Genomic DNA, 72,089 nt, shown 5'->3' with positions numbered 1-72,089 from the left:
TTTTCTTCATCCGCTCTCCATGGTACAGCTTTAAACGATGTCCATTAACTTTGATAAGTTCAGAGCTGGAATGATGGCTTAGGTGATAAACTCCGTATGGTTCTACCTTCTCTACTCTGTATGGACCATCCCATCTTGATCTCAACTTGCATGGCATGAGTCTCAGTCGAGATTTGTAAAGGAGGACTAAGTCTCCAGGTTGAAACTCTTTTCTCTTAATGTGATGATCATGTACAACCTTCATCTTCTCCTTGTATAGTCTTGAATTCTCATAAGCTTCTAGGCGAAGGCTTTCCAATTCTTGCAGTTGCAATTTCCTTTCAGCTCCGGCTTCCTCAATTCCCATGTTGCACTCCTTTACTGCCCAAAAGGCTTTGTGCTCGACTTCAACAGGGAGATGACAAGCCTTTCCATAGACTAAGCGGAAAAGACTCATCCCAATAGGTGTCTTGTATGCGGTTCTGTACGCCCAAAGTGCATCCTGTAGCCTGGTGCTCCAATCTGTTCTATGAGGTTTGACTATCTTCTACAAGATACGCTTTATCTCTCTGTTTGACACCTCGGCTTGCCCATTAGTCTGAGGATGGTATGCTGTTGCAACCTTATGAATTATTCCATGCTTCTTCATTAATCCTGTTAGTCTCCTGTTACAAAAATGGGTGCCTTGATCGCTCACGATTTCTCGTGGTGATCCAAAGCGACAAATAATGTGGTTTCTCACAAAGAAAACAACAGTGTTAGCATCATCGGTGCGGGTATGAATTGCTTCCACCCATTTGGAAACATAATCCATAGCTAACAATATATAAAAATAACCATTAGAATTTGGAAATGGACCCATGAAGTCAATGCCCCAAACGTAAAAAATTTCACAGAAAAGCATAATTTGTTGAGGCATTTCATCCCTCTTGGATATATTACCAAAATTTTGGCATGGAAAACAAGATCTACAAAATTCAGCAGCGTCTCTAAAAAGTGTAGGCTACCAGAATCCACAGTCTAAGATTTTTCTAGCTGTTCTTTGAGGGCCAAAATGTCCTCCACTCTCAGATGAGTGACAGGCCTCTAAGATGGACTGGAATTCTGATTGAGGCACACACCGTCTAATTACCTGGTCAGCGCCACATCTCCATATATATGGGTCATCCCATATATAATATTTAGACTCGCTTTTCAGCTTGTCTCTTTGATTCTTAGAAAAGTTTAGAGGAAAGGTGCGGCTAACTAGATAATTAGCTACAGGTGCATACCAAGGGACTACCTCAGATACTGCTTGCAGGTTATCAAATGGAAAATTATCAGCTATAGGAGTGGGGTCATCTGAAATGTGCTCAAGGCGACTCAAGTGGTCTGCCACTAAATTCTGGTTACCACTCCTATCCTTAATTTCTAAATCAAATTCTTATAATAGCAGTATCCAATGTATAAGCCTTGGTTTGGACTCCTTTTTAGCTAATAGATACTTTAGAGCTGCGTGGTCTGAGTACACTACTACCTTCGTACCAAGTAAATAGGCTCGAAATTTATCCAGAGCAAAAATAATAGCAAGAAGCTCTTTCTCAGTAGTAGTATAATTGGACTGTGCTGCATCTAGAGTTTTAGACGCATAAGCAATAACAAAAGGATCCTTACCTTCACGCTGAGCCAATGCGGCTCCTACTGCATGGTTGGAAGTGTCGCACATTATTTCAAATGGCTGGCTCCAGTCCGGTCCTCTCACAATTGGAGCTTGAGTCAGGGCGGTCTTCAGCTTATCAAACGCTTGTTTGCAATCTTCACTGAACTCGAACTCAATATCCTTCTGCAGTAGTCTGGATAAGGGAAGTGCTACCTTACTGAAGTCCTTAATGAATCTCCTGTAAAAACATGCATGGCCAAGGAACGAGCGGACTTCCCTCACAGAAGAGGGATAAGGTAAACTAGAAATAACATCCACCTTTGCTGGATCTACAGAAATACCAGTATTAGACATAACATGTCCTAGTACAATCCCTTGTTTAACCATAAAGTGACATTTATCAAAATTTAATACAAGGTTTGTACTGACACATCTATCTAATACTCTAGATAATCCATCTAAGCAAAGGCTAAAGGAATCGCCATAAACACTAAAATCATCCATAAAAACTTCCATACAGTCCTCAATAAGATCAGAGAAAAGACTCATCATGCACCTTTGGAAGGTAGCTGGTGCATTGCACAAGCCAAAGGGCATTCTCTTGTAAGCATAAGTCCCAAAAGGACATGTAAAAGTAGTCTTTTCCTGATCCTCAGGAGCTATATGAATCTGGAAATAACATGTGTAACCATCTAGAAAACAATAATGTGATTTACCTGACAGGCGATCCAGCATTTGATCAATGAATGGAAGAGGATAGTGATCCTTACGGGTTGCTTGGTTGAGGCGTCTGTAGTCAATGCAGACCCTCCAAGCGTTCTGTACTCTGGTTGCTATGAGCTCTCCATGCTCATTCTTCACTGTAGTGACTCCAGACTTCTTTGGTACTACTTGTACTGGGCTTACCCATTCACTGTCTGAGATGGGATAGATGATATCTGCCTCCAGTAGTATGGTTACTTCCTTTTTGACAACCTCTAAGATAGTGTGGTTCAGTCTTCTTTGGGGTTGACGAACGGGCCTTGCTCCCTCTTCTAAAAATATTCTGTGCTCACATACTTGAGGGTTGATGTCTACTATATCTGCCAAACTCCACCCAATTGCCTTCTTGTGCCTCCTCAGCACACTTAGTAACTGCTCTTCTTGTTGAGAAGTGAGTTCCCTTGCAATGATGACTGGACACTTTTGCTTGTCCTCAAGGTAAGCATATTTGAGGTGTGGATGGAGGGGTTTTAATTCTAACTTCTGGTCATGGTCAGGCTCTGGGTTGTTTGGAGCTGGCAACAATGGGAAAGCACTGTCATTGTCCTCTGAGAATGTCCCCACACTTGGACCTTGTCCTGTGTGCTTTTCTTCTAACTCCTCCTGGTGAACTTCAGCCACGGTTTCATCTATAATGTCACACTGGAAGATAGAATGATCTTATGAAGGGTGCTTCATAACTCCATTCAGATTGAAACTTACTAATCGGCCATCTATTTCAAAAGAGTATGTTCCTGAAAAAGCATCCAATTTGAACTTAGATGTCTTCAGGAATGGTCTTCCAAGTAGGATTGATGATGGCTTCTCTGAGTCATTTTGGGGCATCTCCAGAATATAAAAATCAGTGGGGAATGTGAGTCCCTTAATGCCCACTAATACATCTTCAGCAACTCCAACCACTGTAATAATGCTTTTATCTGCTAACACAAAACGAGCTGCCGACCTTTTTAAGGGAGGGAGACTCAAAATATCATATATAGACAAATGCATTATACTCACACATGCTCCTAAATCACACATGCAGTCAGAAATTATCACACCACCAATAGTACAATCAACTATACAAGGACCTGGGTCACTACACTTTTCAGGTAAACCTCCCATTAAAGCAGATATGGAACTACCTAAAGAAATAGTTTCTAATTCATTAATTTTGTCTTTATGTATACATAAATCTTTTAGAAACTTTGCATATTTAGGTACCTGTTGAATAACATCAAAAAGAGGAATAGTTACCTCAACCTTTTTGAATATCTCTACCATTTTGGGATCAGGTTCCAGCTGCTTCCTGGGCTTCCTTGCAAGTTGTGGAAATGGGATAGGAGTGGTGTCTTCTGCAGTATCTGCGCCCTGTGGTGCTTCCTTCTGTAGTTGAACTTCTTCTTTTTTAGCTATGTCCTGTATGTCCTCTTCCTCTTCAGCATCTTCTATTTCCACTACCTCTTCAGCTGAGGTGTGTTCTGGTAGGCTTGGCTCCTCCTGATTCCTCTCTTGCAGTGTGGTTCCGGACCTCAGGGTGATGGCATTAATGCCACCCTTGGGATTGGGTAATGGTTGAGAGGGGATTCCACTGGAGCTCAAGGGCTGGTTATTGGAGTTATTCATTGATCCAATCTGTGAGACAAGAGCTTGCAAAGTAGCATTCAGACAATTTAGAGTGGCATTAATGTTATTTTTCATGGTCTGTTGTCTCCGATCAATGGATTGTAGTAAATCATCATTAGAAGATGAGGAAGGATAAGTAATTTGAGAGGTCTGCTGTTGGGTATTCTGTGGTCTTTGGGACTGTCTCAGGTGAGGCGCTCTGTAAGGCTGGTTCTGGTTCTGCTGCCTGTTGTTATTATTCAACCTCTGATTTTCCTGATTGTCTCTGCCTCCTCTGTTGTTGTTGTCCCTCCAATTTTGGTTAGAATTGTCTTGCCATCCATGGTTGTAGTTGCCACCTTGATTGTACCCTTGGTTGGGGCGGTCATAGAAATTATGAGTGGCTGCCACGGTGTTGTCTTCCTGCTGGAGCTGCGGACATTCATCAGTATAGTGGTTATAATCAGCCTAGATTCCGCAAACTCTCTGTGGGACTAATTGTTGGCCTTGCTGTGGTGGAGAGGGTTGAGCTTGCTGAACTTGTTGTTGATTCAATTGCATCTCCTTCAGCAAGTTGGTCATTTCACAGATACTCTGAGTCAGAGCAGCAGTCTCTCTGCTAGAGGATACTTCTGCAACGGCTTTTGAACGACCTTGTTTCTGCCTGTGATTCCGAGTAGATTCAGCTAAGTCGCTGATCAATTGCCATGCCTCATTAGTGGTCTTGTACTTTTTCATAGACCCATTGCTAACACTTTCCAATGTGGTCTTATCTTGGGGCCTCATGCCTTGTGTGACGTAACCGAGTAACACTATCTTGTCAATCATATGGTGGGGCATGCTTCCAGAAGATTATTGAAGCGCTCCCAGTATTTATAGAGAGTCTCAGGTTCATCCTGAACAATCATGAAAATGTCTTTCCTCAGTTTATCAGTAACTTCAGCTGGAAAGAATTTTTCCAAGAATTCTCTTCTCAGTGTATCCCAGTTGGATACAATTGCTGCTGGTTGAGTGTAGTACCACTCTCTTGCCTTCTCCTCAAGAGAAAACGGAAAAGCTTTCAGCAAAATTGAAGTTTCATCTGCACCATCACGCCTGACAGTAGAACAGGCTGCTTGAAAATCTCTCAGGTGCTTGATAGGCTCTTGAGCAGGCAAGCCATGAAACTTGGACATCAAATTGAGCAGTACGGTCTTTATTTCAAAGTCTGTAGCCACCGCTGGGTGATGCGCTTGAAATGGTTGCATTGTAAAATCAGGGGCTCCAACCTCCTGGATAGTAACTCTCCTAGCTGCTGCCATGTTACCTGCACGTAAATCAACCAAATCAGTAGAACGGGGGCTGGTTTCTTTCTCAAGTGACGTTTCAGATCCGTCCTTAGAGAGGACTAACCGACGCCGAGCTTGCCTTATTCGTGAAATAGTTCTTTCAATCTCAAGATCGAATACTAGCAAGCTTGGATCAGGAAGTGAACGCGTCATCTAACGAAAGAAACAAGCAGCTCATGGTAGCAAGATAAAATAAAATGCAAATAAATAAAATCCAATTAATAACTTTAGCACTCTATTGCAACTCCACGGCAATGGCGCCAAAAATTGACATGGCGGAAATTGGCTAATTAAGAATTGATATAAGTTGTGCGTTGCAAGTATAGCTCTTAACCAACCAGAAATCCGCTTATCAATTTAGAAAGGTTGTCACAAAAATTAAAATTAAAATACTGGGAGTATGAATCCCAGGTCGTCTCCCAACGAGTTGCAGAAAGGTGTGCTATTTTATTAATCAGATATTTTCAGAAAGAGTTTGAGTTGAATAAATAGGAAATTAAATTGGAAAAATTAAGTAATTTAAATAAAAGCCTTGACTGGGAGTAGATTAGTTGGAAGCCCTATTCTTGTTGCAGTACTCTCAAGATTAATTGATAATTGAAGGTCGTTCTGTTTAGTTATCCCTTACTAAATAAGGAAAAGTCAAACAAGTTGGAATGATGTTTCTACTCACAAGTCCCAATCCGCTTACTTGGAAGGACTGGCGTTAGTGACTAGAGAGCCATCCAACAGTAAACCCAATTACAATCTCTCTTTTGAGTATTCCAACTCAAGGGTTCCTTTCAATCAACTCCCCATCAAGTTAGGGAACTACTCGCTCATTGTGATTATGGAACACATAACATAGAAAAGGGAACTAATGAAAGACATGATAAATAAAACTCAAAGGAATCAATTAAAAATAGAAGTAACTCTTGTATTAATAAATTCTAAAATAATTCAATAATAAAATTGAGTAAATTAAAGGACATGGAAGAGTAAAGCCAAGTAAAGAAAACGAACTAGAATGACGAAGTCTTGATGGGGTAATAACTCTTCTCGATATCCTAATGCAAAGAACAATAGAAAATAAAAATCCTAAGAACTATGAGTGTGTAGAGAGAAAACCTAGAGGATGAGTAAAACTAGATCTAAAAAAACTAAAATTGTGTAGAATGAATGTTGTTTTTGGTTTCTGCATGTCCTCTGGCTCTAGTCTGCTTTTCCGGGCCGAAAACTGGGTCAAAACAGGGCCCAAAATCGCCCCCAGCGAATTCTGCAGATTATGCAGATCGCGCATGTCACGTGATCGCGTCATTCATGCGGACGCGTCATGCGGCGTTTTGCTTTGCCACGCGGCCGCGTCGTCCACGCCTCCGCGTCACTGGTGCTATTCCAATCCGCGCGGTCGCGTGAGCCATGCGACCGCATCACTGCGATTTCCTCTCTTCCGCGCGGTTGCGTGAGCCATGCGGCCGCGTCACTTCTCGCTGGTCATCTCCTTAATTTCTTGTGTTCCTTCCATTTTTTGCAAGCTTCCTCTCCAATCTCCAACTCATTCATGCCCTGTAAAGCCTGAAACACTTAACACACAGATCACGGCATCGAATGGAATAAAGGAGAATTAAAATACATAATTAAAAGTCTCTAGGAAGCAAGTTTTCAATCATGTAATAATTTTAGGAAGGAAATATAAATGCATGCTAATCATATGAATAAGTGAGTAAAGATCATGATAAAACCACACAATTAAACACATTATAAACCATAAAATAGTGGTTTATCAGAAGTTTACTTTTATTTGCTTTTCTTTTATTTTCATTTTCCGTTTCTTTTCATTATTTGCTTTACACATTTTATTTTTACTTCTGTTCTTCAAGCATTTTACTTGTTTTTAATTTCAATTTTAAAGTTTCATCTGTTTTATCGTAATTCTTTATTATTTTGCCACAATTCAAACATCTCATACATTTCGACACGAATATTAAGTAATTTTCAGGTCGAATTCACTCTTTTTTAGAGAAATCGTATCTGCTCTACATACTAAGATCTTGATACAAACTTAATTTGACTCCCTATCAAGACACCCTATCGAAATTATCAAAAATAAAGTGAAACACTAATAAAATGAATTTCGTAAAACACGTATATATAGATTGGTGCCAAAAGTGGTTGTTATCATGCTTCCCATACAATAAGGTAATGGTGGTCTTTGAACTGAAGGTATAACCTTCTTTTAAGAATTAGAACTTAGAAATAAGTATATATGCCGTTACATCTTTAATTTGGGAAACCTCTGATCTCCAAAACTATAGTATATCGTGTATAAAAAGGTAAGGATGTGGAATTGTGGATGGGAAATTGAAGTACGGAGTCTATAACTGTCTGCACAAATTAAATATTTGACTATTCATGATGGTGGTAGCTAATTTTGTACTGTACAAGCTTTTAACTTTTTGTAATTAGGATTAACTTTTCCTTAGCATCTAATGACATGACCCTTGTCTCAATTTATATCTACACACGGTACAATTGATCGCATTAAAGTCACCCCAATCATACCTTGTGTGATTAATGTCAAGATTTTCACCCAAGGCCAAGGGTAAATAATGTGTATTACTTGGTTGAAAGTCAAAGATGTATCCTTCCAATTGTGCCTGACAGATTATAGTTGAATTTAGAGAAAATTTCACTCCACTCGTCTATGAGATGTTAAAATGGTATTTTTTTTCTTCTATTTTATAAATATACATTTCTCTTCCTTCTAACTTTTAAAAAATCTTTTTTTTAATCCATTTTAAACTTTTTATGTTAACTAATGTTAATTTTATCTATTTTAAAAAAAAATAAATTATTTTTTTTTAAAATATCCATTAACAAAAATTTTATTTTTTATCATTAAATTTTGCTTACCAAAATATCCTTTAATAAATTATTCTTTTATTGATTAAATTGTATTTTTCAAAAAATTTAATAATTATATTATTTTTTTTCTAAAATACCCTTCAATAATTTTTTAATTATTAAATTATAATTTTACCAAAATTTTCGTTAATAATTTTTTTATATTTTACTATTAATTTTTTGATATCTATATATATTATTTTAACATTAAATAAAAAATTTTAGTAAGATTATTTTTCAATATCAATATATATTAATTATTATATATATTAACAATGGTAAAATTTTTTTATTTAATGTTAAAATAATATATATTAATATTAAAAAAGTAATAATAAAATATAAAAATAATTGTTAACAAAAATTTTGGTAAAATCATAATTTAATAATTAAAAAATTATTGAAAGGTAGGTATCTTAGAAAAAAATAATTTAATTATTAATTTTTTTAAAAGTATTTAAATAAAAATACAATTTAATTAATAAAAAAATAATTTATTAAAGGTTATTTTGGTAAGCAAAATTTAACGATAAAAAATAAAATTTTTGCTAATGGGTATTTTTCAAAAAAAAAAAATTTTTCTTAAAAAATGGATAAAGTTAATATTAGTTAACACAAAATTTAAAATGGATTAAAGAGGAGGTTTTTTAAAAGTTAGAAGGGAGGGGAATGTACATTTATAAAATAGAGGGAAAAGGAGTGTCATTTTAGCATCTCGCAGAAGAGAAAAGTGAAATTTTCTCTTGAATTTAATAATAACCTATAATATGTTTTTCCCCCTTAAAAGATTTATATAAGAGAAATATGAAAAGAATATTAGTATTTAATTTTTTTTAAAAATAATTTTTGTTATATATAATTTATAAAATAATATTTTTTTTCAAAATTTAAATCCAAGACCTTTTAATTAAATGATAAATCATTTGCCACCTCCACTAATTTAATATTTATTATTTTTATACACTAGTTATAATAAAAGGATATTAAAACAAAGCAAAAGTGCCAATGAGTTATACCTCAAATGACATAATCTCTCTATACTCAATTAAGAGGTTGCGAGTTCGAGTCTCCCATATTTAGTAAAAAAAAAAAAAAAAAAAAGAGTAGAAGTAGAAGTATAACAATAAGCAACATTTTTCTAGCTATATACAATTAGCCGGGAAGGTAATCTCTCTAAAGTCTAAATGTTCAACGAGCCAGATACAAATAGGTTTCCATGGAGTTCAAGTCCTTGTTGCTTGGTTTACAGTACGGTGCTTAGCTTGTACTCGTTATTATGACCGTGGTATAGTAACATAGATACGGTTTTAATTAATTTATGTGTTAATTCTTAAACATTGTGCATGACAGGCATATAATAATGCTACACTTGGAGTTGATGGTGATTTGAATATGGAGACAAAAGAATGTTTCTTATTATTACTATACAATACATGCATGTTAATGGTGGAAGGGAGCAAATTATAGTTTGGGTTTGTGGGTTTTCCAATATAGGAATAGGATCTCTTTCTCAATCTCAGACATTAAATAAAAGCTGCATATATGATATGGTAAGATATACAATATGATACGATTTTTGTTTTTTGCATTGGCTATAGCTATGCATGCCTTCCCTATTTGTTAGCAGTAACCCTACCATATGATGATTAATACTAGGGTGGTCCTAACACACCACAAATATACTAACTGCGTACCAATATGATAAAGAAGCATTATTATTATTTTTATACACATAAAGAAAATTTAAGGGGATGGACCACCCTAATAGGCTAGAGTAGTTGCAAGTTTCAAGTATGAAGCCCTATGTTGTGTTCAAAAATAGAGCTGAAACAGGGTCTTATTCCTACAGTATCCCCCGCCATTTGTGGAGTACCTAGTTAATTGACCCTTCTCTATCTCCCCCATAGCCACGCCTTCAATTCTTGCTCCCTTGAAATCTGTAACTCTACGTCACTGTAGTAACACACTTCCTCTACATATCTCTTTCCACCAAAAATAAAAATAAAAATACATATATGTTATAATTAATTTGAAAACATTATTCAAAGTGTATAAATTTTACACGAAATAAATATTAATTAAAGAATGTTCAAATTTGTTTGATTTCTTTTTTATTTGGTATTATATTTAAATTCATTCATATATTAGCAAGCATATAATTAACCTCTTGACAGATTAGAGAGACAAGTTCCGGGAAAAGGGGGAACTTAATTAATATTACCACTGCCAGTGTTGAACAACGAACAAACACATACAAATTAAGGAGAACATATATGTATTCAATTATATATCATCATTCTCTAAAATTATGCATGCTTTCTCTTCGGATTCTCACCCATTCTTTTACAGTAGATAGCTAGCTAGCTAACTTAAGGGTGGACAGTGCATTTTGTTGTTGACTGTGATATATAACTCATAATGCAAAATAGGATTTTAGAGGTACGGTACGGTTTAATATGTATACGAAGAATTGTTCTTAAGAAAAATGTTGGAAACTCAACAAGTTTTTAATCAATTAATTTTTTTTTTTTTTTTACTAAGACGGTTAACCCCCAAACAATTTTTTTAATACAAATATAACGATATATTGATAATATGTTTTAGAATAATGATATTTAAATTAAATAATAGATTTAAAATTGTGAAAATTAAGATTAAATAAAAAGTCAACTATTAATCACTAAACTAGCTGAAGTAAAGTCATTGCAATGATCTTATTTTTATTGAAAAATGAAGTGATGAAGTGGTGGTAGTAGAAATAAGAGGAAGCGAAGGGTGACATCACGAGTCATGGTGACAGAGCTTAATTAGAGCCCAAAAGGGTATATCACAGTGCAGATTTCATAGGCAAGTCATTTACTTATTTAGCAAGCGGCGGAGAAAGCTACCAAATCTAGTAACACTCTGTTTAGGGTTACTAAATTTAAATGGTATATATATATATATACACTACACAAATTCAGTAACTCTAAATAAATTTGATTACTTTTTTTATTATTAAATTATTATTTTTTTGTATTTATCTTTTATTTGAGTTAGGAACTTAATATTAATTAATTTTTATGTTTTTCTTTAAAAACATTAACTTTTAACATTTATTTTTTTCTTAAGAAAAAGTGTAAACTCAATATTAGAAATGGTGAAAACTTTGTTTTGAAACAAAAAAAAATGGTGAAAACTCAGATACAGTCGACTTCACATGAAGTGGATAATTGAGAATCGTTAGATAATTTGACTGATTTGACTAAATTTTCATTTAACGATTCTCAACTATCAACTTCACATAAAGTCAACTGCACCTGAATTTTCACCATTAAAAATATATATAATGGCAACAACAGCTTAAAACATTAAAAGTTCAACTGAAAAATTAATTATTGAGTATTTGTCAACTTTGTTTGAAACTATTTTTTTACAGTCGAATCATATTTCATAAAAAATCCTCGACAGAAAATATATTTTCTTGTCCAACGCAAAAGGAAACATCGGTATTGTCAAATTTTTCTGACAAAAATTGTCATCATAGTTAACCAATATAAAAAAATTCTGTTGTCGGATTTTTTAATGCAAAATCAATGTAATATGTTTCAAAATTCGTTTTATTTTGTATTATTTTATTTTTATTTTTTTATTCGTAATCTTGTAATAATATTCACTATTTATGAAATTTAAATATAAATAACATAATATTGTATATTATTAAATCATAAAATTTTTAATACAAAATGATTATAGTCAATAAATTGATGGTCGCTATGAGTCTACACAATCATTGTATCGTTCTCCTCTCCATCCTTCTCCTCTTGCGTCGACGGTACTAGTGTTAGAGATGATAAACCTTGTAGGCAGAGCTGCCATCGTATTGATATATATGGTTAGATGAATTTTAGGGTGTAAAAAGAAAATTTTTTTTATATCTATAAATTTGTGTTGTCTCAGTAAATGATTGACAAATATCTTTAAAAGAAAGAGATAAGGTCTTTTATTTTACAGTAGAGATACAACTTTACAAGACCTTCTCTCTGTTATACGTGAAAATTTTAATAGTTAGACTATTTAATTATATTTAAGATGATTAATTATTTTAACATGATAGTGGGCTTTAATTTATGTACTGATTTTTTTCCGTATTTGAATTATTTAAAAAAAAATACAAAATGAAGGTTTGAGTTTATAAATTTATGAGTTTATAATATTATATAAAATATTCACTCATTTAATACGTGTTGCGGGCCAACCCAGCTGGCCGCGTGGCCGACCCGACCGGCACGCTTCTTTGCCGGATCCGGGCGACCGCTTAGCGGGGCACCATGCGCCCGGGCATCGATCCGAATGCCTTTCCTCCTGGGAGCCAGCTCACCTGGCAACAGCTAGCAGAGGAAGCTTCGCGGAAAGTGGATCTGCCCATGAGGGGCCCACCTCTGACACAGTATATAGGGGGAGGGTCCTACTCCTCCCCCAAGGTATGTCATCATAACTTTTTCTCTCCGCCACTTGCACGCCCACTGACTTGGGCGTCGAAGTGTCCTTGCAGGTGGCACCCCCCTCAACTCCAGAAGTACTCGAAAAGTCGGCCGCTCACGCTTCCCAGGATCCAGGCCCAAGCTAGGACCCACCTTCACACCCGACAAGCAACCCTAAACAGTCCGATAACCAACTTACCGAACAATACGTAACATTTATTATTATTATTACAGTAAAAGATAAAAATAAATCTTCTCTATTTTTTTCTATTAATGTTATTAATTATAAAGTGTATTTTTTATTACGTAATATATTCTTTTATAATTTTTTTTGTTTTAATTAAAATTGTATAATAAAAAATTACACTTTATCATATTTATTAAAAAGGAAAAATTTATTCTCCAAGTACAATTACTATTCCTACTAGCGATCCTTCTATGATAATTAACTCTCACATATTTTTTATTTTTATAAAATTATTTAGGGTGGGTTGATTTTATTAATTATTCTCTTAAAAAAGAGTATTTTTTATTATCTTGTGGATTTTACAAATTTGGAAAAAAAAAAAGCTGAAAACTAATTTTGATTACCTACAATTCATTTAACTTTATTGTAAAATAAATTTAAAGAATCAGTTTCCCTTTGAAATAAATTAGAGACAAAATGATTATATTACTATTATTATTATTCAAAAACATAAAATTTATCTTTATTATTAAAAAAAATAAAATTATTCTTTTATAAAATACTTGTATATATATAGAAATGAGAATGTTATACTAAAATTTAATCGATAAATAAAAAATTAATTTTGAAATTTTAAGATAATATTTTGTTTTTATATATTTTTTAGTTAAAAATGAAATTAAAATTAACTCATATAAATATGTACTAATGGATATATGTTTCAATAAATTAAAATTGTGTGATAAAATAAAAAAAATGTGCTTTAAAATTTATCGAACAATAACAAAAAAATCTGGCCTCAACCTAGAATACTTTTTTTGGGGCAAAAACAAAAAAAATCTAACACATTATAATTAATCATAATAAATATAATTATTTAAGCTAAACATTAAAACTCTCATGTAAAAGAGAGAGAAGGTCTTTGCACCCCACTTTTAAGGTTGTATCTCACTTGCAAAATAATAGACTTTGTCTTCTTCTTTTAGGAATATTTGTCAACTATTTTTTGTAACAGCACAAATCTATATATGTAAAAAATTTTTTCTTTTTATATCATAGAATTTACCCTATAATTATAGAAAATCAACTTCAATTCCAAGATTGACAAACACTTCAAGCTCTACCAAAGTTGGGTTGGATAAAGAAATGAAGAAGAGAAAATTAACACAACTATCATAATTAATTTCAAATTTTTAATAAATTATCTATTCAATTTCTCTAAAGTCACATTTATAATTGATCCGACCGTTATAAATTCGATGTCATAACTCAACATTAAACATCATAATTCGGCATCTGGTGCTATAAAGCGGATACACATTACAACCATACTCAACGGACTACAGCTTGGAATCAAAATGCCCGATCAAGCGTTATTGCTTATTAAAACCCAATAACTACTCTTCAATTCGGAGATCAACGACAATGTAACCGACCTTTGTTTTTAAATCTATAAAGGTATGATATCTTGTCCTAAATAGACACATAGTATTCACAATATTAACTTAAGCATCGAAGTGCCTTTTGCAGGTACACTCCTCCATTCTTGCTCGCTCTCTCCATAAGCGTGTTACAAGTTCGGACTCCCAGAACTCACAAGTTCGGTGCTGAAAGCTATAATTCGGCACACTCACTAAGGACCGAGCTCTCTTAAAGGTATCCGTACAGGAACAATTGGCGCCCACCGTGGAGCCAAAAATATAATTCTTTTCATTTTCATCGACCTCAACGTCCTTCGCTTCCAACCATGGCTGACCAGTTTTCACCAACACCCTCCGAACTTCTTCGGATAGTAACTGAGTTACAACAAGCTAATCATCGCATGGCGGAAAAGAATCAAAGAGTGGCAAACCAGATTGTCGAGTTAACTAATGCTCGGATTGAAAATAACAACGATCGAAAAGAGCGAACGGAAGAAGCCGAGCATCAATCTGGACCGACGCACGTCTCCAAAACTGCTCGGCGTGAAGAAGAACAACTTGAACACAATGAAGAACTTCGGCCAGAGAACGAAGATGACGACCCAAAAAACTCGCCCGGGCCATTCACGGCCGAGGTGATGAACTTCGTGCTGCCCAGGAGGTTTACTTTGCCAACTACCTTAACCCTATATGACGGGTTAGGTGATCCAAACAAATACATCAAAAAGTTCACCTCCATAATGATACTAAATGGTGCATCCGATAAAGTTTTATGTCGTTGTTTTCCTCTTATTTAGACGATCCTGCACTTGATTGGTTTTGTTCTTTGCCTACAGATTTCATTTCTCGTTTTCGAGACCTGTCAAAGTGGTTCGAAGAGCATTTTGCCAGATCAACTATCTACCTGCATGATTCTGATTACTTGAACACGATCAAATAAGGCCAGCCTGAAAGCCTAAAAGATTACATGACACGCTTCACAAAGGTAGCTATGGGTATACCAGATTTCCACCCTGAAGTTGAATTACACGCCATCAAAAGTGGACTCCGACCAGGAAAATTCCAGGAAACTATTGTTGTGGCCAAACCTAAAACTATGGCCGAATTCCGTGAAAAGGTGAAAGGACAAATTGACATTGAAGAACTCCGATAAGCTCGGAAAACCGAGAGACCACAATAAAAAGAAGACGATAAAGCATGGAATAGCAAGAAGAACTTCAAACCAACTCCCCGTTATGAGTCATATACTCAATTCAACACAAAGCGCGACGATATTATCAAGGAGATTCTCAATTCCAAATTAATCAAACCTCCGCGGAAGGTTGGCAACTATCCAGACTCAAGGAGTGCAGACAAATCAAAATATTGTACTTTTCACCAGAAGCACGGACACACCACCGACGAATGTGTCATCGCCAAGGACCTTTTAGAGCGACTAGCTTGGCAAGGCCATCTCGACAAATACATCGGTGGGCATATACAACGGTGTGCCCCTCCCTCCAATGACCATAACTCGGCAATACAGAACAACCGAGATAAGGAGCGACCGACCACAAGTCACCCTGACCAACCAAGAGGTATCATTAACTGTATTTCTGGAGGTCTTGCAGGTGGAGGCGCCACAAGCTCGACAAGGAAGCGTTCTTACCGAGCTATGTTATCGATAGAGGCCAGTCAAGATCGCCTTAGACGCCTTCACATTTTCCTCACATGACATTCCAAGACTCTGACTTCAATGCCGCTGTAACAAATCTTGACGACCCTGTTGTGATCTCCATCTAGTTAGGAGATCTCCTGGTTAAAAAAGTATTACTGGACCCTGGAAGCAGCGCCGACATCCTTTTCTACTCCACATTCTAGAAGATGAAGCTAAGTAACAACATGCTACAACCTTCCACTGGAGACTTAGTCGGCTTTTCAGGTGAAAGGGTCCCTGTTATGGGATCTGTGTGGTTACAAATTACACTTGGTGAGCATCCCTTAACAAAGACTTTGGATATTCAATACTTAGTCGTTGACTATTTTAGCCCTTATAATGTGATTCTTGGCCGACCTTTTTTAAATAGGTTCGGCGCTATTGTTTCTAATTCATCTTTGTGTTAAGTTCCCTTTGCAGGATGGTACAATTATCACTATTCACAGTGATGCTCGTGAAGCTCGCCAATGTTACAACAACACTTTCAAAAGAACTTAGCGAAATATCCAAGCACACGTACATAGCATCAGCAACCAGAAAGAAATCCCAGTCTTGGACGACCTTGATCCGAGGGCGAACACTCTCGAGCGACCAACCCCAACGGAGGACTTATAGAAAATCTATTTTGCAGGAAGCACGGACAAATTCACCTATGTGGGATTGATGATTGGATTTCTGATAGTAAAGAATTTTTATAAAAATAATCGCGTTGTAAGTATAGTTTCTAAACTGACAGAAAATCCTTTCGTACAAAAACTTTGGTTGTCACAAGTAACAAAACCCAATAAAATTTATAACCGAAGTATTGAAACCTCGGGTCGTCTCTCAAAGAATTGCAGGTAAGTATGATTTATTATTGGTTATGGAAATTGTATAATTTTGGGTTTTTTTGAAATAAGGAACAAGTAATTTAAATGGCAAGAAAAATAAATTAATAATTAGAAAATCTCTTGCAAGGTATAAGAATTGGGAATCCTATCCTAGTTATCCTTATCAGGTGTGATGAGAATTGGATTTTGCTCCCACTTAGTTAACCCTTAATAAATAAAGGTAAGTCAAGTGGACTAATTAACTTGATTCCTCAGTCCTATTCAACTCCTATGGAAGGACTAGCTTTAGAGGGATCCAAATTAATCAGCAATTCCCAATTTTAAATCAACAGCTGAGTTTGATAACTCAAGCGTTACCAATTACTTACCAAAAGCCAAAAGGAAAAATAAGTCTAAATTAAATTGAAAGCATTATAAATAGAGTAAAACAATCATTAATCTGAAATACCTCAAATTGCATTAAATAGAATATTCAAATCTTAACATGAAAAGGTTCATAAGCTAAATTAGCAACATAAGTAATTATCAAATAAAAGCATTAGAGTATCTAAAAGTAGAAGAGAAATATAAAGTAAAAAAAATATTGAACCTGGCATTGAAGTAATAATCATAAAATAAAAGGAATCCTAATCCTAAAACTTAAGAGAGAGGAGAGAGCCTCTCTCTCTAAAAGCTACATTTAAAACCTAAAATTGAATTATGAATGTTCTATCAATTGTTTTTTTGGTTCTCCCATTCTCTAGCTTATATTCTGTGTTTCTGGATTTGGAATTGGGCCGAAAAAGGGTCTAGAAATCGCTGGGAGCATTTTCTGCAGATTCCTGTACGTGGCGTCTGTCACGCGAGTGCATAGGTCATGCGTTCACGTGGTCTGGAGTTTTTTTCTTGTCACGCGTACACGTCAGTCATGCGTACGCATCATTTGCATTTTGCTCAAGGCACGCGTCTGCGCCAGTCACGCGTTCGCGTCGATGCCATTTCGCGCTAGGCACGCGTCCGCGTCATCCATGCGTTCGCGTCGTTGCCTTTTCTTCAAAACTCCATTTTTTTGCTTTTCTTCCATTTTTGTATGTTTCCTTTCTGTCCTTTAAGCCATTCCTGTCCTATGAGACCTGAAAATACTTAACACACAAATCACGGCATCGAATGGTAATGAAGGATAATTAAATTTAATATTTTTAAAGCATAGGAAACATGTTTTTCACATATATCATAAAATAAGGAAGGAAAAGTAAAACCATGCAATTCATATAAATAAGTGGGTGAAGAATTGATAAAAACACTTAATTGAGCACAAAATGAATCATAAAATATGGGTTTATCAACCTCCCTACACTTAAACAATAGCATGTCCTCATGCTAAATCCAAGAGAAAAGAGTAAAGGTAGAATGGTGGAATCTTATGCAATGCAATCTATTCTAAATGCAAAATATCTAAATGAATCATGCAATTCTAATTACTATCCACCAATATATATATAGAGCTTACATGTGGTTAATTTGATTCATATTCTTCAAGGAATCATATATGTACAATTAAGGCCAAGCCATATTAAAATACATTCACAATTGAGTCAGGTTAAAATATTTCACAAACTTGCAAGACAATTGGCAATCAAACATGGATATATGGAAATGAGCTATTGAACCCTCACTGGATTTTGTGTTTACTATCTAGTCAGTCAGTGTTTGGGGTTAATCACTCTATTCTTTTCCATTCCTGCTTTCTAAAATTTTGTTCTTCATCTAATCAATCAACAAGTATACAATGTATACATACAAACATCATGAGGTCTTTTCAAGGTTGTAATGGGGCCAAGATAAAGGTAAGGGTATATATAAGGCTAAGTGAGCTATAAGTTGAATCCTTAATTAGTATAAGATCTCACATTACATATACATTCTCTATAAAAATTTAAAATTATCCTGGTTTGTCCAATTTTTCCCACTTTTGTGTCACATACTCATGTACCAAGTTTATTTTGTTTTTTCCTCCATGTGCATTGATTCCTTTATTAAACTTATCATTGGGAATCTGTTCCCTTATTTAATTACTTAAAAATTTTTTTTTGAAACATAAACATAACATTTTCAATGCACATGGTATTTTCATTTATTTTGGTTTCATATGAGTATGCTCCCAAAATTCTGATTATTTTATTAATTTAATCATTTCCTATCAACCCATGTTTCCACGTTTCCCCACACTTAGTGAATACCTAATCTCTATCTTAAGCTAATCAAGGATTCAACTTGGGATTTTTAATTTGTTTTTCTGCTTAAGGCTAGTGATGTGGTTATAGAACAAAAAAAGGGGTTAAAAGGCTCAAGAGTGCTAACAAGGATGATGTAGGAGGTAGGCTTATTTGGGATAAATGAGGGAAAATTTAAATGATGGCCTCAATCATATGCGGGTATGTATCTACATTCTATATTGGACATATAGATTAAAACAAAGTAAAGATTACAAGCATAGAAAAGAAGTGCGAAACACACAGGAATGAAATTTATGGTTAAATGCAACCATACAATTAAGCTCAAAAACTCACGGGTTGTGTGTTCTTTGGCTCAAAAACCATATATCAGTTATGTATGTCATGCAAGTAGAAATCAGGGAGTTACATTCAACTCAATGTGAATCTCTGGATGGCTTTTAAAAAATTTAGTGTTCTTCCTTGAAGAAATGTTGTTAACTAACTCACATTTGTTGCTATATATACAGTGTGTGGATTGTTGTGATTCTGTTATATTAAAGTCTTTAGTTTACTCTTTTTATTTTCAATTAACCCAAATTATCATATGCAAAAAGGGTAAACCAAACTAATTAATCCATATATTCTATATCACAACTTAATAAGGCTAAAAGTGAAACTAAACTAGATATCTAAGATATATATATAAACCAAACTGTAAAATGCATAAATACAGTAAAAGAAACATATGCAAGTACTGGAAGATAAATAAGATAAGATAAAATAAAAATAAAAATAAAAATACAGAAAAATAAGCAAAATAGGATAAAAAGAGAGTTTGAAAAGTGGTTCACCAAAATAAAGTTTGCCAGAGATGGCGACCTCCTCACACTTAAATAATAGCATCGTCCTCGATGCTCACTCAAGCTGGGTGTGAAGAAGTATTATCTCCGGAAGGATGTGCAGTAGGTGTCTCTGTGGTGGTCTGAGGCTCTGCAGTCTGGATGAGTGTCGGAGGGTCTGCCTGCTGAAGTGGAGGCTCTGCCTGTAGAGGGATCTCTGGATCAGCCGACTGTATCTGATGGGGCTCCTCATGGTGTGGTACAGCCTGCTCAGGTCCTCCCTGCTTAGCCTCTGCACGTGCCTCCTCCTCATGATCGTCCGCCTCCGCATCAGATGGTTCCGATGGTGTATTAGGCTCGGATAGGATATTGTTGCCGGATCGGATCATCAACTTTAAGTGCTCATAGCATCGCTTATTGCGACGCTCCATACGATCCAATCGTGCGAAGAGTCGATGCACGAGGTGATAAATGGGTTCTGAGGCAGGTGGAGGTGCTGTAGTGGCGGCTGGGGCAGTGGATGCAGGAGGGGCAGCGAAAGATGTGGCTGCCTTAGTAGAGGCAGTGAGAAATGGAGGTCTGTAGCCCAGAGGCTAAAACTTCCTGCTATGAGGGATAATCTTCTTGCAGTCGGCGGCGGTTGGCTTCTCATCTGCGAGCTCCCAGGGCACCTCAGCTCGACGGCCTAGCTGAGTGATCAGGTATGGGAATGGGAGGGTGCCTCTGACATGGACTCTGGCCATGTAATACCGGATGAAGCGGGGTAGTTATAAGTCCTTTCCCTCCATCACATACCAGATGAGGGTGATCATAGTAGCTGGCACCTCTGTTTCGTGAGTGCTCGGCATCACGTGTTTCGTGAGTGCTCAGCATCACGTAGTTACTCAGAATCTGCTGCCATAGCCGAGCCTCATCGTTTAGGTAGATGATATTTATTCCTTTTGGGGCCACTGTGGACTTGTCCATGACCCATGGGACAGTAGGATCAAGAGCGATAGTCCTTTTAACTGCGTCCTAGTCAAATCGCATGAATTTCATATCCTCTTCAACCTTTTGGTAACCGTCTGGCTGATCTGACTTAGGCTGAAGTTGGAGGCTTTCTTCAATGGCTTCCTCAGTAATCAGAATTTGCTTCCCTCTGAGTTAGACTGCATCCAGGATCATTTTGAAGTAGTTGCAATAGAATTCTCTGACTCAGGATGAGTTGACTTCAGTCAGGTTCCTTTCCAAGAAGAACCAACCTCTCTGTTTAATTTGTTCTGAGGTGTATTGTTTGAGTTCTTCTGGAATTTTGAGAGTCCTTTCCAGGTATAGGTTCCTGGAAGTGGCAAAAACTGGATACTTTAGCTCACAGTATCTGTTGGCAAACTTGACAGGATCTGTGGCAGTCACCAACTGATCGGCCTTTTCCTGCGGGGTGAAATTCTTTTCCTGCCAGGAATCGTCATGGAGGATATCCAAAATAGAGGTAGAGGATTCTCCTCTTTTCATTTTGCCAGTGGTTACTTTACCCTTTCCTTTACTTTTAGGGTCAGACATCCTGAAAAGTATAAATTCCAGGATACAGTTTAAGAACTAAAGCAGGAAAACAAGTAAACAAATAGGAATATATCAATAGAAGCATAAAGGGGCAAAAGAGGAATAAAGTGGCAATATAAGCATGAATTAAGTTAAATTGATGTAAAATTTTGGATTGTATTCGAGTGAAAAGTTTGAGAATGAAAATCACAATCCAAGATTACTGATATGTGCAGAATTGTTTGTTAACTAGGAACAACACTAAACATGCCTTGAAGTGGTTTGAAAGTGGTTAGTTGAAAGCTAAAAAGTTAGGAAGTTAAAAATGGTTAATAGTTAAAAGTGAAATTAAAGTCAGTGGCATGGTGTTGTGGTTCCCAATAACTAAAATTGCACAAATTTAAAAACAAGTAACTCAAATTCAAGTAAAAATTGCAGATTATTGATGATTAATCATGGAAAGAATTGCAAATTCAAAGAGAAATCATCAATAATTTAATTTAATCAAATAAGGGAATCAGAAAGAATGAGAAAGCTGACCCGTGCATTCATGAATTGCATTGGTTAAAACCATTTAGTGCAAAATTAGAAAGTTCCAAAACTAATTCATGAATGGTAGTGGAGTGAAATAATATGCTGAAAAAATTGGGCAGCATTTCGTCTAAAAATTGGACATTCCCGGGTAATAATCAGCAGCAAAAATAGTTCATATGATAAAAAGGTAGTGCAGAAAATAGTAACAAATAGTAATTCACATGAATTCAAATTAAACAAAGTCAATCTGCATCAAAGAATAGTAAAGAGCAGCATATGAACATCATCAATCATCACAACAAATTCAGAATTGCGAAACAAATAAAACAGGTAACAAGAACGGCGCAATTATCAGGCCTAAATCCACTAACCACATCCTAGCTACCTAACCACCTAAAATCCACTACAATCATGCATCTCTACCAGGATCCCAAACCTTACTTTTATATCTGATGGGATATTTTTGTGGAAAAATGAATTTCTCCAAAACACCCAAAACTAACCGGCAAGTGCACCGGGTCGCATCAAGTAATAATAACTCACGGGAGTGAGGTCGATCCCACAGGGATTGAAGGATTGAGCAATTTTAGTTTAGTGGTTGATTTAGTCAAGCGAATCAAGATTTGGTTGAGTGATTTGTGATTTACAGAATTTAAATTGCATAGAAAGTAAAGGGAATGGGTAATTGGCATGAAATTAAAGAGAGCTGAGATTTAAAGTTCTGAATCTTAAAGAACAAGAAATTAAATGGTAGAAACTTAGAACGCAAGAAATGTAAATTGCAGAATCTTAAAGTGCAAGAAATGTAAATGGCTTGAATTGTAAAGGGAATTGGGAGTTGGATTTGCAGGAATTAAACAAGGAAAAGTAAATTGCAACAAACAGAGAAATAGAAGATGTCTTGAATCAAACCGGATCTTAAACAGAAAAGTAAATGAGCATGGAAAGCAGTAAACAGAGGATGTAAAATTGGAATTCAGATCTCAGGACCCAAGAGACTAGAAAACCAAGTCTAGATCTCAATGCCTTCCTAGATCCAACAAGAACAATTGCAAAGGAAATTGTAAATTTCAAAGAAAGTAGATGAAGAAGCAAGTAACCGAAACTGAAATTCAATTAAGCAGAAAATTAAACAAGATCCCAAGGTGAGATTGAAACAGAATTTCTTCAATTCTCCACCCAAGATCCAAGACAAGAAAAGTAAAGAGTGCTGGGCAGGAACAAGGAAGAAGAGAGATCAATTCTCCTCCCAAATTCTCTTGAATTAAAACAACAATGCTAAGAAAAATAAAAGTGAGCTCTAAGCAAACCGAAAAGAAAGCTATTCTGAAAAACTAAAAGGGAAGCTCCCTGAAAACTAAAAAGAGAAGCTCCTCTAAAACTTAAATCCTATGCTATTTATACACTTTCTTCAAATGGTCTTCAAGCCTTCAATTGGGACTTTGCTCTTGATGGAATTGGGTTAATAGAGGCCTTGGTTGATTGCTCTTAGAGTTTGGAGAAGAATCGAATTGAACCGGGTTGGAATCATGAAAGTTTGAGTAAAAGTTGGAGTAAAAGTTAGGGGCTAACTTTTGCTCCAACTTTTCACATCAGCACCCTTGTTTTGCTGATACCAACGTTGGGGCAAAAGTTAGGGGTCTAACTTTTGCTCCAACGTTGGCCTCCCCTTGGTTATTCATGGCGCCAACATTAGCCAAAAAGTTAGGGGCTAACGTTGGCGCAAACTTTTGCTAGTCCAGGGAGTGTTTTTCATGCGCCAACGTTAGCCAAAAAGTTAGGGGCTAACGTTGGCGCAAACTTTTGCTCATCCAGGGGTGTTTTTCATGCCAAAAGTTGGCCAAAAAGTTAGGGGCTAACTTTTGCTCCAGCTTTTGCCCAAAAGTTAGCCAAAAAGTTAGGGGCTAACTTTTGGTCCAGCTTTTTGCTTCCTGGTTCATTTTCAATTAATCCAAAAGTTTGAGCTAAAGTTTGAGGCAAACTTTTGCTCAAACTTTTTGTTCTCTCTTCCTCCTAGCCATTCCTTCTTGCATCAACCTTTCTCCAAGCTTTCTTCACCTATCATTAATCAACCAAACACATCAAAGCTATGCTCAAAATCATGAGATATTCATTCTTTCATAATATGTGACAATTATAGCATAAAACCTCATGAAATAGCATGAATTCATACATGGTTGATTAAATCAAAGGAAACATGAAAATCTACCCAATTGGCTTGCTTTTGGCTCAAGAAAGTGCATAATTCAATTGAAAACAAAAGAAAAAGGCTAGTGAAACTAGGCTAAGATGACTTGTCATCACAACACCAAACTTAAAGCTTGCTTGTCCCCAAGCAAGAAATGATTTATTGAGAAGAAAGAATGAAATGGAAGAGGATGTTCATGCTAGTAGAGTGTTATTGGTAGTTCATGGGGTTTTATGTGGATATGTACACACTCACCTCTTATTGACTCTTAAGCCTAGAAAGCCTCCTTCAATCTTCAAGTAACATACTGCTATGACCTCTCATTATTCCTTTATCCTTGGCTATTATCTTGTTCATAAGCTTTATTTGAGTGTCATGTGTAGCAAGTTCATTTCCTTTTCTTTATACTTGACACATTATTCACTATAGACACTTGGCTCACATTCCTTCTTAGAACATTGATGCCCAGCACCTCTTTGGGCTACTAAATGCCTTGTAGTTAGGTTGCTCTTGATAGTGGACTTTCAGCTGATGATCCCGGGTTAGTTAACCCAAGTCATCAAGTGTTGATGCACTCCAAAGAGCTTAATAATCCAAGCAGATCCTAATACAAAGACACCACAGGCATATATCCTAAGGTTCAAGCTATTGGTATCCAGCTTTGTTTCTTTTTGTTTTTCTTTTGTTTTGCCACTTTTTGGCTATTTCTTTTTCTCCCCTTTTTTCTTTCTTTTTGTTTTTCTTTCTAACCAAGGATTTTTATTCGATTGAGATTCATAGACAGTAGCTACTTTCTACTTAAGAGGAGACATCCTAGTGTTCTTATTCATTAAAGGTGAGCTATTATACAATCACACACATACCACCACTTACTTTTATTTTACTTCTATCTAACAGAGAACTATTTCACTTCACATTCAAACATTTCTTTTATTGAATTGAAAATGCAGGGGACAAAGCATGCTTTTTGTTCAGTGAAAGTAAACACACAAGCACACACATAGACTAGCTTACTTATTCTAAGAGCGATTCTACTTGTATTAGATGAACACTTTAACAAAACACAAGTCAAAACATTTTTCAACAGTAAGAGTTAAGTGTAAATACAACCTATTGGTTTGCAGTTCCTTTGTCCTTCCTTCTGTTGTGCCCTTTTGAGTTATGATGCATAGTGTCTTCAAATGGTGGTGAATTCCCTGCATACTTCTCAAAAGTTGCTTGCTTCTCAAGCCCTTAGATGACCAGTTAGTATGCATGAATTGAGTGTGGCTTGTGGATTTAATTTGGTGTGGGGACACCAAACTTAAGTTCTTGCCACTTCTCTGGATACAGCAGGTTAACTCTAGGCAAAATCTTGTGTCCTTGCTAAAGGTTATGAAGTTAAGGCTAAAAAGCAGTTAAGTGGTTGAATAATCTGTTCGATTGCTTGGAGCTAACAATGTGCAGGAGGTTAGAATGTGCTTTTGAATGAGGTTTTGGTGGAACACCAAACTTAGAATCCTCCATTCTTCCTTAAGTTGTTTTTGGTGTGCAACACCAAACTTAGCTCCTTGCAATACATATCAATTATTCAACATTTTTATTGAAAAAGCTATGAAAAGAAAACTACCTCAGGTTGGGTTGCCTCCCAACAAGCGCTCTTTTATTGTCACTAGCTTGACATCCTTCAATTGTCTTTGCCGTGATCATTTCAAGGAGTGACAGATTCTCTTTTTGAGGCATGTGATGAGATTTTGTCCTCATGCTATGCTTTCCTCTGTCTTGTCTCTTTCATAAAGTGTTCTTTGACCACCTAGTCATCACAACAAGACAACACGCATTAGCTATATCAAACCGTGGCAATGGTGCTTTTCTTTTTTTTTTCTTTCTTTCTTTTTTTCATTAACACTATATGAATCATCATTCCTTATATCCATTTGAATCGTGACTTTTCTTGGAGGACACCAAACTTAATGTTTGGTCATATAGTTGAAAATATGTGTTTCTTCCTCCAACTAGTGAAATTGAAATCCCAATGCCATTCTTGGTCAAATGTTTATAAGAAATGTTTTCATCATACTTTTCCTTCTTCTCTCTTGTTTTTTTTTTCATGAAGGATCAATTGTGTCCCTAAATCCGTGCACCAAATTTGTATTTTGCTTAAGGGGTAAATGTGAGATGCTAGTAGTAAATCACAATTGATGCCTTCATCATAGAGTATGATTTCTTTTTAATTGAAAAGTCTCAGTAAGAGATAATGTATGATCATTGATGCATGATTTTTTTTTAATTTTCATGAGAAGAGAAACACCAAACTTAGTGTTTGGTCATATGCTAGGCATATAGTATGAAAATGTTTGCAACACTGGTTTGGTGTGCTTGAAGGCACACCAAACTTTAGAAGTCTTAGCATATGAAAAAAAATTTGCATTCATTCATTGAGTACGTCTATGAAAATAAATTTCATGCTCAGATGATCATAACTTATTGAATTTAAAATGACATAAATCTTAAATCATGGGTTGCCTCCCATGGAGCGCTCTTTTATTGTCACTAGCTTGATATTGGAGCTTTCTTTTATGGTGGTTGAGGGTTGTAGTGCCTCAACTTGTCTCCCCTGACCGTGATCCTCCTCTTTGTTCTCTGGTGTTCAATTTCAGCATGTTCCAACGAGAGTATGTTGCTGACATTGTAATAGTCATCAGTCTGTCGGCTTGCTCCCAGTTGTTGATATATCAATTGCACTTTGTCACCTTTGGAAAGCCCCTCTATTGGAATCTTCCTGTTCTTCCAACCCCTTTTTGTTTTGTTTCTGCGTTTCATCCTTTCTTTTGTTGACCTTTCTTTTCTGGCCGTAGGCTTACCTTGGGGATCTTTCATCCTTTCAGTGGCTAATACTCCCATATTCTCTTGGACTTCTTCATCAGTTTGCACAATCTTTTGCCTTGGGATGTTGTTGTGAATCGCCTTGTTGCTTTCTCCCTTTAACTGTGATTCTTCCTTGTCAAGTTCCATATAGTTTTTCTTCTCATTACCAAACTGTGCTTCTGGTAACACCTTCAGAGTGACACTCTTATCATGCATTCTGAGAGTTAATTCTCCTTCCTCTATGTCTATGATAGCTCTAGCAGTGGCCAAGAATGGCCTTCCCAGAATAATAGAGTCACCATCATCCCCTTCTGAATCTAGAACCACAAAATCTGCAGGGTATATGAAATTGTCCACCTTGACCAGAAGGTTTTCAATCATACCCCTGGGATATACTGTTGACTTATCTACTAGCTCTAGAGATATCTGTACTGGTTTAACTTCCTCTATATGCAGCTTTTTTACCAAGGAGGATGGTATTAAGTTGATACTTGCTCCTAGATCGCACATTGCTTTAGTGATGGTTAATTCCCCAATGGTGCAAGGTAGCAAAAAGCTCCCTGGGTCTTCAAGCTTAGGGGGAAACCCTTTTTGAATCAAAGCCCTGCATTCCTCAGTGAGCAGTATGGTTTCCTTCTCATCCCAACTTCTTTTCTTGTTGATAAGCTTCTTCAAAAACTTGGCATACAGAGGCATTTGCTCAAGTGCTTCAACAAAAGGAATATTGATTTCCAGCTTTTTGAAAGTTTCGAGGAACTTGTGAAAATGCTGGTCCTTGGTTTCTTTGTTGAATCTCTGGGGATATGGCAGTGGAGGTACAAAGGTTTTCTCTGCTTGTTGCTTTTGATTCTTGGTTGGCTCTTCAACTGCTTCATTCCCTTTTTTTGGAATTTTTGATTGTTCCTCCTTTGCTTGAGTTTGCTTTGAAGCTTCCTTGCTTGCCATTGCATCATCATCATTGGCTTCCTTTGTGTGTGTTGGCTGTTCCTCTTCTATTGGTCTTTTACTGCTCTCTACTTGCTTCTTAGTGGTGTCATTGTTGCTCATCAATGTTCTCCCGCTCCTTAATTTTATCGCCTTGCATTCTTCCTTAGGATTTGGAATTGTGTCACTCGGCAGTGAGCTTGAAGGTCTCTCAACAGAAATCTGTTTGGAGATTTGCCCCATCTGTCTCTCTAGGCTCTTCAGGGAGGCTTCCTGATTCTTGGTTATCATTTCTTGGTGTTTCAACATTTTGTCTATCACGGCCTCCAAATTATTGATTCTTTGGGCTTCAGGTGATACTTGAGGTGGGTTATGAGATATGGGTGGTGGATGGTAGGCATTTTGGTTGGTGGGTTGGTTATTGGATTGGTACTGGTTGGGGTTGGGGTAGTTGTTTTGAGTTTTTCTGTAGGGGTTTTGGTTAGTTTGCTGCTGGTTGTGGTTTTGGTTGCTTCTTGGGTTGTTTTGGTTTGAGTTTCTCTGCCATGGTTGTTGGTTTTGGGTATGATTATCTCCCCATCTGAGATTTGGGTGGTTCTTCCAGGATGGATTGTATGTATCACCATACACTTCATTTGGTCCTTGGTTGTGCATATACTGTACTTGCTCTTGTTGTTGTTCTTCTTGAGTTTCTTCATTTTGCCCCCATGTGGTTGATGGTTGGCTAGTGTTCACTGCTGCAACTTGGAGACTATCAATCCTCTTGGCCATTTGTTCAAATTGTTGTTGAATTTGCTGCTGCATCATCTTGTTTTGAGCCAAGATTGAGTCCACTCCTTCTAGCTCCATTACTCCTCTTCTTTGTGATGGTTGGCGGTTTCTTTGATGAGCAAAGAAATATTGGTTGTTAGCCACCATATCAATGAGATTTTGAGCTTCCTCTGCAGTTTTCATGAGTTGCAAGGAACCTCCAACTGAATGATCCAAAGCTTCTTGAGATTTCAATGTTAAGCCCTCATAGAAATTCTGCAGCTTATCCCACTTAGTGAACATTTCAGGAGGACATTTCCTGATTAGAGCCTTGTATCTCTCCCATGCCTCATGGATGGGTTCAGCCTCCATTTGTGTAAATGTTTGTACCTCAGTCTTCAACCTTATGATCCTTTGAGGTGGGTAAAATTTGGCAAGGAACTTGGTTACCAAATCATCCCAATTGTTGATGCTGTCTCTTGGAAAGGATTCCAACCATTGAGTGGCCTTGTCTCTGAGAGAAAATGGGAATAGCAATAGCTTGTAGCTGTCAGGAGGCACACCATTAGTTTTAACAGTGTTACAAATCCTCAAGAAGGTGGATAGGTGTTGGTTCGGATCTTCAAGTGGTCCTCCACCAAAAGAGCAATTGTTTTGAACCAAAGTGATGAGTTGTGGCTTTAGTTCAAAATTGTTTGCGTTGACATTTGGAGTTAAGATGCTACTTCCACAATGTCTAGGATTTGCAAAAGTATAGGAAGCTAAAACTCTCCTCTGGGGTGGATTGTTATTGTTGTTGTCTGCTCCACCTAGTGGATTAGTTGAATGTTCCTCCATATCTTGGAATTCTTCTTCTGATTCTTCTTCTCCAACAATATTTTTCCCTCTTTCAGCTCTTCTTAACCTTCTAAGAGTTCTTTCGTCTTGTTCATGAAAGATGGGTGTATTTCTTCTTGTACTTGACATACAAGCAGAACATAAGAAACACACAAACCAGTGACACTTCAATCTATTGCTAGAATGAAGTTTTAGTTAGCTTAAGCAAATATTCAAACAGTTAGTGGGTTAATTGAAAATTAAAGGAACAGAAAATAAAAATGCTAGATCTAGATCACCACCTCACTTAATCATTGTCAATCTAATCAATCCCCGGCAACGGCGCCAAAAACTTGATGGGATATTTTTGTGGAAAAATGAATTTCTCCAAAACACCCAAAACTAACCGGCAAGTGCACCGGGTCACATCAAGTAATAATAACTCACGGGAGTGAGGTCGATCCCACAGGGATTGAAGGATTGAGCAATTTTAGTTTAGTGGTTGATTTAGTCAAGCGAATCAAGATTTGGTGGAGTGATTTGTGATTTGCAGAATTTAAATTGCATAGAAAGTAAAGGGAATGGGTAATTGGCATGAAATTAAAGAGAGCTGAGATTTAAAGTGCTGAATCTTAAAGAACAAGAAATTAAATGGCAGAAACTTAGAACGCAAGAAATGTAAATTGCAGAATCTTAAAGTGCAAGAAATGTAAATGGCTTGAATTGTAAAGGGAATTGGGAGTTGGATTTGCAGGAATTAAACAAGGAAAAGTAAATTGCAACAAACAGAGAAATAGAAGATGTCTTGAATCAAACCGGATCTTAAACAGAAAAGTAAATGAGCATGGAAAGCAGTAAACAGAGGATGTAAAATTGGAATTCAGATCTCAGGACCCAAGAGACTAGAAAACCAAGTCTAGATCTCAATGCCTTCCTAGATCCAACAAGAACAATTGCAAAGGAAATTGTAAATTTCAAAGAAAGTAGATGAAGAAGCAAGTAACCGAAACTGAAATTCAATTAAGCAGAAAATTAAACAAGATCCCAAGGTGAGATTGAAACAGAATTTCTTCAATTCTCCACCCAAGATCCAAGACAAGAAAAGTAAAGAGTGCTGGGCAGGAACAAGGAAGAAGAGAGATCAATTCTCCTCCCAAATTCTCTTGAATTAAAACAACAATGCTAAGAAAAATAAAAGTGAGCTCTAAGCAAACCGAAAAGAAAGCTATTCTGAAAAACTAAAAGGGAAGCTCCCTGAAAACTAAAAAGAGAAGCTCCTCTAAAACTTAAATCCTATGCTATTTATACACTTTCTTCAAATGGTCTTCAAGCCTTCAATTGGGCCTTTGCTCTTGATGGAATTGGGTTAATAGAGGCCTTGGTTGATTGCTCTTGGAGTTTGGAGAAGAACCGAATTGAACCGGGTTGGAATCATGAAAGTTTGAGTAAAAGTTGGAGTAAAAGTTAGGGGCTAACTTTTGCTCCAACTTTTCACATTAGCACCATTGTTTTGCTGATACCAACGTTGGGGCAAAAGTTAGGGGTCTAACTTTTGCTCCAACGTTGGCCTCCCCTTGGTTATTCATGGCGCCAACGTTAGCCAAAAAGTTAGGGGCTAACGTTGGCGCAAACTTTTGCTAGTCCAGGGAGTGTTTTTCATGCGCCAACGTTAGCCAAAAAGTTAGGGGCTAACGTTGGCGCAAACTTTTGCTCATCCAGGGGTGTTTTTCATGCCAAAAGTTGGCCAAAAAGTTAGGGGCTAACTTTTGCTCCAGCTTTTGCCCAAAAGTTAGCCAAAAAGTTAGGGGCTAACTTTTGGTCCAGCTTTTTGCTTCCTGGTTCATTTTCAATTAATCCAAAAGTTTGAGCTAAAGTTTGAGGCAAACTTTTGCTCAAACTTTTTGTTCTCTCTTCCTCCTAGCCATTCCTTCTTGCATCAACCTTTCTCCAAGCTTTCTTCACCTATCATTAATCAACCAAACACATCAAAGCTATGCTCAAAATCATGAGATATTCATTCTTTCATAATATGTGACAATTATAGTATAAAACCTCATGAAATAGCATGAATTCATACATGGTTGATTAAATCAAAGGAAACATGAAAATCTACCCAATTGGCTTACTTTTGGCTCAAGAAAGTGCATAATTCAATTGAAAACAAAAGAAAAAGGCTAGTGAAACTAGGCTAAGATGACTTGTCATCAATATCCGCCTTTGTTTCGATCTATATTTTTTCAGCCGGGCGGTTTGGAAGTTGTATTCTCACCAAGATGACCAAACATCTTCCGAGACCCATTCAATCGAACTCGAAACCAATCTTTGTACCTCAAATTGAAGCATGGAGCTTTATTGAATCTTGCATACCAGCTCTGAGTGCGAGTCATTTCTCTTTTACTCTTAAAGCCTCAAAGAGCTCTAAGCTGGCCATCTGTTTCAAGCAAACCATATTCAAGTGGAAAAGTAAAGATAAAGGCTAAGGATTTTACCCACTTGAAGTTTGTATTGGATGGTAATGGCCTTGGAAAAGGTGTTTCCAGTGGTTTTGCAAGCTTTACTCCCTTGTGTTCTTCTGTGAATTCCTCCACTTCTATGCAAACTTCTTCAACTGCAACCACGTTTTGATCAAAGTCTTCGATATCTTCCTCATCACTCAAGTCATAATTTGGAGGTTGAGAAAGGTCTACCTCCACATCATCTTCGTATTTAGTTAGGGAAGATTCTTCAATCTCAAAGAATTCACTTGCAGATGCAAGTTCATTACTAGGAGAACTTGACTCGTGATTATCATTATCAAGGAAACTCGCTTCTTGAGTTGTTCCGTCCAGTTCTTCATAAGCTGCCTGCTTTGGAGGCTGTGCACTATCCTCCTTAGCATCAATTGAAAATTCTTCGACGGAATTCTTCACAATTCTGGATTCCCATGGAGGTTTAGCATCTCCTAAATCTTCAACCAATTCTTCTTCTTTGATAATTTCAGCTTCCTCCACTTGTTCCAGCACAAAATCATGCTCCTTACTGCCCATTGGAGTTTCTAGTATCTCCTTCATGCTGCGTTCTTCATTAGATTGCCCACATGAAGCCATGGGGTTCCTTGAGTGTCTGAATGTCGGGAAGGTAATTGATTGATTGCTTGCTCCAGTTGGTGAAGGGTTGCATGAAATTTTTCCACTGTTTCCTTGAGTTGCTCCCTTGCTTCTTGGGTCGATGGATATGGACATGGTGCATAAGGACGTGGTGGTTCTTTGGAGTAATTGGATTGGAATTGGGGTGGGTATGGGTTAGGTTCATACGGAGGTGAATGGTAGTAGGGGGCTTGTGAGTATGGTGGTTCAAAGCTATGTTGAGGAGGTGGTTCATAAGCATATGATGGTGCTTGTTGGTAACTACGAGGGGGTCCACCATATCTATCATCTTGGTATGCACCTCAGAATGGCTCTTGACCATAGTAATTTGGTGGGTGTTGGTTGTCATGAAAGGGTCCACCATAACTATTGTCTCGACATGCATTGTTGAATGGTCGTCGTCCATGGTACGTTGGAAGGTGTTGTTGCCTAAAGGGTTGATCAGATCCTCGTGGCTCCATCCATCTCTGATTCTTTTGACCTTAATGCATGTTCCTGTATAGCTTCCATTCCTTTCAACAATATTAGAACCAAACTCAAAGTGACGGGGGTGAGAACTCATAGTAACTTATAAAAATTAAAAGCAAAAATAAAAACAAATAAACAAGCAAAATAAAATATTTACAATAACCAATAATAAGGCACACGTTTGCAAATCCCCGGCAATGGTGCCATTTTTTGATGATCGGATTTCTGCTAGTAAAGAATTTTTATAAAAATAATCGCATTGTAAGTATAGTTTCTAAACTGACAGAAAATCCTTTCGTACAAAAACTTTGGTTGTCACAAGTAACAAAACCCAATAAAATTTATAACCGAAGTATTAAAACCTCGGGTCGTCTCTCAAGGAATTGAAGGGAAGTATGATTTATTATTGGTTATGAAAATTGTATATTTTTGGGTTTTTTTGAAATAAGGAACAAGTAATTTAAATGGCAAGAAAAATAAATTAATAATTAGAAAATCTCTTGCAAGGTATAAGAACTCGGAATCCTATCCTAGTTATCCTTATCAGGTGTGATGAGAATTGGATTTTGCTCCCACTTAGTTAACCTTTACTAAATAAAGGTAAGTCAAGTGGACTAATTAACTTGATTCCTCAGTCCTAGTCAACTCCTATGGAAGGACTAGCTTTAGAGGGATCCAAATTAATCTGTGATGCACGGAAAACTTGTCCCAAAACAAATTTCCTTCGGCAAGTGTACCGAATTTGTCGTCGAGTAAAAACTCACAATAGAGTGAGGTCGAATCCCACAGGGATTGATTGATCAAGCAACTTTAATTAGAGGAATGTTCTAGTTGAGCGAATCAGAATTTGGGTTGAGAATTGCAGAAAATTAAATGGCGGGAAAGTAAATAACAGAAAAGTAAATGCTAGAAATAAAGAGCTGAATGTAGATGACGGAAAGTAAATTGCAGAATCTTAAATGGGAATGGGGTAATTGCTCATAAAAGTAAATGACAGAAATTAAAGAGAATGGGTAAGATCAGAAATGGGGAGTTCATTGGGCTCAGGAGATGTTGCATTCTCCGGATCAATTTCATTTTCATCTCTTCCTCAATCAATGCACTCATTGATCTCCTTGGCAATCTTAAGTGATCGAATTACAATTCCTTGTAATTCAATCTCTCAAATCTTGATCAATAGCCAATTCCTTGGTCAATTGCTCATGAGAAGAGATGAAGTATGGTCACTGATTATACCACATGCATTTCCCAAATCAAGTGTTGAGAGGATTATAGTCACATATCCATCCAAACCCAATTTGGTCCAGCATGAGAAAGCATTTCTAGCATGATCTCTTCATTCCTCTTTCAAGGTTCAGAAGAGATCCAAGTTTGAATAGCCTCTTTTCCAAGATAACTACCCAATTGGATGAAGATCGAAAGCTTTCAAGTAAAATCAAGAGAAAAGATAGAAGAAGAATAATGAAAACTAGTATTGATCCATCAAATTACAACAGAGCTCCCTAACCCAATGAAAGGGGTTTAGTTGTTCATAGCTCTGGAAAATGAAAACAAAGATGGAGAATACATGATGAAACTAGAAGTGTAGAGAAAGTAAAATACAGAGAGTAGTTCTATGCCAAGAGGCTCCCTATATTTTCCAAAACTCCCAAAATAATTCAAAGCTACTCCTATATATACTACTCTTCTGATCTTCTAGTTGCATCTTCAAGTCTTGGGTATGGGCCTTTGGATCTTGAGTTTGAAACAGTTATCTTCTTCATTGGGCTTGGCTTTACTTGCAGAGAGAAAGTGTGAAGTGGACAGAGACTTTAGCTCAGGACGTTAGTGGTGTTAACGTTCAGTGAAAATATGGGTTCGAGAACGTTAGTGACAATCACCTTTTTCACTAACGTTCCTCACCCAAGTAAGAGCCACGTTAACCTCAACGTTAGTGGCACAAACGTTGCCACTAACATTGCCTCTTTGTCCTTCGCACACGTTATTGGGACTTACCTTTTCCAATAATGTTGATAAGCCTCCTCCTTCCCTACGTTAGAGTCCACGTTAACTTATTTAACGTGGCTCCTTAACGTAGGCTTGCCAACCTTCGAGAATGTTAGTGACACTTACCTTTGTCACTAACGTTTCAATGTGCCCCTAGCTCCCACGTTAGAGTCCATGTTAACTAGGTTAACGTGGCCTTTAACGTGGCTGTGCTAGCCATCTCCAACGTTAGTGACAAAGGTGAATGTCACTAACGTTGGCTCATCATCTCTCCTCCTCACATTAGCTTCCACGTTAACTAAGTTAACGTGGGAGTTAACGTGGCTCATTGTGGCTTGTGTGGGCTCCTTCCAACGTTAGTGACAATGTTAGGTGTCACTAACGTTGGCGATCACCTTCCTTCTTCACGTTAGCTTCCACGTTAACTAGGTTAACGTGGGAGTTAACATGGCTTACTGGGGCTTGTGTGGGTTAATCCCAACGTTAGTGACAATGTTTGGTGTCACTAACGTTGTCGATCACCTACTTTTTTCACATTAGCTTCCACGTTAACTAGGTTAACATGGAAGTTAACGTGGCTTATTGTGACTTGGCCAACGTTAGTGACAAAGTTGAATGTCACTAACGTTGGCTTCCCCTTTACTTCTTAACGTTAGAGGCCACGTTAACTAAGTTAACGTGGCTCTTAACGTGGCCACTTATGAGCTTGGTCCAACGTTAGTGACAAAGGTAAGTGTCACTAACGTTGGCTCCATTTCCTTTCCTCCACGTTAGAGTTCACGTTAACTTAGTTAATGTGACTCTTAACATGGGCAATGATGGCTTCGAGAGCGTTATTGGCGATTACTTTTCTCATTAACTTTGCAAGTTACTCCCATTCCACGTTAGGAGTTACATTAATTAGATTAACGTGGCTGCTAACGTGGTTCTTCCTTGCTTCCTTTGTCCTGAAATCAAGCAATAGAGTGCATCAAAGTTCTAGTCCAAGTCATGGGAAATACAACATCCAATTTGTCATTAAATTCATACAAAATCCTCATGAAATCATGTAAAGTGCACAATGTATGCTTGAATCAAGATGTAAGTAAATATCTACCCAAAACTAGCTTATTTTCTAAGGAAATGCATGAAACAACCCTAAAAACAGTAAAGAAAAGGTCAGTGAATCTGGCCAAAATGCCCTGGCATCACAACACCAAACTTAAAGCTTGCTTGTCCCTAAGCAAGTACTGGAACAAGAGAATGATGAATGGAATGCCAAGAGAAATGAGTCATTCTTGTGGAGGTCATGTCCCTGGTTTTATGGTGGTTTCATGCATAGCAACTTAGATTCATTCCTTTACTGGCTTTCAGACCTTTGTCATGTCCTAGAATACTCACTGTGATTGCATCCCATGAGACTTTTATTCATTGATCCTTTTATTGTCATTTCAGGGCTTATTTGTGTTCTTAGGCTAAGTGCTCTGTAAGGGGGCGACTCTTTAAGATAAGCTTTCAGCCAACACTCCCGAACCAGTTGGTTCAAGGTGCTAGGTGTTAAGACCCCCCTACGAACTTACTCCCTCAAGTCTCTTTCCCCCATACATACACACCACAGGCATATAGTTTATTTATTTTCTTTTCTTGAGACCTTGGTGTCCAGCACCTCTTTGGGTTACTAAATGCTCTGTAGTGAAGGTTACTCTTGATAGTGAACTTTTAGCTGATAATCCCGAGTTAGTTAACCCAAGTTACCAAGTGATAAGGCACCCCTAAGAGCTTATTCATCCAAGTAGATCCCTCACACAGGAGCACCACAGACACATGCCTCAAGATTAAAACCATTGGTGCCTAGCCTTATTGCTTACTCTTTTTTTTCTTTTATTTTTCAACCTTTATTTGTTCTTTCCCTTTTTTTATTAGGATCTTCTCATTTAGCTAGTCTCATGGGGTGTATTCAAAGCATAGTATTCATGACAGATAATTGTCTTCCCACCTTGTGGTTGAACCAACTTAGCTAACTTATGATCACACCATAAACTCATGAACTTACTCCATAGTATGAGCTCCACTCTGGTCTTTTGTAAACACTCATTCTCTTTTTATTTGATTTAAAGGAACAAGCATACAAGTAAGCCTAGTGATGATGCAGTGACATAAAGACTAGCAAGCATGGACCTCTTCAACACAAAACTTAAAAGACAAAATAAAGAAAGTTCAAACTAACATGAAAGCAAGTTCTATTTCATACAAGATCTTCCTTATTTATAGCATAGAGAAATATGGACCAAAGAAGGAACTCCACCACCTTTTACTCATGTGGTTGCCCATGCTCTCCTCCTTGTTTTTCCTCTTTGTGTCCTCTTGCATTTCCTCGCATCCGTGCCAATCTTGCTTACTTCCAATCCTTAAGTGCCTTCCTTATTGATTCATGACTCTCTTCCACCTTTTGTCTTTCTTCTCGTGCTAATTCATCCCTCATTTCTTCGTACCTTGTAATTCCTGGATGCAATATAGGCAGCTGTCCTACTAAGTAACTGAGCCTGGCTTGAGTGTTTATATGATGCCCAGTCTCGCTCAAGTAAACTCCTTCTGCGAATGCCCTTTGCTCGTCCAGTAGTTCTGCCTGTTCTATTTGTCTTCGATGCATCTCATGTATGTGTGCACCTTGATGTGCTTGGATGTTGATTAGCCTCTAGATGGATTCTTGTTGTTTATTTTGCCTCTTTTCCATCCTGTGGAATGTTTCACCCCATTGTTGTCCTTGACTCAGTTGTTGCTCCATCATTTGCTTTTGCCACTCCCCTTGTTGAGTCATCCATCTTGAGAGTGATTCCTCTTGCTGCCCCATCATCTGTAGTTGAAGCTCTTTCTGTGCTCCTTGGCTTTCCAAATATTGTCGAGATAGGCCATCAATAGCTTCCTGCAGTTGGTGCATATCCAAAGTGACTGGTGCTTGCCCTTCTAAGACTTGTCCTTCTACTACTTGAGGGGATGGCCTCTTCCTTTGCTTCCGTTGAGGCAGGGGGGATGCGGTAGCATGCATTCATCGAACGGTTATTGGAATGCCCTCTTTTATCCACACGGGGTCCTCATCTTCAAACACCACCCCAGCTTTCTTGCACAGTCGGTAAATAGTGCTGGGGTAACCTAACGTTCCTCTTGAGTCGCTTTTCTCTGCCATTTTTCTAATGCTTTCTGCTATGAGTTCATAAACCTTGATCTCTCCTCTTTTGAGTATACAGTGCACCATTGTGGCTCTCTTGAGATTCACCTCCGAGTTGTTCCCTGCTGGGAGGATGGACCTCCTTACAATTTCGAACCACCCTTTTGCTTTCGGGGTGAGATCTGCTCTCTTGATGAACCTTGGTCTCCTAACCGCATATCTTTCCCAGCCAGCTCCTGGTACACAAATGTCTTGCACAATCTGGTCATGATTGGGGTTGTTGTCCATTCTTGAATGATAACTCTCTTCTTCAAACGATATGGACCGTAGCTTTAATGCCCTCATGACACTCATGGGACCGAAATCCACAATCTTTCCTCTCACAAAGCTTGTATACGACTCGTCAGCCTTATCATATCAGACCGCATTTGCATATAATTCTCTTACAAGATTTGCATTCACCTTAATGACCGGATCAGTGAGGAGCTCCCATCTTCTCTTTTCTACCTTCTTTGTGATTTCGGGGCACTCAGTTTTCTTAACTTGAAATCCCAGCTCATAAATGATCTCCTTATCCACCATCCACCCGTGTTGCAATGCATGATGCAAGCTTCTAAATCTCTTTTCATCATACGGGTGTTGCTCTATAGGTTCCTTTCCCTTCCTTCTTTTAGAGCTCGAAGATGCCATGAATGAGGGTTAATGTGTGAAGTTAGCAAGGGTGTAGAGACTTTCGGTTGTTTAGGGTTGAGTGCAATGAAGGGAGTGAGGGAGAATGTTTTTAATGGGTTAGGAAATGCTTTGCTCCGAAATGGATAAGTGTGAAGAGTGGGTGTGGAGTGTGAAGCTAGGGTACGGAGGAACAAGGATCACTTATATAGAGAGGTTGTGAGTGAATGGAGGGTGTGGATTGATGGAGTGGTTACTTGATGGACGGTTGGGGTTGTGCATGTAGAAAGGACAAGGATCATCACTTTATGATGGGGATTGCTCGGTCTTCAAGGGTCCCATTCTTTTCCATGTTGCATGGCAACATTTTCCAATGCGTTCCCTTTTGGGAACAAGTGGGTAGTCCCTCTTCATGAAGTGGCCGAACCTTCCTCATTTCATTGTCCAATCAATCTCCTTCAATGCTCCTCTCCTTTTTCCTATAAAGATAAAATAAGAAAAGTAAGAATTAATATCATAAAAAAACAAGTTAAACTTTACGGCTAGAATAAAAAAAAAGAAGAAAAGATTTTGTTTATTCATGAATTCCAACTAACTAACTAACTGTGTATCCTTATATGCACATTGGTGGCACCATGGGGTGACACCAAACTTAGTTTGGAGCACTGTGATGAAAAGTTCTGTTCATAGCTCCAAGACTAGCATGCTCTCAGTTGCATTCATGCTTTCTTGGCCTGCTTTGAACACCAAACTTGTTCTTCACTATATACTGCCTATTAAGGATTTCACCAAGTGTTTGTCAAGTCTGGGTTGGAATTCATGAATATTGACTTATTCACTATTTTCTAAAAGCATATAAAACATGGGTTGCCTCCCATGAAGCACTTCTTTAGCGTCACTAGCTTGACGTTTCTCCCTCATCAGGGTGGTTGGTAATGCTTAAAGTCCTCCCCTCTTGCTGTGGACTTATATCCATTGGTTGTATCAATGATCTCTACATGTTCCAAGGAGAGAACTCTGTTGATAGTGAAGACCTTAGGTAACTGAGATGGTACAGTGGGGAGATTAGGGGGGATATCTGGGAAGTAAGCTGGGATCACTTTATCCCCCGGAGAGAAGTCTTCTATAGGAATCTTCTTGTTCCTCCACCCCCTTGGTACCTTCTTCTTTGTCCCTTTTGATGTTGCCTTGCTCTTTGTGACTTCTTCTTCTAAGGGAATTTTGTTGTTGTCTTCACATGTCTCTGGTGGTTTAGGTTCCTCCAGCTTTTTCTTGAGCTGTGACAACTGCTTATTTCCTTGTTCATCAACCAAGGGCTTTCCCAGATGGGCTGGTTGTGCTTCAGTGCTTGCTTCCTCTGTCAGCATCTCATTATGATCTTTGCTTGGTTCTTTGTTCTCTTGGTCTGATTCTTGTGAGAGTTTGAAGACATTAAAGCTGAGTCGTTCATCATGGATCCTCAATATTAGCTCCCCTCGCTCCACATCTATGAGTGCTCTGGCTGTAGCTAGGAATGGTCTTCCCAATATGATTGGGTGAGTGTGACTCTCTTCCATGTCCAGAATGACAAAGTCTGTGGGAAGAAAATATTTCCCAACCTTTACCAACATATTTTCCACCACTCCTATTGCTTGTTTTTGAGTTTTGTCTGCCAGCCTGATGACTACATCTGTGGGCATTATCTCATTGATCTTCAGCCTCTTCACCAGGGATAAGGGCATTAAGTTGATGCTTGCTCCCAAATCGTAGAGTGCTTTATCAAACATTGTTTCTCCTATGGCACAGGGGACATGAAAACTCCCTGGATATTTTCTTTTTGTAGGCAACTGTGGTTGAATGAGGGCACTGCACTCCTTGTTCATCACTATAGTTTGGCCTCCCTTGAGTAAGCTTTTCCCGGGAAGCAGCTCCTTCATATACTTGATGTATGCAGGCATTTGTTGAATAGTCTTGATGAATGATATGTTGACATGCAGAGATGCAAACAAATCTAGAAACCTTGAGTATATTCTCTTCTCTACAGCACCATTGAGTAGTTGGGGAAAAGGTGCATAGAGTCTCAGCAGCTCCTGTTTTGAGATTTCTGGTTCTTGGTAATCTTTTTCCTCCTTCTCTGCTGAGGTATCTCCAGGTTGTTCTGCCAACTTGTTTGGCTTGTCCTCAGTCTCCTTATCACTTATAGTGACCATCTTGCAATCTTCCCATCTTACTTTCTTTGTTTCACCTCTCGGATTCTTCTCTGTGTCACTTGGGAATCCATCTATGGGTTTGGGAATCTGCTCAGAGAGATACCCCACTTGAGATTCCAATCTCTTGATTGTATCTCCTTGGTTCTTAAAATTTTCTTGCACTTCCTCCTTGAATGCCTTGTTGTCTTGAATCTCTTTGCCTATGCCTTCAAGTAGATTCTCAATCCTTGAGAGTCTGTCATCAAATGATGGTAGATTGGGATTAGAGGTGGAAGGATGAGGAGGGTTATTTTGGCCTTGGTAAAGGTTTTGAGAGGGTTGGTTATGTGGGTGCTGATATGGTCTAGATGTGAAATGTTGGTGGGCTGCATTGTTGTTGGGATTTGAACGTCTTTGATCTAGGCCTTGGTCTTGTTGATTTTCCCACCCAAAGTTTGGGTGATTCCTCCATCCAGGGTTATAGGTCTTAGAGTATGGATCATGGTTTTGCCTAGGTGAATTCCCAATGTAGTTGGCTTGCTCCTGACTACCCTCTGCTTCTTCATTCACTCCTTCTTGGGTTGTTGATGAAGTAGTGATTACTGCTACTTGGTTCCTCTCCATCTTCTTGGTGAGGTTAGCCAGCTGCTGGGTAATGAGCTTGTTTTAGGCCAGCAGAGCATTTACATTGTTTAGCTCCATTACTCCTCTAGTGTTGCCTCTTTCAGAAGCATAGAAATAATCATTCTCTGCTACTGTTTCAATGACATCTATGGCTTCCTCAATGGTCTTCTTCTTGTTCAAAGATCCTCCGGATGAATGGTCTACTGCCTTCTTTGATTCATATGACAGGCCTTCATAGAAAATGTGCAGCTGCACCTATTCGTTGAACATATCTGGTGGACACCTCCTTGTCAGGTCCTTAAACCTCTCCCATGCTTCATAAAGAGTCTCACCATCTTGTTGCCTGAAAGTTTGGACTTCAACTCTCAGCCTATTGATTCGTTGAGGAGGGCAAAATCTTGCTAAGAATTTGTTCACCACATCTTCCCAGGTTGTCAAGCTCTCCTTCGGGAAAGACTCCAGCCACTTGGCTGCCTTATCCTTGAGTGAGAATGGAAATAAGAGCAGTCTATAGGCGTCAGGATGAACACCATCAGACTTCACTGTGTCACAAATTCTCAGGAAGGTGGTTAGATGTTGATTGGGGTCTTCTTAGACACTTCCTCCGAACGAACAGTTGTTTTGAACAAGGGTGATGAGCTGTGGTTTTAGTTCAAAATTGTTGGCATGGATGGTTGGCTTTTGAATGCTGCTTCCACAGTTTCCTGGGTTTGGATTGATGTAAGAGCCTAAAACTCTTCTATCCTCCCCAGCATGATTCGCTCGACCTCCTCCGCCATGGTTGTGAGCCTCTTCTTCATGATGGTTTTCCATGTTGTCTTCCATGTTTGGTTCAAAGTATTCCTCCTCTTCCTCGGCACCAACTACTCTCTTTCCTCTTGCTTCCCTCCTTAATCTAAGGAAGGTCCTCTCAGGTTCAGAATCAAAGGAAGTTGAAGCCCCGCTTCTTCTCCCTGTCATACAACCAACAAGTACAAGCAAGGAAAATAGATGCAGAAAGTATTTCTGTCAGAATGACTGTTAGTGTGAGTGATGCAATATATCAAACAGTTAGTGGGTTAGTGAAATGAATGGTAAATAACTAAAAACGAAAAAGTAGGGGGAAGGGAAGAAATTAACTAAAACTGAAAGTAAATTACTCAAACAGAAAATTAAATCAAACAAAATAAAAATGCTCAATCTAGTTATCTTCCAATTTAATCATTGTTGATGCACAATCAATCCCCGGCAACGGCGCCATAAATTTGATGAACGGAAAACTTGTCTCATAACAAATTTCCTTCGGCAAGTGTACCGAATTTGTCGTCAAGTAAAAACTCACAATAGAGTGAGGGTCGAATCCCACAGGGATTGATTGATCAAGCAACTTTAATTAGAGGAATGTTCTAGTTGAGCGAATCAGAATTTGGGTTGAGAATTGCAGAAAATTAAATGGCGGGAAAGTAAATAACAGAAAAGTAAATGCTAGAAATAAAGAGCTGAATGTAGATGACGGAAAGTAAATTGCAGAATCTTAAATGGGAATGGGGTAATTGCTCATAAAAGTAAATGACAGAAATTAAAGAGAATGGGTAAGATCAGAAATGGGGAGTTCATTGGGCTCAGGAGATGTTGCATTCTCCGGATCAATTTCATTTTCATCTCTTCCTCAATCAATGCACTCATTGATCTCCTTGGCAATCTTAAGTGATCGAATTACAATTCCTTGTAATTCAATCTCTCAAATCTTGATCAATAGCCAATTTCTTGGTCAATTGCTCATGAGAAGAGATGAAGTATGGTCACTGATTATACCACATGCATTTCCCAAATCAAGTGTTGAGAGGATTATAGTTACATATCCATCCAAACCCAATTTGGTCCAGCATGAGAAAGCATTTCTAGCATGATCTCTTCATTCCTCTTTCAAGGTTCAGAAGAGATCCAAGTTTGAATAGCCTCTTTTCCAAGATAACTATCCAATTGGATGAAGATCGAAAGCTTTCAAGTAAAATCAGGAGAAAAGATAGAAGAAGAATAATGAAAACTAGTATTGATCCATCAAATTACAACAGAGCTCCCTAACCCAATGAAAGGGGTTTAGTTGTTCATAGCTCTAGAAAATAAAAATAAAGATGGAGAATACATGATGAAACTAGAAGTGCAGAGAAAGTAAAATACAGAGAGTAGTTCTATGCCAAGAGGCTCCCTATATTTTCCAAAACTCCCAAAATAATTCAAAGCTACTCCTATATATACTACTCTTCTGATCTTCTAGTTGCATCTTCAAGTCTTGGGTATGGGCCTTTGGATCTTGAGTTTGAAGTAGTTATCTTCTTCATTGGGCTTGGCTTTACTTGCAGAGAGAAAGTGTGAAATGGGCAGAGACTTTAGCTCAAGACGTTATTGGTGTTAACGTTCAGTGAAAATATGGGTTCGAGAACGTTAGTGACAATCACCTTTTTCACTAACGTTCCTCACCCAAGTAAGAGCCACGTTAACCTCAACGTTAGTGGCACAAACGTTGCCACTAACGTTGCCTCTTTGTCCTTCACACACGTTATTGGGACTTACCTTTCCCAATAACGTTGAGAAGCCTCCTCCTTCCCTACGTTAGAGTCCGCGTTAACTTAGTTAACGTGGCTCCTTAACGTAGGCTTCCCAACCTTCGAGAACGTTAGTGACACTTACCTTTGTCACTAACGTTCCAATGTGCCCCTAGCTGTCACGTTAGAGTCCACGTTAACTAGGTTAACGTGGCTGTGCTAGCCATCTCCAATGTTAGTGACAAAGGTGAATGTCACTAACGTTGGCTCATCATCTCTCCTCCTCACGTTAGCTTTCACGTTAACTAAGTTAACGTGGGAGTTAACGTGGCTCATTGTGGCTTGTGTGGGCTCCTTCCAACGTTAGTGACAATGTTAGGTGTCATTAACGTTGGCGATCACCTTCCTTCTTCACGTTAGCTTCCACGTTAACTAGGTTAACGTGGGAGTTAACGTGGCTTATTGGGACTTGTGTGGGTTAATCCCAACGTTAGTGACAATGTTTGGTGTCACTAACGTTGTCGATCACCTACTTTCTTCACGTTAGCTTCTACGTTAACTAGGTTAACGGGGAAGTTAACGTGGCTTATTGTGACTTGGCCAACGTTAGTGACAAAGTTGAATGTCACTAACTTTGGCTTCCCCTTTACTTCTTAACGTTAGAAGCCACGTTAACTAAGTTAACATGGCTCTTAACGTGGCCACTTATGAGCTTGGTCCAACGTTAGTGACAAAGGTAAGTGATGAGCGGATAATTTATATGCTTTTTGGCATTGTTTTTAGTATATTTTTAGTAGGATCTAGTTACTTTTAGGGATGTTTTCATTAGTTTTTATGTTAAATTCACATTTCTAGACTTTACTATGAGTTTGTGTGCTTTTCTGTGATTTCAGGTATTTTCTGGCTGAAATTGAGGGACTTGAGCAAAAATCAGATTCAGAGGTTGAAGAAGGACTACTGATGCTGTTGGATTCTGATCTCCCTGCACTCAAAGTAAATTTTCTAGAGCTACAGAACTCAAAATGGCGCGCTTTTAATTGCGTTGGAAAGTAGACATCCAGAGCTTTCCATCAATATATAATAGTTTATACTTTGGCCGAGTTTAGACGACGCAAAAGGGCGTTGAACGCCAGTTCTACGCTGCAGTCTGGAGTTAAACGCCAGAAACACGTCACGAACCAGAGTTGAACGCCAGAAACACGTTACAACCTGGCGTTCAACTCCAGAAAGAGCCTCTGCACGTGTAACATTCAAGCTCAGCCCAAGCACACACCAAGTGGGACCCGGAAGTGGATTTATGCATCAATTACTTACTTCTGTAAACCCTAGTAACTAGTTTAGTATAAATAGGACTTTTTACTATTGTATTAGACATCTTATGATTTTTTAGTTCATCTTTAGGATCATATTGATCACGTTTAGGGGTTGGCCATTCGGCCATGCCTGAACCTTTCACTTATGTATTTTCAAACGGTAGAGTTTCTGCACTCTATAGATTAAGGTGTGGAGCTCTGCTGTTCCTCATGAATTAATGCAAAGTACTACTGTTTTATATTCAATTCAACTTATTCCACTTCTAAGATATTCATTCGCACTTCAACATGAATGTGATGAACGTGACAATCATCATCATTCCCCCAAGAACGCGTGCTTGACAACCACTTCCGTTCCACCTTAGATTGAATGAATATCTCTTGGATCTCTTAGTCAGAATCTTCGTGGTATAAGCTAGATTGATGGCGGCATTCATGAGAGTTCGGAAAGTCTAAACCTTGTCTGTGGTATTCCGAGTAGGACTCTGGGATTGAATGACTGTGACGAACTTCAAACTCGCGAGTGCTGGGCGTAGTGACAAACGCAAAAGGAGGGTGAATCCTATTCCAGTATGATCGAGAACCTCAGATGATTAGCCGTGCTGTGACAGAGCATTTGGACCATTTTCACAAGAGGATAGGATGCAGCCATTGACCACGGTGATGCCTCCAGATGATTAGCCATGCAGTGACAGCGCATCGGACCATTTTCACAGAGAGGATGAAAAGTAGCCATTGACAATGGTGATGTCCTTACATAAAGCCAGCCATGGAAATGAGTAAGACTGATTGGATGAAGACAGCAGGAAAGTAGAAGTTCAGAAGAACGAAAGCATCTCTATACGCTTATCTGAAATTCTCACCGATGAATTATATAAGTGTTTCTATCTTTACTTTCTATTTATTTATTATTTATTTTCGAAAACTCCACAACTATTTGATATCCGCCTGACTGAGATTTACAAGGTGACCATAGCTTGCTTCATACCAACAATCTCCGTGGGATCGACCCTTACTCACGTAAGGTTTATTTCTTGGACGACCCAGTGCACTTGCTGGTTAGTTGTATCGAAGTTGTGAATGAAAAATGATTTATTAAGACGTGCGTACAGAGTTTTTGGCACCGTTGCCTGAGATCACAATTTCGTGCACCAAGTTTTTGGCGCTGTTGCCGGGGATTGTTCGAGTTTGATCAACTGACGGTTCATCATGTTGCTCAGATTAGGTAATTTTCTTCTTATTTTGTTTTCAAAAAAAAAAATTTTTCAAAAAAAAAAATTTTCAAAAATCTTTCAAAAATTTCTCATCTGTTTTCGAAAATTATTCTAAAATTTTTTAAGAATGAATTCTAGTGTTTCTTGAAGCATGTTGAAGCCTGACTGGCTGTAAAGCCATGTCTAAATTTATTTGGACTGGGGCTTCCAACCCAACATTATCAAGAGCAAGCTAGTTGTTGCTAATCCACCTGCTGCTGTTCCAGATCCACCTAATTTACATGCTAAAGTTGACTGGCTATTAAGCCATGTCTAACCCTCAGATTGGAGCTTTAGTCTAAGAGTGCAAGATTCCTAGAATTCATATTAAAAATTTTGGAATCCTTATTTTTCTTTTTCACATTAATTTTCGAAAAATCCAAAAAAAAAATCATAAAAATAAAAAATATTTTGTGTTTCTTGTTTGAGTCTTGAGTCACTTTCAAGTTTAGTATCAATTGCATTTTTTCTAAAAATACTTTGCATTTTTCGAAAATTCATGCATTCATGCATTGCATTCATCATGATCTTCAAGTTGTTCTTGGCCAGTCTTCTTGTTTGATCCTCATATTTTCTTGTTTTGAGTCTTTTCTTGTTTTTCATGTGCATTTTTGCATTCATAGTTTCTGAACATGAAAGATTTCTAAGTTTGGTGTCTTGCATGTTTTCTTTGCATTGAAAAACTTTTCAAAAATATGTTCTTGATGTTCATCATGATCTTCAAAGTGTTCTTGGTGTTCATCTTGACATTCATAGCATTCTTGCATGCATTTATTGTTTTAATCCAAAATTTTCATGCATTGCATCATTTTCATGTTTTTCTCTTTCATCATTAAAAATTCAAAAATCAAAAAAATATCTTTCCCTTTTTCACTCATAAATTTCGAAAATTTGAGTTGACTTTTTCCAAAACTTTTTAAAACTTAGTTGTTTCTTATGAGTCAAATCAAATTTTCAATTTAAAAATCTTATCTTTTTCAAAATCTTTTTCAAAAATCATATCTTTTTCACTTTTCTTATTTATTTTCGAAAATTTTTAAAATATTTTTCAAAAATCTTTTTCTTATCTTTATCTCCTAATTTTCGAAAATAACATCATCAATTAATGTTTTGATTCAAAAATTTCAAGTTTGTTATTTGCTTGCTAAGAAAGATTCAAACTTTAAGTTCTAGAATCATATCTTGTGATTTCTTGTGAATCAAGTCATTAATTGTGATTCTAAAAATCAAATCTTTTTCAAAAACTAATTTCAATCATATCTTTTCAAAAATATCTTCTTATCTTATCTTTTTCAAAAATTTAATTTTAAAATATCTTTTCTAACTTATTATCTTCTTATCTTTTCAAAAATTGATTTTCAAAATTTGTTTCAACTAACTAACTAACTTTTTGTTTGTTTCTTATCTTTTTCAAAACTACCTAACTAACTCTCTCTCTCTAATTTTCGAAAATATCTCCCTCTTTTTCAAAAATTTTTTTTAATTAACTAATTGTTTCAAAATTCAATTTTAATTTGTTTCTTCTTTTAATTTTCGAAAATCACTAACCATTTTTCAAAAATAATTTTCGAAAATCCTTCTCTCTCATCTCCTTCTATTTATTTATTCATCTACTAACATCTCTCCCTCACTCACCAAAAATCCGAACCCTCTCTCTCTCTGAGTTCAGATTTTCTCTTCTTCTTTTCTTCTACTCACACAGGGGAACCTCTATACCTGGGTAAAAAGGATCCCTATTATTATTATTTTTCTGTTCCCTTCTTTTTCATATGAGCAGGAGCAAGGACAAGAACATTCTTGTTGAAGCATATCCAGAACCTGAAAGGACTCTGAAGAGGAAACTAAAAGAAGCTAAATTACAACAATCCAGCAAGCACCTTTCAGACATTTTCAAACCAGGAAGAGGAGATGGCAGCCGAAAATAATAATAATGCAAGGAGGATGCTTGGTGATTTTACTGCACCTAATTCCAATTTACATGGAAGAAGCATCTCCATCCCTGCCATTGGAGCAAACAACTTTGAGCTGACACCTCAATTAGTTTCTCTGATGCAGCAAAACTGCAAGTTTTATGGACTTCCATATGAAGATCCTTTTCAGTTCTTAACTGAATTCTTGCAGATCTGTGATACTGTTAAGACTAATGGAGTAGATCCTGAAGTCTACAGGCTCATGCTTTTCCCTTTTGCTGTAAGAGACAGAGCTAGAATATGGTTGGACTCTCAACCTAAGGATAGCCTGAACTCTTGGGATAAACTGGTCAAGGCTTTCTTAGCCAAGTTCTTTCCTCCTCAAAAGCTGAGTAAGCTTAGAGTGGATGTTCAAACCTTCAGACAGAAAGAAGGTGAATCCCTCTATGAAGCTTGGGAGAGATACAAGGAACTGACCAAAAAGTGTCCTTCTGACATGCTTTCAGAATGGACCATCCTGGATATATTCTATGATGGTCTGTCTGAATTAGCTAAGATGTCATTGGATACTTCTGCAGGTGGATCCATTCACCTAAAGAAAATGCCTGCAGAAGCTCAAGAACTCATTGACATGGTTGCTAATAACCAGTTCATGTACACTTCTGAGAGGAATCCTGTGAGTAATGGGATGCCTCAGAAGAAGGGAGTTCTTGAAATTGATACTCTGAATGCCATATTGGCTCAGAATAAAATATTGACTCAGCAAGTCAATATGATTTCTCAGAGTCTGAATGGAATGCAAGCTGCATCCAACAGTACTCAAGAGGCATCTTCTGGAGAAGAAGCTTATGATCCTGAAAACCCTGCAATAGCAGAGGTGAATTACATGGGTGAACCATATGGAAACACCTATAATCCCTCATGGAAAAATCACCCAAATCTCTCATGGAAGGATCAACAAAAGCCTCAACAAGGCTTTAATAATGGTGGAAGAAATATATTTAACAATAGTAAACCTTTTCCATCATCCACTCAGCAACAGACAGAGAACTCTGAACAAAATACCTCTAATTTAGCAAACTTAGTCTCTGATCTATCTAAGGCCACTGTAAGTTTCATGAATGAAACAAGGTCCTCCATTAGAAATTTGGAGGCACAAGTGGGCCAGCTGAGTAAGAAGATCACTGAAACCCCTCCTAGTGCTCTCCCAAGCAATACAGAAGAAAATCCAAAAGGAAAGTGCAAAGCCATTGATATAACCATCATGGCCGAATCCAAGGAGGAAGGAGAGGACGTGAATCCCAAGGAGAAAGACCTTCTGGGACGTCCAGTGATCAATAAGGAGTTTCCCTCTGAGGAACCAAAGGAATCTGAGACTCATCCAGAGACCATAGAGATTCCATTAAACCTCCTTATGCCATTCATGAGCTCTGATGAGTATTCCTCTTCTGAAGAGAATGAGGATGCTACTGAAGAGCAAGTTGCCAAATTCCTTGGTGCAATCATGAAGGTGAATGCCAATTTATTTGGTAATGAGACTTGGGGAGATGAACCTCCCCTGTTCACCAATGAACTAAATACATTGGATCAACTGAGATTGCCTCAGAAGAAACAGGATCCTAGAAAGTTCCTGATACCTTGTACCATAGGTACCATGACCTTTGAGAAGGCTTTATGTGACCTGGGGTCAGGAATAAACCTTATGCCACTCTCTTAATGGAGAAACTGGGAATCTTTGAGGTACAAGCTGCTAAAATCTCATTAGAGATGGCAGACAATTCTAGAAAACAGGCTTATGGACAAGTAGAGGACATATTAGTAAAGGTTGAAGGCCTTTACATCCCTGCTGATTTCATAATCCTAGATACTGGGAAGGATGAGGATGAATCTATCATCCTTGGAAGACCCTTCCTAGCCACAGCAAGAGCTATGATTGATGTTAACAGGGGTGAACTAGTCCTTCAATTGAATGAGGACTCCCTTGAGTTTAAAACTCAAGGACATCCTTCTGTAAACATGGAAAAGAGGCACAGTAAGCTTCTCTCAAAACAGAGTCAACCAGAGCCCCCACAGTCAAACTCTAAGTTTGGTGTTGGGAGGCCACAACCAAATTCTAAGTTTGGTGTTGAACTCCCATATCCAAACTCTAAGTTTGGTGTTGGGGAGTCTCAACAATACTCTGAACATCTGTGAGGCTCCATGAGAGCCCACTGTCAAGCTATTGACATTAAAGAAGTACTTGTTGGGAGGCAACCTAATTTTTATTTAATTATATTTTTATTAGTTATATGTATTTATAGGTTTATGATCATGTGGAGTCACAAAATAAATCAAAAAATTAAAAACAGAATCAAAAACAGCAGAAAAAAATCACACCCTGGAGGAGGATCTTACTGGCGTTTAAACGCCAGTAAGGAGCATCTGGCTGGTGTTCAACGCCAGAACAGAGCATGGATCTGGCGTTGAACGCCAGAAACAAGCAGCATCCTGGCGTCCAGACGCCAGAAATGCACAGTGAAGAAGAACTGGCGCTAAACGCCAGAAACAAGCATCTGGTTGGTGTTCAACGCCAGAAATATGCTGCATCTGGGCGCTGAACGCCCAGAACAAGCATTAGTTCGGCCTTTAAACGCCAGAATTGCAGCATTTTACATGCCTAATTGCTGCAGGGATGCAATTCCTTGACACCTCAGGATCTGTGGACCCCACAGGATCATCTCAGCATCTGTGGACCCCACAGGATCCCCACCTACCACCACTCACTCTCTTTCCTCTTCTCAATGTTCATCCTCTCTTCCCAATAAACACTCTTCCCCAAAACACTTCACCACTCACATCTATCCACTCTTCCCCCTAAACCTACCTCATAAACTCCACCTACCTTCAAAATTCAAAATCAATTTCCCACCCAAACCCACCCTATATGGCCGAAATTACCCCCCCTCCCCTCCCTATATAAAGCCCTCCATTCTTTCTCATTTTCACACAACACAACCCTCTCTTCTCTTCTTGGCCGAATACACCTCTCCCTCATCTCCTCCATATTTTCTTCTTCTTCTTCATCTATTCTTTCTTCTCTTGCTCGAGGGCGAGCAATATTCTAAGTTTGGTGTGGTAAAAGCATAAGCTTTTTGTTTTTCCATTACCATTGATGGCACCCAAGACCGGAGAATCCTCTAGAAAAGGGAAAGGGAAGACAAAAGCTTCCACTTCCGAGTCATGGGAGATGGAAAGATTCATCTCCAAAGCTCATCAAGACCACTTCTATGATGTTGTGGCCAAGAAGAAGGTGATCCCCGAGGTCCCTTTCAAACTCAAGAGAAATGAGTATCCGGAGATCCAACATGAGATCTATAGAAGAGGTTGGGAAGTTCTAACAAACCCCATCCAACAAATCGGAATTCTAATGGTTCAAGAGTTCTATGCTAATGCATGGATCACAAGGAACCATGATCAAAGTAAGAACCCGAACCCAAAGAATTATCTCACCATGGTTCGGGGGAATTACTTAGATTTTAGTCCAAAAAATGTAAGGTTGGCGTTCAACTTGCCAATGATGGAAGAGAACGCACGCCCCTACACAAGGAGAGTCAACTTTGATCAAAGGTTGGACCAAGTCCTCATGGACATATGTGTGGAAGGAGCTCAATGGAAGATTGACTCAAAAGGCAAACCGGTTCAACTGAGAAGACTGGACCTTAAGCCTGTAGCTAGAGGATGGTTGGAGTTCATTCAACGCTCAATCATTCCCACTAGCAACCGGTCTGAAGTTACTATAGACCGGGCCATCATGATCCATAGCATCATGATTGGAGAAGAAGTGGAGGTTCATGAGATTATACCTCAAGAACTCTACAAGGTGGCTGACAAGTCCTCCACTATGGCAAGGTTAGTTTTTCCTCACCTCATTTGCCATTTATGGAATTCGGCTGGGATTGACATAGAAGGAGACATTCCCATTGAGGAAGAGAAGCCCATCACTAAGAAAAGGATGGAGCAAGCAAGAGAGCCCATTCATGGATCTCAAGAGACGCATGAAGCTCATCATCATGAGATCCCGGAGATGCCTCAAATGCATTTTCCTCCACAAAACTATTGGGAGCAAATCAACACCTCCCTAGGAGAATTAAGTTCCAACATGGGACAATTAAGGGTGGAACATCAAGAGCACTCCATCATCCTTCATGAAATTAGAGAAGATCAAAAAGCAATGAGGGAGGAGCAACAAAGACAAGGAAGAGACATAGAAGAGCTCAAGGACATCATTGGTTCCTCAAGAAGGAAACGCCACCATCACTAAGGTGAATTCATTTCTTGTTCTTACATTCTCTGTTTTTCGTTTTCTTTATGTTAAGTGCTTATCCATGTTTGTGTCTTATTACATGATCAATAGTATTTAGTAACTATGTCTTAAAGTTATGAATGTCCTATGAATCCATCACCTCTCTTAAATGAAAAAATGTTTTAATTCAAAAGAACAAGAAGTACATAAGTTTTGAATTTATCCTTGAACTTAGTTTAATTATATTGATGTGGTGACAATACTTTTTGTTTTCTGAATGAATGCTTGAACAGTGCATATGTCTTTTGAAGTTGTTGTTTAAGAATGTTAAATATGTTGGCTCTTGAAAGAATGATGCCAAGGAGACATGTTATTTGATAATCTGAAAAATCATAAAAATGATTCTTGAAGCAATAAAAATCAGCAAAGAACAAAGCTTGCAGAAAAAAAATAGCGAAAAAAAATAGAAAGAAAAAGAAAAAGCAAGCAGAAAAAGCCAAAGCTCTTAAAACCAAGAGGCAAGAGCAAAAAGCCAATAGCCCTTAAAACCAAAAGGCAAGGGTAAATAAAAAGGATCCCAAGGCTTTGAGTATCAGTGGATAGGAGGGCCTAAAGGAATAAAATCCTGGCTTAAGCGGCTAAAACAAGCTGTCCCTAACCATGTGCTTGTGGCGTGAAGGTGTCAAGTGAAAACTTGAGACTGAGCGGTTAAAGTCAAGGTCCAAAACAAAAGAAGAGTGTGCTTAAGAACCCTGGACACCTCTAATTGGGGACTTTAGCAAAGCTGAGTCACAATCTGAAAATGTTCACCCAGTTATGTGTCTGTGGCATTTATGTATCTGGTGGTAATACTGGAAAACAAAGTGCTTAGGGCCACGGCCAAGACTCATAAAATAGCTGTGTTTAAGAATCAACATACTGAACTAGGAGAATCAATAACACTATCTGAACTCTGAGTTCCTGTAGATGCCAATCATTCTGAACTTCAATGGATAAAGTGAGATGCCAAAACTATTCAAGAGGCAAAAAGCTACAAGTCCCGCTCATCTTATTGGAGCTATGTTTCATTGATAGTTTGAAATTTATAGTATATTCTCTTCTTTTTATCCTATTTGATTTTTAGTTGCTTGGGGACAAGCAACAATTTAAGTTTGGTGTTGTGATGAGCGGATAATTTATACGCTTTTTGGCATTGTTTTTAGTATGTTTTTAGTAGGATCTAGTTACTTTTAGGGATGTTTTCATTAGTTTTTATGTTAAATTCACATTTCTAGACTTTACTATGAGTTTGTGTGCTTTTCTGTGATTTCAAGTATTTTCTGGATGAAATTGAGGGACTTGAGCAAAAATCAGATTCAGAGGTTGAAGAAGGACTGCTGATGCTGTTGGATTCTGACCTCCCTGCACTCAAAGTGGATTTTATGGAGCTATAGAACTCAAAATGGCGCGCTTCCAATTGCGTTGGAACTTAGACATCCAGGGCTTTCCAGCAATATATAATGGTTCATACATTGGCCGAGTTTAGATGACGCAAAAGGGCATTGAACGCCAGTTCTACGCTGTAGTCTGGAGTTAAACGCCAGAAACACGTCACGAACCAGAGTTGAACGCCAGAAACACGTTACAACCTGGTGTTCAACTCCAGAAAGAGCCTCTGCACGTGTAAAATTCAAGCTCAGTCCAAGCACACACGAAGTGGGCCCCGGAAGTGGATTTATGCATCAATTACTTACTTCTGTAAACCCTAGTAACTAGTTTAGTATAAATAGGACTTTTTACTATTGTATTAGACATCTTATGATTTTTTAGTTCATCTTTAGGATCATATTGATCACGTTTGGGGGCTGGCCATTTGGCTATGCCTGAACCTTTCACTTATGTATTTTCAAACGGTAGAGTTTCTACACTCCATAGATTAAGGTGTGGAGCTCTGCTGTTCCTCATGAATTAATGCAAAGTACTACTGTTTTTTTATTCAATTCAACTTATTCCACTTCTAAGATATTCATTCGCAATTCAACATGATTGTGATGAACGTGACAATCATCATCATTCCCTATGAACGCGTGCCTGACAACCACTTCCGTTCTACCTTTGATTGAATGAGTATCTCTTGGATCTCTTAGTCAGAATCTTCGTGGTATAAGCTAGATTGATGGCGGCATTCATGAGAGTCCGGAAAGTCTAAACCTTGTCTGTGGTATTCCGAGTAGGACTCTGGGATTGAATGACTGTGACGAACTTCAAACTCGCGAGTGCTGGGCGTAGTGACAGACGCAAAAGGAGGGTGAATCCTATTCCAGTATGATCGAGAACCTCAGATGATTAGCTGTGCTGTGATAGAGCATTTGGACCATTTTCACAAGAGGATAGGATGCAGCCATTGACCACGGTGATGCCTCCAGATGATTAGCCATGCAGTGACAGCGCATCGGACCATTTTCACAGAGAGGATGAAAAGTAGCCATTGACGATGGTGATGTCCTTACATAAAGCCAGCCATGGAAAGGAGTAAGACTGATTGGATGATGAAGACAGCAGGAAAGCAGAAGTTCAGAAGAACGAAAGCATCTCTATACGCTTATCTGAAATTCTCACCGATGAATTACATAAGTGTTTCTATCTTTACTTTCTATTTATTTATTATTTATTTTCGAAAACTCCATAACTATTTGATATTCGCCTGACTGAGATTTACAAGGTGACCATAGCTTGCTTCATACCAACAATCTCCGTGGGATCGACCCTTACTCACGTAAGGTTTATTACTTGGACGACCCAATGCACTTGCTGGTTAGTTGTATCGAAGTTGTGAATGAAAAACGATTTATTAAGACGTGCGTACAGAGTTTTTGGCGCCATTGCCTGAGATCATAATTTCGTGCACCAGTAAGTGTCACTAACGTTGGCTCCATTTCCTTTCCTCCACGTTAGAGTTCATGTTAATTTAGTTAACGTGACTCTTAACCTGGGCAATGATGATTTTGAGAGCGTTATTGGCGATTACTTTTCTCATTAACTTTGCAAGTTACTCCCATTCTACGTTAGGAGTTACGTTAATTAGATTAACGTGGCTGCTAACGTGGTTCTTCCTTGCTTCCTTTGTCCTGAAATCAAGCAATAGAGTGCATCAAAGTTCTAGTCCAAGTCATGAGAAATACAACATCCAATTTGTCATTAAATTCATGCAAAATCCTCATGAAATCATGTAAAGTGCACAATGTATGCTTGAATCAAGATGTAAGTGAATATCTACCCAAAACTAGCTTATTTTCTAAGGAAATGCATGAAACTACCCTAAAAACAGTAAAGAAAAGGTCGGTATCAATCAGCAATTCCCAATTTTAAATCAACAGCTGAGTTTGATAACTCAAGCGTTACCAATTACTTACCCAAAGCCAAAAGGGAAAATAAGTCTAAATTAAATTGAAAGCATTATAAATAGAGTAAAACAATCATTAATCTGAAATACCTCAAATTGCATTAAATAGAATATTCAAATCTTAACATGAAAAGGTTCATAAGCTAAATTAGCAACATAAGTAATTAACAAATAAAAGCATTAGAGTATCTAAAAGTAGAAGAGAAACATAAAGTAAAAGAAATATTGAACCTGGCATTGAAGTAATAATCATAAAATAAAAGGAATCCTAATCCTAAAACTTAAGAGTGAGGAGAGAGCTCTCTCTCTAAAAGCTACATTTAAAACCTAAAATTGAATTATGAATGTTCTATCAATTGTTTTTTTGGTTCCCCCATTCTCTGGCTTATATTCTGTGTTTCTGGATTTGGAATTGGGCCAAAAAAGGGTCCAAAAATTGCTGGGGGCATTTTTTGCAAATTCCTGTACGTGGCGTCTGTCACACGAGCGCGTAGGTCACGCGTTCGCGTGGTCTGGAGGTTTTTTTTGTCACGCGTACGCGTCAGTCACGCATACGCGTCATTTGCGTTCTGCTCAAGGCACGCGTCTGTGTCAGTCACGCGTTCGCGTCGATGCCATTTCGTGCTAGGCACGCGTCTGCGTCATCCATACGTTCGCGTCGCTGCCTTTTCTTCAAAACTCCATTTTTTTGCTTTCCTTCCATTTTTGTATGTTTCTTTTCTATCCTTTAAGCAATTCCTGCCCTATGAGACCTGAAAATACTTAACACACAAATCACAGTATCGAATGGTAATGAAGGATAATTAAATTTAATATTTTTAAAGTATAGGAAACATGTTTTTCACATATATCATAAAATAAGGAAGGGAAAGTAAAACCATTCAATTCATATGAATAAGTGGGTGAAGAATTGATAAAAACACTTAATTGAGTACAAAATGAATCATAAAATATGGGTTTATCAACCTCCCTACACTTAAATAATAGCATGTCCTCATGCTAAATCCAAGAGAAAAGAGTAAAGGTAGAATGGTGGAATCTTATGCAATGCAATCTATTCTAAATGCAAACTATCTAAATGAATCATGCAATTCTAATTACTATCCACCTATATATATAGAGCTTACATGTGGTTAATTTGATTAATATTCTTCAAGGAATCATATATGTACAATTAAGGCCAAGCCATATTAAAATACATTCACAATTGAGTTAGGTTAAACCCCGAGAAGTGCGCCTTTGGTGTACAAAGTGGAAAATTCCTCAGCTTCATGCTTACCAACCGAGGAATTGAAGCGAATCCTGAAAAATGCCAAGCTGTTTTGGACATGAAAAGCCCACAAACAATTATAGAAGTCCAATAATTAATGGGGATATTAGCCTGCTTTCTAGATTTCTTCCTTGTCTAGCTTCCAAATTTTTCTATTTTTTCCAAACACTAAAAAAGAAAAAAGCTTTTCACTGGACTGATGAATGTGAAAAATTTTTTACAGCCATAAAAGAAACCATTTCAAAACCCCCTGTTTTAAAAACACCCCTTCATGGGGAACCACTTTATCTATATCTATCTATGACTGACTGGGCCATAAACTCTGTTCTTATTGCAGAAAGACAAAAGCAGCAGCTGCCGATCTATTTCATCAATAAGACTCTACAAAATGCCAAACTTCGCCATCCGAGGAATGAGAAGCTGGCTTTAGCTCTGACATTTTTGGCACAAAGACTTCGGCCATATTTTCAAAGCGATTCCGTATACGTTCGGACAGATCAAACCCTTGCCACAACTCCTTCAAAAGCCAGAGTTAGCAGGCCGACTAGTTAAATGGTCGTTGAGCTTTCAGAGTTTGATATTCATTATCAGGGATGAGGGCCGATCAAATCTCAATATCTGGTAGATTTTATAGCCAAATTCACAGTTCCAGACACAACCGAAGACTCAACCCAATGGTCTTTATATGTAGATGGTTCTTCTAATCCACAAGGGTGTGAAGCTGAAATCATACTTAAAGGTGGAAATGGCAACATCATCGAGCAATCCCTACACTTTTATTTCAAGGCGAGCAACAATCAGAGTGAGTACGAGGCTCTTATTGCCGGCCTCAAACTCGCTGCCGATCTAAACATTACTGATCTCAAGGTATATTGTGATTCCTTGCTCATTGTACAGCAGGTGAATGATTTATACCAGGTAAAGGATCCTTTATTATCCAAATACCTTGCAACTGTTCAAAAATTACAGTCAAATATTTACAAAGTGTGAAATTCAACATATACCTCGTGAGAATAATAGCCGAGCTGATATTCTATCTAAGCTTGCTAGTACTCAAACAACCAACTCATCCCTTTTACAATCCACACTACTTAAACCCAGTATAGATCTCACAGAAGTTCTAATTGTTTCACAGGATGCAGATTGGCGAGAACGTTACATAAACTATCTTCGAACAGGAATCTTGCCAGACGCCATTGAAAATGCTCGGCACTTTCGCCGACAAGTTTCATTTTTTACTATTTATAACAACTGCCTATATAGATGAGGATTTTCTCGTCCTTTACTTAAATGTCTTAACAGGTCAGAAGCTGACTTTGTACTTGCTGAGGCACATGAAGGAATCTGTGGTACGCACCTCAGAGCCCGAAGTCTGTCTTCAAAGATCCTCTGGGCTGGTTTCTTTTGGACGACATTACAATAGGATTGCAAAGTAAAGGTCAAAAGCTGTGATAACTGCCAAAAGCATAGTCTGATTACACACCTCCCGGCCGAACTCCTTCACAGTTCCGAGGTAAGTTGGCTGTTCAACCAGTGGGGCATCGACATCCTTGGCCCCTTCCCTTTAGCGGCAGGTCAGGTAAAATTCTTAATAGTAGCAATTGATTACTTTTCAAAATGGATAGAGGTACAACCCCTAGCAAAAATCACCTCACAACAAATGGTTTTCTTTGTATGGAAACATATTATCTGTAGATTCGGCATTCCTCGGCATATTATCACTGATAATGGTCGCCAGTTTGCCGATCACAAATTCACCTCCTTTTTGTAGGATTTAAAGATCAGACAATATTTCTCATCGGTAAAACACCCACAGACAAATGGGTTAGCCGAGGCTGCAAATAAAGTCATCCTCCATGCTTTAAAAAAGAAACTAGATGATGCCAAAGGGCTCTGGAAAGAATTAATACCTGAAGTCATATGGGGATACAACACCACTATCCACTCAATAACAAAAGAAACACCTTTCCATTTGATATATGGGACGGATGCAATGATACCTGATAAACCATTAATTTATGGTTTATATTGTGTTTAATTATGTGGTATTATCAACTCTTTACCCACTTATTCATTAAAAAAAAGGCATGCATTTATAATTCCTTCCTAAAAATGCCTTATGGTTGAAAACTTGCTTCCTAAGAGACTTTTAATTATGTATTTTAATTCTCTTTTATTCCATTCGATGCCGTGATCTATGTGTTAAGTGTTTCAGGCTTTATAGGGCATGAATGAGTTAGAGATTAGAAAGGAAGCTTGCAAAAATGGAAGGAACACAAGAAATTGAGGAGATGACCAACGAGAAGTGATGCGGACGCATGGCTCACGCGATCGCGTGGATTGGAAACTGCATCAGTGACGCGAAGGCGTGGACGACGCGCACGCATGGCAAAGCAAACGCTGAATGACGCGTCCGCATGAATGACGCGATCACGTGACATGCGCGATCTGCATAATCTGCAGAATTTGCTGGGGGCAATTTTGGGCCCTGTTTTGACCCAGTTTTCGGCCAAGAAAAGCAAACTAGAGCCAGGAAACATGCAGAAACGAAAGAGAACATTCATTCTACACAGTTTTAGTTTTTAGATCTAGTTTTACTCCTCCTCTAGGTTTTTCTCTCCACACATTCATAGTTCTTAGGATTTCATTTATAATTGTTTTTGTATTGGGATATTGAGAAGAGTTATTGCCTCAGCAAGACTTCGTCATTCTAGTTCATTCTCTTTACTTGTCTCTTACTCTTCCATTGGATTATTTTAGAATTTATTAATACAAGAATTACTTTTATTTTTAATTGATTTCTTTGATTATTACTTATCATGTCTTTCTTTAATTCCCTTTCCTATGTTATGAATTCTACATTCACGATGAGCGAGTAGTTCCATAACTTGATTGGGAGTTGATTGAAAGGAAGACCTTGAGTTGGAATGCTTAAAAGAAAAATTGTAATTGAGTTTATTGTTGGATTGCCCTCTAGTCACTGACACCAATCCCTTTCAATTAAGCGGATTGGAACTTGTGAATAGAAATAGCATTCCAACTTGTTTGACTTTCCCTTACCTAGTAAGGGATAACTAAATAGAACAACCTTCAATTGTCAATTAATCTTGAGAGTACTCCAACAAGAATAGGGCTTCTAGCTAATCTACTCCCAGTCAAGGCTTTTATTTAAATCACATAAATTCTCTAATTTAATTTCCTGTTCATCAACTCAATTCATTTTTGAAAACATCTGATTAATACAATAGCACACCTTTCTGCAACTCGTTGGGAGACGACCTGGGATTCATACTCCCAGTATTTTAATTTTAATTTTTGTGACAACCCTTCTAAATTGATAGGCGGATTTCTGGTTGGTTGAGAACTATACTTGCAACGCATATCTTATAACAATTCTTAACTCGCCAATTTTCGCCACGTCAATTTTTAGCGCCGTTGCAGGGGAGTTGCAATAGAGTGCTAAGTTATTGATTGGAAATTATTTATTTGCCTTTTATTTTATTTTGCTACTATGAGCTGCATGTTTCTTTCGTTAGATGACACGTTCACTTCCTGATCCAAGCCTGCCAGCATTCGATCCTGAGATTGAAAGAACTATTTCACGAATAAGGCAAGGTCGGCGTCGGTTAGCCCTCTCTGAGGGCGGATCTGAAACGTCACTTGAGGAAGAAACCAGCTCCCGTTCTACTGATTCGGTTGATTTACGTGCAGGTGACATGGCAGCACCTAGAAGAGTTACTATCCAGGAGGCTGGAGCCCCTGATTTTTCAATGCAACCGTTTCAAGCGCATCACCTAGCGGTGGCTACAGATTTTGAAATAAAGACTGCACTGCTCAATTTGATGCCCAAGTTTCATGGCTTACATGCTCAAGAGCCTATCAAGCACCTGAGAGATTTCCAAGCAGCCTGTTCTACTGTAAGGCGTGATAGTGCATATGAAACTTCAATCTTGTTAAAAGCCTTCCCATTCTCTCTTGAGGGAAAGGCAAGAGAGTGGTACTACACTCAACCCACAGCAACTGTATCCGACTGGGATACACTTAGAAGAGAATTTTTGGAAAAGTTCTTTCCAGCTGAAGTTACTGATAAACTGAGAAAAGACATTTCCATGATTGTTCAGGATGAATCCGAGACTCTCTATGAATATTGGGAGCGCTTCAATAATCTTCTGGAAGCATGCCCCCACCATATGATTAACAAGATAGTGTTGCTCGGTTACGTCACACAAGGCATGAGGCACCAAGATAAGACCATATTGGAAAGTGCTAGCAATGGGTCTATAAAAAAGCACAAGACCACTGATGAGGCATGACAATTGATCAGCGACTTAGCTGAATCTACTCGGAATCACAGGCAGAAATAAGGCCGTTCAAAAGCTATTGCAGAAATATCCTCTAGCAAAGAGACTGCTGCTCTAACTCAGAGTATCTGTGAAATGACCAACTTACTGAAGTAGATGCAATTGAATCAGCAACAAGTTCAGCAAGCTCAACCTTCTCCACCACAGCAAAGCCAACAGTTAGTCCCACAGAGAGTTTGCAGAGTCTGTGATGATTATAGCCATTATACTGATGAATGTCCACAGCTCCAGCAGGAAGACAACACCGTGGCATCCACTCATAACTTCTAGGACCACCCCAACCAATGGTACAATCAAGGTGGCAGTTACAGCCATGGATGGCAGGACAATTCTAACCAGAATTGGAGGGACAACAATAACAGAGGAGGCAGAGACAATCAGGAAAATCAGAGGTGGAATAATAACAACAACAGGCAGCAGAACCAGAACCAACCTTACAGAGCACCTCACCTGAGGCAATCCCAAGGACCACAGAATATCCAACAGCAGACCTCTCAAATTACTTATCCTTCTTCATCTGCTAATGATGAATTACTACAATCTATTGATCGGAGATAACATTCCATGGAAAATAACCTTTATGCTACACTAAATGGTCTGAACTCTACCTTGCAAGCTCTTGTCTCACAGATTGGATCAATGAATAACTCCAATAACCAGCCTTTGAGCTCCAGTGGAATCCCCTCTCAACCATTACCCAATTCAAAGGGTGGCATCAATGCCATCACCCTAAGGTCCGGAACCACACTGCAGGAGAGAAATCAGGAGGAGCCAAGCCCACCAGAACACGCCTCAGCTGAAGAGGTAGTGGAAATAGAAGATGTTGAAGAGGAAGAGGACGTACAGGACGTGGCTGAAAAAGAAGAAGCTCAATCACAGGAAGAAGAACCAAAGGGCACAGACACTACAGAAAATGCTACTCCTATTCCATTTCCACAACTTGCAAGGAAGCCCAGGAAGCAGCTGGAACCTGATCCCAAAATGGTAGAAATATTAAAAAAGGTTGAGGTAACTGTTCCCCTTTTTGATGTTATTCAACGGGTACCTAAATATGCAAAGTTTCTAAAAGATTTATGTATATATAAAGACAAAATTAATGAATTAGAAACTATTCTTTTAGGAAGTTCCATATCTGCTTTAATGGGAGGTTTACCTGAAAAGTGTAGTGACCCAGGTCCATGTATGGTTAATTGTACTATTCGTGGTGTAGTATTTTTCTGACTGCATGTGTGATTTAGGAGCATGTGTGAGTATAATGCCTTTGTCTATATATGATATTTTGAGGCTCCCTCCCTTAAAAAGGTCGGCAGCTCGTTTTGTGTTAGCAGATAAAAGCATTATTACAGTGGCTGGAGTTGCTGAAGATGTATTAGTGGGCATTAAGGGGCTCACATTTCCCATTGATTTTTATATCCTGGAAATCCCCCAAAATGACTCAGAGAAGCCATCATCAATCCTACTCGGAAGACCATTCCTGAAGACCTCGAAGTTCAAATTAGATGCTTTTTCCGGAACATATTCTTTTGAAATAAACAACCGAGTAGTAAGCTTCAATCTGAATGGAATTATGAAGCACCCTCCAGAAGATCATTCTATCCTCCAGTGTGACATCATAGATGAAACCGTGGCTGAAGTTCACTAGGAGGAGTTTGAAGAGAAGTACATAGGACAAGGTCCAAGTGTGGGGACATTCTCAGAGGACAATGACAGTACTTTACCATTGTCACCATGAGCAGAAGCTAGAATTGAAACCCCTACCTCTACACCTCAAATATGCTTACCTTGAAGACGAGCAGAAGTTTCCAGTTATCATTGCAGGGGAACTCACTTCTCAACAAGAAGAGCAGTTACTTAGTGTGCTGAGGAGGCACAAGAAGGCAATTGGTTGGAGTTTGGCAGACATAGTAGGCATCAACCCTCAAGTCTGTGAGCATAGGATATTTCTAGAAGAGGGAGCAAGGCCTGTCCGTCAACCCCAGAGAAGACTGAACCCCACTATCTTAGAGGTTGTGAAAAAGGAAGTAACCAGACTACTGGAGGCAGATATCATCTATCCCATCTCAGACAGTGAATGGGTAAGCCCAGTACAAGTGGTGCCCAAGAAGTCTAGAGTCACTACAGTGAAGAATGAGCATGGAGAGCTCATGGCAACCAGAGTTCAGAATGCCTGGAGAGTCTGTATTGACTACAGACGCCTCAACCAGGCCACTCATAAGGATCACTATCCTCTTCCATTCATTAATCAAATGCTGGATCGCCTGTCAGGTAAATCACATTATTGTTTTTTAGATGGTTACACAGGTTATTTCCAGATCCATATAGCCCCTGAAGATCAGGAAAATACCACTTTCACATGTCTTTTTGGGACTTATGCTTACAAGAGAATGCCCTTTGGCCTGTGCAATGCACCAGCTACTTTCCAAAGGTGCATGATGAGTCTTTTCTCTGATCTTATTTAGGACTGTATGGAGGTTTTTATGGATAATTTTAGTGTATACGGCGATTCCTTTAGCCTTTGCTTAGATGGATTATCTAGAGTATTAGATAGATGTGTCAGTATAAACCTTGTATTGAATTTTGAAAATTGTCACTTTATGGTTAAACAAGGGATTGTACTAGGACATGTTGTGTCCAATACTGGCATTTCTGTAGATCCAGCAAAGGTGGATGTTATTTCTAGTTTACCTTACCCCTCCTCTGTGAGGGAAGTCCGTTTGTTCCTTGGCCATGCAGATTTTTACAGGAGATTCATTAAGGACTTCAGTAAGGTAGCACTTCCTTTATCCAGACTACTGCAGAAGGATATTGAGTTCGAGTTCAGTAAGGATTGCAAACAAGCATTCGATAAGCTAAAAACCGCCCTGACTCAAGCTCCAATTGTGAGAGGACCAGACTGGAGCCAACCATTTGAAATAATGTGCGATGCTTCCAACCATGCAGTAGGAGCAGCACTGGCTCAGCGTGAAGGTAAGGACCCCTTTGTTATAGCTTATGCGTCTAAAACTTTAGATGCCGCTCAGTCTAATTACAATACTACTGAGAAAGAGCTTCTTGCTATTGTTTTTGCTCTGGATAAATTCCGAGCCTATTTGCTTGGTACGAAAGTAGTAGTGTATTCAGACCACGCAGCTCTAAAGTATTTATTAGCTAAAAAGGAATCCAAACCAAGGCTTATACGTTGGATACTGCTACTACAAGAATTTAATTTAGAAAGTAAGGATAGGAATGGTAACCAGAATTTAGTGGTAGACCACTTGAGTCGTCTTGAGCACATTAAAGATGACTCCACTCCTATAGCTGATAATTTCCCATTTGATAACCTGCAAGCAGTATCCGAGGAAGTCCCTTGGTATGTACCTGTAGCTAATTATCTAGTTAGCCGCACCTTTCCTCCAAACTTTACTAAGCATCAAAGAAACAAGCTGAAAAGCGAGTCTAAATATTATATATGGGATGATCCATATTTATGGAGATGTGGCGCTGACCAGGTAATTAGATGGTGTGTGCCTCAATCAGAATTCCAGTCCATCTTAGAGGCCTGTCACTCATCTGAGAGTGGAGGACATTTTGGCCCTCAAAGAATGGCTAGAAAAATCTTAGACTGTGGATTCTGGTGGCCTACTCTTTTTAAAGACGTTGCTGAATTTTGTAGATCTTGTTTCCCAAGCCAAAAATTTGGTAATATATCCAAGAAGGATGAGATGCCTCAACAAATTATGCTTTTCTGTGAAATTTTTGATGTTTGGGGCATTGACTTCATGGGTCCATTTCCAAATTCTAATGGTTATTTTTATATATTGTTAGCTGTGGATTACGTTTCCAAATGGGTGGAAGCAATTCCTACCCGCACTGATGATGCTAACACTGTCATTTCCTTTGTGAGAAACCACATTATCTATCCCTTTGGATCACCACGAGCAATCGTGAGCGATCAAGGCACCCATTTTTGTAATAGGAGACTAACAGGATTAATGAAGAAGCATGGGATAATTCATAAGGTTGCAACATCCTACCATCATTAGACTAATGGGCAAGCCGAGGTGTCAAATAGAGAGATAAAGCATATCTTGCAGAAGATAGTCAAACCTCATAGAAGAGACTGGAGCACCAGGCTACAAGATGCACTCTGGGCATACAGAACAGCATACAAGACACCCATTGGGATGAGTCCTTTCCGCTTAGTTTATGGAAAAGCCTATCATCTTCCAGTTGAATTAGAGCACAAAGCCTTTTGGGCAGTAAAGGAGTGCAACATGGGATTTGAGAAGGCCGGAGCTGAAAGAAAATTGCAACTGCAAGAATTAGAAAGCCTTCGCCTAGAGGCGTATGAGAACTCAAGGCTATACAAGGAGAAGATGAAAGCTGTACATGATCAGCACATCAAGAGGAAAGAGTTCCAAGCTGGGGACTTAGTCCTCCTTTACAAATCTCGACTGAGGCTCATGCCAGGCAAGTTGAGATCAAGATGGGAAGGTCCATACAGAGTAGAGAAGGCTGAACCGTACGGAGTTTTTCACCTAAGTCATCCTTCAAGCTCTGAACTCATCAAAGTTAATGGACATCGTTTAAAGCTGTACCATGGCGAGAAGATGAAGAAAAACAAGGAGCTCGAGATCTTCCTCTTGGAAGATCCACACATAGCTGAAGACTGAGCTAGTGGAGCATCCAACTTACGGACGTTAAAGCAAAGTGCTGGGTGGGAGACAACCCACCATGGTATGATCGTTCTTTTCTTTATTATTAGTTTTCTTATTCAATAACTCTTCTCTTTATTAGTACATTTATTCTGCATCTACATTTGCATACTTTTATTATATATAAAAAAAATTTACGCGACGCGACCGCATCATTGACACGTCCACGTCGCAGGTGGCTCAGAAAGAATAAGAAAGCGAACAGAAAGTCACGCGAGAACGTGGCTGGAGGCGTTCCTTTGGTACAAATCACCCCACGCGACCGCGTTGCTGACGCGTCCGCGTCATGTGGGAACATTGGCCTTCCACGCGACCGCGTGCCCTGGAAATCGACGTGAAAAAGGGTGCACGACCGAAAGTTGTGCTAACGTGGTGCTGGATTGGTGCTGAACGCACAATTCTTACCACGCGGACACATGGCTCACGCGTCCGCGTCATACCCCTATAATGGCCACTCACGCGATCGCATCGACCACGCGACCGCATCCCTAAAAATTTGGCAAAATAAGATTTCGAACAGAGAGTTGTGCGAGCACGAGGCTGCCCTCATGCCAGTAGCATAAAACGGGTCACGCGACTGCGTGACCGACGCGACCGCGTCAATCCGAATAAGCGCAATTCGCGCGACCGCGTGCCCCATGCAGCCCCGTCGCTTGCGCCGCACAACTTTCCTGATTTGCCAACATATCTTATCTTTCTTTTCACCAAATCCTATATTTTCTTTTCCCTTCTTCTTTCTTTGTTTCTTCTTTCTTCTTCTTCCTTCTTTCTCACTTTCTACTCTCTCTCTCACCCCCATTAACAAGGTTTTTTTTCTTCTTTTTCTTCTTCCCTCCTTACTTTTCTATTATTCTTCTTATTTTTATGTTATCTTCTTTTCTTTTTTTTTTTACTTTCATTATCCATATTTTCTTTTTCTTTCTTTTTCCTTTTTACTTGGTGTTAGAAATTTCTTTGACTCATTATTTCTCATTCCTTGGTGTTCAAATTGTTTGGCAATTATATATTATTTTTTTAAGGGATTGCTTGCATGTTCAAATTATTATTTTCAATAGCTTATTTACCATGCATGCTATGTGTTTGTGAAAACGCCCATATGGCATTATGCATCTTTCTACTTTATTCTATTCTACTATCCAATGCTTGCTTTTCACAAATTCCCTTTACTATTGTATTAATTGAATTTAATTGTCAATACAATATGATGGCTAGTTTGTTACGAGTGATAACACATTCGATTAATTAAATGCTTGATCTATGCTACTCATGCCTTTGCCTGCATGCCAATAAACACCTTGCATTTAATTGTCCTCAAATGCACTTGCCATATTTCTATTGGTGAACTTTTCACATGTAGTCATGACCATGTGTTAACGATATCTTCTTTACCATGCATTGTTTATCACTTATACCATCCCCCTCCTTGCTCTATCTCTTTGAATTTAAGTTACTTTCTCTTCCCCTTTTCAGGATGGCCACCAAGAAAGGAAAAGAGAAAGCTACTCCCAAACCACCAGCAAGAAGAGGAACAAAAAGAGCATTAGTGGCAGAGCCTTTTTCAACTGCAGTAAAGCCTTCAACAAAAAGAATTAGGAGGATTATAAAGGTTGATGATAAAGAGAAAGCTTTCCCTGCAAAGGACACTGCGCGATTTTCCAATCGCTACTGTGAGCAAATGTTCCCCATCCTGGCAGAAAGGAGTTACAACAACGAATACCTTCTTCTCCTCCCAAACCATATTGCTACCTTTGTTGAGCCGCAAATTGAACGAAGACAATGGGGTTTCCTACAGAGACAGCCAAGGCCGGTCAATCTTTCTTGGGTAGTCGAGTTCTACTCTAACTTCCACCTGCCGACCCTGCAGTCTGTCTATGTCTGTCAAAAGCAAGTCCCCATTACGGAAGAGGCCATTCAACGAGCTTTAGATCTTCCCCCTGTTCCAGAAGGATTGGACGCCTTTCAAGAAGCCGCACTCAAGCACCAGATGTACCAATTTGACTGGGACGCCGTTCTCAGAGTTATCGCACTACCTGGCAGCCGATGGATCTACGGATACCATCATACCCGCCCTAAGGGAATATCGGCTTCAGCACTTGCCTTGGAGGCTCGTGTATGGGCACAGATCATGTCCCATTACGTCTTTCTGAGCACTCACGAGTCCTCCTTCACTGCGGACATGGCCGTTCTACTATGGTGCATCCTTACAGACTAACCTCTGAATCTACTAAGACATATCCGGAATGCCATGGGACATGTACAAATTGCGGACAACTTACCTTTCCCCTCCTTGGTCTCAGATCTTATCTCAGCCGCCGGAGTCTCCTACAGAGCTGGGGACACCAAAGCCATGCTCTTACGGGATGATCAATAAGTCCCTAATGGGAAGTATATCACACCTCCAGCAGCCACCACTAGCCAACCTACTGAAACAGTTGAAGATATTCCTTCTTCAACACCACAAGCACCTACAACCAATCAACTGCTCCATCAAATACTTGAAAGGTTGGATCGGTAGGAACACAAAGCAAAGCTAAGAGAGCGTCGTAACGAGCGCCGATTCAAACACCTCAAGGAGCTACTAAAGGGAAACTACAGAGACTCAGATACCCCGGACTCCACTTTCTTTACCAGCACAGGGAGCCATGATGGTCCCGACTGTGGAGATACTGCTACCAGCCCACCTTTGTTCCTGACAAATGGCACCGAGGACGGTGCAAAGCCTTAAGTGTGGGGAGGTCGGTCAGTACCTGACTTTCGGAGGTAATTTCTCTTCCCTAACACCAATAAATTAGGATATTTAGTTAGATTTTTCTTTTGTAGAATAGAATAAATTGCACAGTAATAGATTAGTTGCATGCATGTTTTACTTGATTGAAAAGACAATAAGTTTCTCCTAAGATCCTATCTTTGGAACAAAATTTCACTAATTTTAATTAAAACTTTTATGTTAAATTTGCTTGAAGTTATATTTGGAACATGATTTTTGAGCTAAAGAACACATAACCTGTGAGATTTGAGCCTTTATGCATGGTTACATTATTTAACCATAATTATTTTATTCTTGTGTGTTTACTTCTCTATGATTGTAATCTATATTTTGTTTCGTCCTATATGTCTAATGTTTATTATATTTATATGCTTGCATATGATTGAGGCCATTATTTGTTTAAACTCACTTATCCAAATTAAGCCTACCCTTTCAATTACCTTTGTTAGCCACTTTGAGCCTTTAAATCCCATTTGTTCTATATTTTACCACATTACTAGCCTTAAGCGAAAAAACAATTATATATCCCAAATTGAATCTTTGGTTAGCTTAAGATAGAATTGTGTGTGCTAAATTAAGTATGGGAAATTGTGGGAACAAAAGATAATAAGGGAATGTGTCATGATAATACAATGGGAATTTGGATACCTACTCATGTGAAACTATAAGAATTAAAAAATCTATGTGTATTGATAAGCTATGTTTATTTTTATGTTTATGTTGAAAAGAAAAATTAAAAAAAAAATTCAATAAATAAATAAGGGATAAAATTACCCCAATGCTAAATTTAAATTCAAGAATCAATGCATATATGATAAAATTAAAATAAAAAGTTGATACACGAGTATGGAATGTGAAAGAGAAATTTCTGGGTAGCTAGGTTCTAAAGTTGTATAGAATATATATAGGTTAGGTTAAAACTTGGGTTAACTAAGGATTCAATTTATAAGCTTACTTAGCCTTATATGTATCCTTGGACCTTGGCCCCATTACAACCTTGAAAAGACCTCATGATGTTTGTATTGGTATATTAAATGTTGTTGATTGGTTAGGGGAAGAACAAAAAAATTAGAGAGCATGATTAGAGAAGGATAGAGTGATTACCCTATACACTAGAGAGACTAGAGTGTACATACATCATCAGTGAGGGTTTAATGCTTGAAATTCTATGTTCCCTGCTTTCATGAGCTATCTTCTTGCACTTTTATCTGTTCTTACTGTATAAGAATTGAATTAGTGGAATTTGATTTGTAATTGTTTTGAAGAACTTATTTACTTTTGATCAAGTGGACAAGAGTCATATAGTTGCATTCACATATATAGGTTGCATTGCATTGCATGAGTTTTACATGTTCCTACTCATTTGTTTTATCTCCTCCAACTAAGCATGAGGACATGCTGATGTTTAAGTGTGGGGAGGTTGATAAACCATTAATTTATGGTTTATATTGTGTTTAATTGTGTGGTATTATCAACTCTTTACCCACTTATTCATTAAAAAAAAGCATGCATTTATAATTCCTTCCTAAAAATGCCTTATGGTTGAAAACTTGCTTCCTAAGAGACTTTTAATTATGTATTTTAATTCTCCTTTATTTCATTCGATGCCGTGATCTGTGTGTTAAGTGTTTAAGGCTTTATAGGGCATGAATGAGTTGGAGATTGGAAAGGAAGCTTGCAAAAATGGAAGGAACACAAGAAATTGAGGAGATGACCAACGAGAAGTGACGCGGATGCATGGCTCACGCGGCCGCGCGATATAGAGGAAATTGCAGTGATGCGGACGCATGGCTCACGCGACCGCGCGGATTGGAAACTGCATCAGTGACGCGAAGGCGTGGACGACGCGCACGCGTGGCAAAGCAAATGCTGAATGACGCGTCCGCATGAATGACGCGATCGCGTGACATACGCGATCTGCAGAATTAGCTGGGGGCGATTTTGGGCCCTGTTTTGACCCAGTTTTCGGCCCAGAAAAGCAGACTAGAGCCAGGGAACATGCAGAAACGAAAGAGAACATTCATTCTACACTGTTTTAGTTTTTAGATCTAGTTTTACTCCTCCTCTAGGTTTTTCTCTCCACACATTCATAGTTCTTAGGATTTCATTTATTATTGTTTTTGCATTGGGATATTGAGAAGAGTTGTTACCTCAGCAAGACTTCGTCATTCTAGTTCGTTCTCTTTACTTGTCTCTTACTCTTCCATGTCCTTAATTTACTCAATTTTACTATTGGATTATTTTAGAATTTATTAATACAAGAATTACTTTTATTTTTAATTGATTTCTTTGATTATTACTTATCATGTCTTTCTTTAATTCCATTTCCTATGTTATGAATTCTACATTCACGATGAGCGAGTAGTTCCATAACTTGATTGAGAGTTGATTGAAAGGAAGACCTTGAGTTGGAATACTTAAAAGAAAAATTGTAACTGAGTTTATTGTTGGATTGTCCTCTAGTCACTGACACCGATCCCTTTCAATTAAGCAGATTGGAACTTGTGAATAGAAATAGCATTCCAACTTGTTTGACTTTCCCTTACCTAGTAAGGGATAACTAAACAGAACAACCTTCAATTGTCAATTAATCTTGAGAGTACTCCAACAAGAATAGGGCTTCCAGCTAATCTACTCCCAGTCAAGGCTTTTATTTAAATCATATAAATTCTCTAATTTAATTTCCTGTTCATCAACTCAATTCATTTTTGAAAACATCTGATTAATAAAATAGCACACCTTTCTGCAACTCGTTAGGAGACGA

The 72,089-nt window shown here is 38.4% G+C and overlaps 2 non-coding genes across 2 annotated transcripts; both read right to left on the bottom strand.

Moving 5' to 3' along the window:
* Positions 1-48,963: 48,963 nt before the first annotated feature.
* LOC112739756 (small nucleolar RNA R71) lies at positions 48,964-49,071 on the bottom strand. Its single transcript, XR_003170693.1, has one exon. It is a non-coding gene; the product is annotated as a small nucleolar RNA R71 (small nucleolar RNA).
* A 12,520-nt stretch (positions 49,072-61,591) lies between these two features.
* On the bottom strand, positions 61,592-61,699 carry LOC112738959 (small nucleolar RNA R71). The gene has a single exon (XR_003169905.1). It is a non-coding gene; the product is annotated as a small nucleolar RNA R71 (small nucleolar RNA).
* Between the last annotated feature and the right edge of the window lie 10,390 nt (positions 61,700-72,089).

Source organism: Arachis hypogaea, chromosome 13 (assembly GCF_003086295.3).
Source record: "Arachis hypogaea cultivar Tifrunner chromosome 13, arahy.Tifrunner.gnm2.J5K5, whole genome shotgun sequence".
NCBI lineage: Eukaryota > Viridiplantae > Streptophyta > Magnoliopsida > Fabales > Fabaceae > Arachis > Arachis hypogaea.
This window is presented reverse-complemented; position numbering and strand designations above follow the sequence as displayed.